The sequence below is a fragment of the Erigeron canadensis genome, chromosome 1 (genome assembly GCF_010389155.1).
Source record: "Erigeron canadensis isolate Cc75 chromosome 1, C_canadensis_v1, whole genome shotgun sequence".
Taxonomy (NCBI): Eukaryota; Viridiplantae; Streptophyta; class Magnoliopsida; order Asterales; family Asteraceae; genus Erigeron; species Erigeron canadensis.
This window is the reverse complement of record NC_057761.1, coordinates 7,055,862-7,126,604: the sequence shown is the minus strand read 5'-3', so window position 1 is coordinate 7,126,604 and position 70,743 is coordinate 7,055,862. Positions and strand designations below refer to the sequence as shown.

The 70,743-nt window shown below is 35.8% G+C and overlaps 7 protein-coding genes, 1 long non-coding RNA gene and 1 pseudogene across 8 annotated transcripts; 5 read left to right on the top strand and 4 right to left on the bottom strand.

Moving 5' to 3' along the window:
* The first annotated feature begins 11,065 nt into the window (after positions 1–11,065).
* LOC122585772 (cytochrome P450 711A1-like) lies at positions 11,066–14,857 on the top strand. Its single transcript, XM_043757895.1, has 4 exons — positions 11,066–11,295; positions 13,124–13,877; positions 14,208–14,303; positions 14,403–14,857. The coding sequence occupies exons 1-4, from the start codon at positions 11,132–11,134 to the stop codon at positions 14,730–14,732; spliced, it is 1,344 nt and encodes a 447-aa protein (XP_043613830.1). The 5' UTR covers positions 11,066–11,131; the 3' UTR covers positions 14,733–14,857.
* Positions 14,858–16,131: 1,274 nt separating this feature from the next.
* LOC122581434 (protein DETOXIFICATION 45, chloroplastic) lies at positions 16,132–23,139 on the top strand. The gene is made up of 16 exons (XM_043753667.1): positions 16,132–16,344; positions 18,025–18,414; positions 18,820–18,983; positions 19,091–19,219; positions 19,296–19,456; positions 19,947–20,082; positions 20,229–20,325; positions 20,505–20,605; positions 20,739–20,902; positions 21,298–21,369; positions 21,583–21,699; positions 21,791–21,886; positions 21,961–22,082; positions 22,265–22,322; positions 22,445–22,526; positions 22,877–23,139. The coding sequence occupies exons 2-15, from the start codon at positions 18,056–18,058 to the stop codon at positions 22,454–22,456; spliced, it is 1,788 nt and encodes a 595-aa protein (XP_043609602.1). The 5' UTR covers positions 16,132–16,344; positions 18,025–18,055; the 3' UTR covers positions 22,457–22,526; positions 22,877–23,139.
* Positions 23,140–24,562: 1,423 nt separating this feature from the next.
* LOC122583572 (F-box/kelch-repeat protein At5g26960) lies at positions 24,563–26,235 on the top strand. Its single transcript, XM_043755967.1, has one exon. The coding sequence runs from the start codon at positions 24,706–24,708 to the stop codon at positions 25,957–25,959; it is 1,254 nt and encodes a 417-aa protein (XP_043611902.1). The 5' UTR covers positions 24,563–24,705; the 3' UTR covers positions 25,960–26,235.
* A 520-nt stretch (positions 26,236–26,755) lies between these two features.
* On the bottom strand, positions 26,756–31,475 carry LOC122583092 (isocitrate dehydrogenase [NAD] regulatory subunit 1, mitochondrial). Its single transcript, XM_043755533.1, has 4 exons — positions 30,831–31,475; positions 27,729–27,968; positions 27,419–27,497; positions 26,756–27,295 (listed from the first exon to the last, which is right to left on the bottom strand). The coding sequence occupies exons 1-4, from the start codon at positions 31,329–31,331 to the stop codon at positions 27,021–27,023; spliced, it is 1,095 nt and encodes a 364-aa protein (XP_043611468.1). The 5' UTR covers positions 31,332–31,475; the 3' UTR covers positions 26,756–27,020.
* Positions 31,476–38,297: 6,822 nt separating this feature from the next.
* LOC122581424 lies at positions 38,298–41,143 on the top strand. Its single transcript, XM_043753656.1, has 6 exons — positions 38,298–38,499; positions 39,308–39,388; positions 39,905–40,033; positions 40,177–40,239; positions 40,364–40,488; positions 40,725–41,143. The coding sequence occupies exons 1-6, from the start codon at positions 38,407–38,409 to the stop codon at positions 40,915–40,917; spliced, it is 684 nt and encodes a 227-aa protein (XP_043609591.1). The 5' UTR covers positions 38,298–38,406; the 3' UTR covers positions 40,918–41,143.
* A 3,250-nt stretch (positions 41,144–44,393) lies between these two features.
* Positions 44,394–45,781, bottom strand: LOC122602128. Its single transcript, XM_043774886.1, has 5 exons — positions 45,709–45,781; positions 45,276–45,481; positions 45,080–45,184; positions 44,954–45,035; positions 44,394–44,863 (listed from the first exon to the last, which is right to left on the bottom strand). Exons 1-5 carry the CDS (start codon positions 45,779–45,781, stop codon positions 44,394–44,396), a joined length of 936 nt encoding a protein of 311 aa, XP_043630821.1.
* A 238-nt stretch (positions 45,782–46,019) lies between these two features.
* On the bottom strand, positions 46,020–48,774 carry LOC122602023 (annotated as a pseudogene).
* A 2,173-nt stretch (positions 48,775–50,947) lies between these two features.
* On the bottom strand, positions 50,948–61,425 carry LOC122585814 (sorcin-like). The gene is made up of 10 exons (XM_043757937.1): positions 61,246–61,425; positions 61,098–61,156; positions 60,677–60,717; positions 60,109–60,140; positions 59,296–59,324; positions 58,265–58,301; positions 58,053–58,109; positions 51,384–51,460; positions 51,210–51,283; positions 50,948–51,123 (listed from the first exon to the last, which is right to left on the bottom strand). The coding sequence occupies exons 1-10, from the start codon at positions 61,327–61,329 to the stop codon at positions 51,104–51,106; spliced, it is 510 nt and encodes a 169-aa protein (XP_043613872.1). The 5' UTR covers positions 61,330–61,425; the 3' UTR covers positions 50,948–51,103.
* A 1,799-nt stretch (positions 61,426–63,224) lies between these two features.
* On the top strand, positions 63,225–64,272 carry LOC122596116. Its single transcript, XR_006323292.1, has 4 exons — positions 63,225–63,405; positions 63,497–63,562; positions 63,627–63,801; positions 64,127–64,272. It is a non-coding gene; the product is annotated as an uncharacterized LOC122596116 (long non-coding RNA).
* Positions 64,273–70,743: the final 6,471 nt, after the last annotated feature.

Here is a 70,743-nt window from a genome sequence, read left to right as displayed (position 1 = left end):
ATTTTTTAAATCCTTTTAACTCAAAATATAAATATCCACGGTGTCACTATGAATGAGATGACAAATTATATACCAGATTTAGAACACAAAAGTCATATAAAATTGACTCGTAGAAAAAAGCTAATGCATGTGGCGAGTGAAAGGAAGTGTCACATATGATCAAACATATACTCTCTTAGTTATATATAGAAAAGTTTAGATTTAGATTTGGATTTTGATTTAGATAGATAGATGAGGTCATCGACTAATATCCTAGATTTACGGCTTTATAATATAGTATAGATTATAAATATAATTATTTATTTTATATTATTTAAACTCCATAATTATCTTAGACTTTATTTATAAGCCTTTGTGCATGCGTTTGAAGTGGATTAGGATTAGGTTTGGCTTGAGAATATCTTTTTCTTTATCACCTCCTTCGTCACCTTATATATAGTGATAGAGTACAGAATCAAACAATGCATATCGCACAATAACCCTAGCTGATCAAAAACGTAAGTTCCGGTTCACTTGATTTTTTTCGTTCTTAATTCCAAAGATTCAATAATTTGTTGCGTACGTACGTACGTACGGGTGATCATGGTATCATGTCGTGATGATCGCACTTCGTTCATACTTTGTATCGTTGTACTTGTAGCGTTCATCTACTCGGGTGTATCTATTATAGCTTTATACCAACAACAGTTCTCGTATTCGTTGGAAATTAAAATCCGATGCTTATCAGGATTCATTGACGAATACGGATTATGGAATCAAGTACTCATTGGACTCGTTTAATGACAAGTATCCTGTTGGCACTTATGCAAGAGACGGTGTCGAGAATAAAATCGTGAGCGATCGATTATAAACATTTGCTCCAAAAACACTGTGCTGAAGAAATCAAGACACTTATATGATTCCCGGATTTTCCAACTCCTTACTGTAACGAGCTTGAAAACATGAAAAACAAGTGTTATATTATTCCGAACAACATCAGTTTCTATTTTTTATTTTTTAGCTTTTCCGATTTGCTTTATGTTTGAGCATGAAAAGTGGAGCTCAATCAAATAAAATATTTAACCAAGAAAATCATCATGATATTCATATACAATCATCATCAACAATCATTATACATAAATACATATATCATTAATATCCTCCATAGATCGATACATCTCTATGGAAAAATCATCAAACACCTTAGATTCGCCAAGAATTTATTAGGTTTGCACTCGTATTGAGGAGATCATGATGATTTTCTTGGTTAAATCTTTTATTTGATTGAGCTCCACTTTTCATGCTCAAACATTGGCGCCATCCGTCAATTTACTGATCACTGACGGTTTTTTGTGTTTTTGCAAAGAAAAAATCATCTTTTTCTTGTTCATTTGCATGGAAGAATTCACTCCTATTTCTCAGGTTGTTCCTTCTGGGTTGGAAAAAGGTATTGAGGAAAATGAATCTCCAATAATGAATCTGGAAACATCTGAAATTTCTAATGTTCAAAATATGGTTGGTGAAAAATTTTTGGATTATGCTTCTAGATCTGGTGAGGTGGTAACGAATGCAACAAATGTTGTTTCTGGTGATGAGTCTAGGTTACCACCCAGGGTTAGCTTTGGATCTAGCCTTGGATCTAGTAGCATTAGTGTGGGACCATTTCTCTCCACACCTGCATCTTATGTACCTCCCTCTTTATCTTTGTTGCCAACCCCCTCACCTAGTATATCTCCTATCACTATGCTCTCTTCTGGTCCTAGCCAGTTAAGTTCTCACATGACTAGCATGGTTAGCTCAGTCATCCCTGGAGGTCAGACTTCTCTGCAATCAATGGATAGCTCCTCTCAATCTGTGACTATTCAGGAGAGCCATTTGTTAGAGTTGATAAAGCTAGCTGCCAAGGGTACTCAGCAAGTACAAGTTTCACCTCCTCCCCCAACTGATTCGTTTTCCCAACTCTCAGCTGCGCTAAGGCCAACCCCACCTCAACTAGCCCCATAACCTCCCCCACAACCTACAGGCATGGAGTCAATAATGAAGTTGTTGGTGGACGAGATGAAAAAGAAAAAGCAGGTAGAGCCTACTCCTGAGCCAGCTAACCCAGAAAAAGAGTTGTTAAAAATGCTAAAGATAGCCGCGGGAGAAGAGATAGATGAACAAGCAAGGGTGGCCACAGTGCCAAAGTCTGCAAAGAAGTCAAGATTTTGTGACTGGGTGGCAAACTTTGCCTTCCCTGATGGGCAGAAGGTTCCCACTATTGTTGGCACTTATGATGGAACTAGAGACCTAGAAGATCACATTGCCATCTATGATCAAGCCGTATTAACAGAAAAATGGGTGGACCCCATGGCATGTCACTTATTCCCAAGGACCTTACAAGGTTATGCCTTAGAGTGGTTCACTAAGCTTCCAGAGAAAAGCATCCAAGATTATGCAGACTTGAAGAAGAAATTCATAGCTCAGTTTGCCTAGTACAAAAAGCGTCAAAGAAGTCACCTTGAAGCCCACTTGATTAGGCAAAGAGGTGGGGAATCATTGAAAGACTTCATTGCAAGGTACACTAAGGAGTGTCGAAGATACCGAGTCTCCCCGAAAGCCAACAGGTCTCAAGTTTTACTTTGGCATTACTCCCTGGTGATCTTCAAGACGATCTAAGCAAGAGAATTCCATTGACATTTGGAGAAGCTACTGATAGGGCATTCGATTTCATTCTCTCTAGGGAAACTGCTCTCCTTGTGAAAGGGGCAGTTGGGAAGGATAGGCCTGGGGGAAATCTTGGAACGGGAAGCTCCGGTGGTGGAAGATATGATGTTAGAAGAAATGATAGAAGGTTCGATCATAGAGACACTAAAAGGAGAGATGATAGAAGAGAAAAAAGGAATGGCCCTTATAACAGAATGATCAACTTAATAAAGTCTCCAAGGGAGATCCTTAAGACAGAAGAGTTGGCGAAAATTTCAAACCTCCCCGACCAATGTTACACCGGTCCAAAAAGACATGTCAAAATATTGTGAATTCCATGAAGACCATGGTCATGAAACAAATGCCTGCAGGGAGCTTAAGATTGAGATAAGGAGAGCCTTAGATGAGAGAAAGTTGGAACACTTAGTCCCTGGTGCAAAGCAAGGAAAAAGAGCCACCAGGGCTAAGAAGACTTATACTTGGCAAAAGCAGGATGGGAGGAATGATCGACCTCCACCTCCGGACGGCCATGTATATATGATAAGGGGAAAGCCGAAGTGTGAGAAGAGAAAGGTGGAAGTCCTTGAGCCATGAAGGATGGTTCCAATCTCTTTCCCTCGAGTAAGGGTAGTTTCTTCTGATCCTGTTGTAATCCAAGCCAGGGTAGCAAACTTCGAAGTTGGAAAGGTATACTTAGACAATGGAAGTTCATCTGATAAAATATATTATCATTGTTTTCAAAAGTTGCCTCAAAAATTTAGAGATCTTAAGCGTCCTTCTAGGACTCACCTTGTTAGTTTCATAGGAGAATCCAACCAGCCTGTGGGAGAGATTTCCATGGAGGTTATGATGGGGGAATACCATTTCACAGAATTGAACTCGTTGACTTCATGATAATAAGGGCTCCATCTGATTATAATGTTATACTGGGAATACCCTCAATGCAAAAGTTTGGAGCAATCCCCGCTGGAGTGGCTACAATTCGAGGATGGATGACATGGCCAGAAGAGAATGTGGTAATCAATAAAAGGTTTCCTGATCAACCTGTGATCATTGGGTCACAGCTTCCAAGAAGAACCAAGGAAGAATTGATCGAGTTATTAAAAAACAATTTGGAAATCTTTGCATGGCAAACATCAGACATGACTGGAGTCCCAAGAGAGTTAGTTGAACATGCCTTAAATGTCAACCCTAACATATCACCAATAAGAGAAAAGAAGATGGGAACGTCTCAAGATAGAAGCAAAGCTGCATGTGAACAAGTGAACAAAATGATAGAAGTTGGAATTCTTAGAGAAGTCAAATACCAAACCTGGGTGGCAAACCCAGTCATGGTAAAGAAGTCAGACGGTTCCTGGAGACTTTGTGTAGATTTCAAAGATATCAACAAAGCTTGCTCAAAGGATAACTATCCTCTTCCAGATATTGACTGGAAGGTGGAATCCCTTGATAGGTTTAGATTAAAATGCTTCTTAGATGCTTATAAAGGGTATCATCAAATTTCCATGAAGAAGATGGATGAAGATAAGACGGCCTTCCACACAAACCAAGGAACTTATTATTTTGAGAAAATGCCTTTTGGTCTAAAAAATGCGGGGGCTACGTACCAACGTTTGATAGACAAGGCATTCAAAGATCAAATTGGAAGAAATGTGGAAGCATATATGGACGACATTGTGATAAAGATTCATGAGGAAGAAATGATGTTAGCTGATGTACAAGAAACCTTTGACAACCTGAGAAGCATCAACATGAAGTTAAACCCATCAAAGTGTAGTTTTGGAATGGAAGAAGGAAAGTTTTTGGGACACATAGTCACTCCTAAAGGAATCAAAGCAAACCCTAAGAAAATTCAAGCAGTGCTAGACATGCCATCCCCTCGAACAAAGAAGCAAGTTCAAAGTCTTAATGGGAAGTTGGCTGCCTTAGCAAGATTTCTATCAAAGTCTGCTGAAAAATCTTTACCTTTCTTTAGAGCACTAAAGGGATGCTTAAGGAAGCAAGACTTCTCTTGGTCTGCAGAAGCAGAGGAGGCATTCAAAGAAATGCAAAAATTCCTAGCTGATCTCCCAACTCTCACGGCTCCGGTTGAAGGTGAAACACTTACTCTATATCGTGCTGCTTCTAAAGAATGTGTTAGTTCAGTGTTACTTGCAGAAAGAAGCAATGGCCAAATACCAATTTACTTCGTAAGCAGAGCCTTAAAAGGCCCAGAAATAAACTATCCATGTTTGGAAAAGTTGGCTCTTGCCTTGGTCCATGCGGCCAGACGCCTAAGGCGATACTTTCAAGGTCACCCGATATGGGTTCTGACCGATAAACCAATAAGGCAAGTGTTGGCCAAACCAGAAGTATCTAGTCGACTAGACAAATGGGCTATCGAGCTAGGTGAACATGAAATTAGTTTTCACCCAAGAACGTCCATAAAGGGCCAAATCTTGGCTGATTTTTTGGCAGAAACTGACTCTCCCGATGTTTCCGAAAGAGAAGTCCAAGAAGTCCAGGAACCTCACGAGGAACAAAGCCTAAAGTGAACCTCTTCACAGATGGAGCATCTAATCAAGAAGGATCGGGGGTAAGTCTCATCTTAATTGATCCTGAAGAAAGAGAATACACCTATGCATTGAGATTCAACTTCCCAGCATCCAACAATGAGGTAGAGTATGAAGCACTCCTTGCTGGCCTTAGAATGGCAAAACAAATGGGAGTAAAGAAAATACAAGTATTTGTAGACTCTCAACTAGTGGCAAACCAGATCAATGGCACATTTGAAGCTAACCAAACATCCATGCAACTTTACTTAGAAGAAACAAAGAAGCTCATTGGAGAGTTTGAGTCTTTTCACATAGAGCAAGTTAGAACGAACCAGAATAAGAAGGCAGACGCTCTAAGCAAGTTGGATTCACTAACCTTTGCCCACCTCACCAAAGACGTCTTGGTTGAAGTCCTACAAGAAAAGTCAATAACAAAACCTAATGAAGTATCTCAAGTTGAAGAAGAAGAAAACTGTTGGATGACCCCAATTTACAACTTCATCAAGAAAGAAACACTTCCAGAAGACAACCATGAAGCTCAGAAGGTGAGAATGAAGGCACCAATGTACCTCCTCATTGAAGATAAACTATTCAGAAAATCTTTTCTAGCTCCACATCTCCGGTGTGTAGGTCCCTCCCAAGCTCAAACGCTCATCCAAGAGGTTCATGGGGGCACATGCGGAATTCATGCTGGACCAAGATCGGTGGCCACAAAGATAATGAGGCTCGGTTATTACTAGCTTTCAATGAACAAGGATGCTAAGGAAGAAATAGAAAAGTATGAATCTTGCCAAATACATGCTCCAATATCAAGAATGCCAAAGCAAGATCTCATTCCAGTAAACACTGCTAGGCCATTTTATAAATAGGGGATTGACATTGTGGGCCCATTCCCGGCTGGAGTTGGAAATGTGAAATTTTTGATAGTGGTTGTCGACTATTTTTCAAAATGGGTCGAAGCTAAACCACTTGCTACAATTACTGGCCAAGGGTGATTAACTTCGTTTGGGAATACATAGTATGCCGGTTTGGAGTACCTCATGTCTTAGTAAGTGACAATGGAAACAATTTGCTGAGAACCCTTTCAAGACATGATGTGAAGATATGGACATTAGACAAGTGTTTACCTCAGTTGCCCATCCTCAAGCAAATGGACAGGTGGAAATGATGAACAAGGCGATAGTGGGAGGCATCAAAGCAAGGCTTGGCAAATGTAGATCCGGTTGGGTAGATGAGCTTTCAGGAGTATTGTGGGCCCACCGGACTACCCCAAGAGGAAGCACAATGGAAACACCATTCAGTCTTGTCTATGGAACCGAGGCAGTCATCCCACCAGAGCTAAGCATTCCAAGCCATCACATTGTAAACTTTAATCCAGCCCAGAATGAAGAAGCTTTGAGGGAGAACTTGAACCTCATTGAATAGAGGAGAGAAGTCTCTCATATCAAGCTAGCTGAAAATAAACAAAAAAAATAGCCAAGTATTATAACAAGAGAGTCCATCATATGTCTTTCAAACCGGGGGACTATGTTTGGCGAAAGAATGAAGCAAGTAGGGTGGAGAACTTGGGAAAACTTGGACCAAATTGGGAAGGACCATACATGGTTAGCCAAGCAAATGGAGATGGTTCGTACATTCTTACTGAGCTTGATGGATACCCAGTGCCTAGAACATGGAATGGGACTAATTTGAAAAAATATTATGTTTAAACAAAGTAGCTTAAGGACAGTTTATTTTATGGTCTGATCTACAGATCCCACTTATCTGTACTTTGATCAATGAATCATATGTCTTTATATTTCAATTAAAAGAATCCTTCTATCTTGTATTCAGTTGGTTTATCAATGAAAAAGATTCTCATTCATGGTCTGATCTAAGTATCTCATATATTCTTATATCTTTTATGATAACTTACATTGCTTGAAACAAGTAACCTCTTTTAAGAAAAATTATAAAGTTTTGTATAAACCTTTGCAATTTGTACTCACAAGTTGAGAACAAAGTCTCGAACATGGAGTCGAGCATGGAAAATTAAAAATGCTAGCTAAACAATTCCCATGTCCCCAAGGTATAGCCTTGGATCTAATTATCTTGTAAGATGTAACAAGCCAAAGAACAACATAAGCTTTTAAGGCTGAACACATAGATAATTTTTCATCTTTTTATCTATACGAGAAAAGGCAAGCAATTCCTATTGGGAAGCGACACTCACGAGTAACAAGTATACAATAAAGATTAAAACAACTAAAACAAACATACATATTTGTTCCAATACACATCTTTAATTAAGAAACGATATGAGACAAGGCAAACATGCCAGTACAAATGAAAAGCAAACACAAATACAAAGTTTCTAAATGAAAATAAAAGTGGCATTACAAAATATAAAGTCTACATGACAAAAACGATAAAGTGAGCTAAGCTACACATCCTTTGCTGAAGTATATGGAACATCCGGAACGGTATCAGTGCAAATAACCCGGGTAGAGACAGAATTAACTGGGATAACAGAAACTCGGGAAGTAGATACTCCAGGAGCAGGTTCAAGAACAGAACCCAGAGGAGGACCTGGATGAGGAGCACCCGTCCTATAAGTAGAAAGATAGGCCTCTTTGCTCTCAGGAACACGGAGGCGCTCAAGTAGGTCCGCAACAGAAACCTCGGGCGAGCTAAGTACATGCACAACCTTATCCAATATAGGAAACCTACGCTAAGTCCAGAATGAAGAAATGTGATACATCATGCTTTTGGCCGCGCTAGCACTGTCTGTTGGCACTTATGCAAGCGACGATGTCGAGAATAAAATCGTGACCGATTATAAACATTTGCTCCAAAAATACTGTGCTGAAGAAATCAAGACACTTAACGAGCTTGAAAACATGAAAAACAAGTGTTATACTATTCCGAACAACATCAGTTTCTATTTTTTATTTTTTAGCTTTTCCGATTTGCTCTAGGAATGGTTGAATTATTTTAGTTTTTCTGATTTGCTTTAGGGGGATAGTAGTTCGAACCTTATACTACCGGATCGATGATTTCAAATATATAAGGGGAAATTAGTATAATGTCTCTTCAATTCTTCCATATTTGGTTGTAAGTTAATTGTTATAGTTTTGTTTCAGATCTGGAATCAATTCTTGATGTTAATGATATAATTAATTAGCTGCTTTGTTTTGTTTTTGAATTTGTGCCCTAGGTAAGTTCAATTCATTGTTACTGTTTCACGTTTTATATCTAGATCGATTAGGTTGATCGTGTTAGGATCTTGCCAGTTTAGTTATCGGTTAATTATGCAACTGATTATGCCGAACGCATACATGTTGTTGTTCTTGATTATTACTACTGCCGAACGCATATTTCATTATACATCTCTTGCAATTTCATTAGGCACTTGTCACGAGATAGTTTCTTTGAAGAGGTATAATCACTTAAGTATCAATTTCTTTTCGATGCTATCAATTTATTTTAAAAATGAGTAGATCACAACTTTTATTACACGGTTTATATGTTGACTTGGCAATCTTGTTCTGTTCTGTTCTGTAACTATCAGGCAATATTGTACAATTGGGAAGCCACGTCAGATCTTTGACATAAAGAATCCCTCGTAATATAAGTTGCATATCAAGTTTTCAAATAAATATTCACATCATCGAAACACCTTTTTAATTAATTCACTGAAATCCCCCAATCTTTTTTAATCGACTGCGGAAATGCCTTAATTAGCAGAGCAGTTAGTCAACATACAACCCGTTCATCTTCATAGATCAACCCCGTTGGGGCAATGCTCTTGAACTGGTAACCTGTGTCCATAGTTTAATGAGATCATCGTCATTGGGTTGATAACCCATTGGCACAGGAAGCCCTTCAATGAAAGCTTGTTTCTGGGAGTACCAGGTTCGAAACTGGAGGATGTAAGAGTATGTAGTTTTATTCCATTAACTGTTGTGCCTTTCAGGCCGATTAATAGTAGGTTTTTCCTCCTATAAGGTATTGGGTGAAAAGGCACTTTAACGTGGACCTTGTTAAGACAACATAGTTTAAACCTCTCGTTGTGATGTTCGATCCACACATGTAAAAAAAAAAAGTTTAATTTGATTATCAACTTCCTTGTTCCAATTTAAAGATGCCTTTTAGTTCATTATTATCTATAATGAAAATGAACTAAAGATAAATTTAAACAGTAATATCACATTCTGAAAGGTTATATAGATTTTACGAGTACATTTTATAATGAAGAGTACCGATGTTGCACTGTTGTAGTAAAAAGCTTTGTAATTATATAGAAAATCTTGCATTTGAAATTTCAAGGTTACGACGATGCTGCTTGCTTAGCCATTTAAAATGCATATTAGTGGCTAATGCTTGTGACTTGGCAGGAATCCTAGCAAAAAGCATGTGATCTGATCCTAAACAAGTATTTGTTTATCATCATTGTTTTTATTAATTAATTCAGAACTCATGTAGACCAATGGTTGAGTCCTATGTTAATTAATTTTCCTATTTAGTAGTTAATTGGTATAATAACCGTGACATTTGCCCAATCGTTATAATTACGAAAGTATTATTATGAGTTAGGCACGTTCGTGCCAAAGGATCCCAGTCTTACCAAGTTGTATACTACAAGCGGTAAAATAATGCATCTAATTTTAAATCTAATTTAATATAGTTAACTAAAATTTAAGACTACGTTATATTAAAAACAAATAGCGACAACATTTCATTTCTTTCTTATTTTCATTAAGTGGGTTCTACTATACATGTCATGTTATTGTTTTTAATGATTTATTATAATATACAAATACAAAATACGAGTAGCTCTCTTTGTCTCTTCGCAAACACAACTACTTACTAATTAAATCGTTCAAAATGACTAAATGAGAATTGAAAAAACGACAAGACAAACGGATCCTAAAGATGCCAATTTCAACCAATAGCATCCATTATTATATATTTATATTATTATATTATTATTATTATTACATACTATATGATATTATGATATGTGTTTAATTTCCCTTCTATATATTCCTATAAATATGAATATAAGCACCCATTTCTTGTTCACCACCTTAATTAATCATATCTTTAAAATGGAAACATCAATCCTTAGTGTAATCAAACAGTTTGGATCAGGAATGGTGTTATTTGTATGGACTACACCTTCACTATTATTATCAGCACTTTTCACCATTTTGGCAATAGCTGGTGTTGTAACTTTGGTTTATTTCTATGAGCCGCTTTGGCATGTACGGCATGTACCAGGTCCTCCAGTCCTTCCCTTGGTTGGACACTTGCATTTGTTTAGTAAACATGGTCTTGATTTGTTCACTATTCTTGCCAACAAGTATGGCCCAGTCTTCAGGTTCGATTTCGAATAATCTTGGCTTCTAATTACGTAGTTCAATGTCCATATTCAATAGTTAACCTATGTATTAGTGTTACGCGGATTGAGATGCTTAATATTCCATACCAGTCTTACTAGTAAATTTGATGATCTTGACTATTGAGTCAAAATCAAAGGTCAAACAGTTTTTAAATCTTTGACATTTGATTTTAATTCAGCAGTCAAGATGCTTTTAACTTTACTGGTGAAGTTAAAACAAAATGTTGAGGATCCTCTTCCGTGTTTCACACACCTTTCATCTAAGATGCTTCGCATAATAATCCACATCAGTATCAATAATATTCATTATTCTCATATAATCTATATCATGTTATAAAATATTTGACGTTGTATTTATATATATTGATATTTAAAAATTATGTAGTAGATTAGTTTGCTCCATTCTATTATATTGTGCAGAATTCAATATGTTGTAATGTAGTATAGATCCGTAAAGTAAAACAAACACAAACATTGGGGTTTCATGAAAAAGCGGGAGTTAAATCAACAGAAATTACTAATCTGGCTAGATGAAGTTGAACATATGTGAATGTTGTTTAGGTTTCACATGGGAAGACAAGCTTTGGTGATTGTGGCTGATGCAGAGCTATGTAGAGAAGCAGGGATCAAGAAGTTCAAGCAGATAACCAATAGAACTATACCTTCTCCAATAATGGCTTCCCCTATTCATCAAAAAGGTCTCCTTTGGATAAGGTATTTCCCATGCATTTTCAATTCCACCTGCATATGATAACTTCACTTTGAGGTGTAATAATCCCGTAAAAGTTTTAAGTCAAAAATTTTAACCTGAAGCCGACTTGGATCGACCTGATTAATCATAACGAACTATCTTTGGATAAAGTGGTTTGTTGGGTCAAATGGGTTGAATCTAAATCAAGTATGTTAAATGGTTGGCGGGTTTACAGGTCAAATAGGTTGGTTTTTGGTGAAATGGGTCAAATAGGTTGTATCTGGATCGTGTGATTTGATGTGTTGAGAGTCCAGATGAATTGATTTTAGGTCACATACTCACATGGATACATATTATCTTTGGTTAAGTGATTATCTCTACTTGATGATAATGAATAATATGAAACCTTAATTTGGTTCTAAGTTTCTCAAAAAAAAATTTCCCAAATATTGCACATGCAGTAATATATGATTATTATATATATACAGAGAAAATAGATACAGATAATGAGTTTACATAGAAATAAAAAGTAAATAGGCAATGATGATTGTGTGTGGTGCTTGGTGGGTGATATCTATCCGTATCTTTATTTCTTTTTTTTTTTTTTTTAAATGAGTTTCAATTCAATTTTAACTAGATATTTCTATACCTTCAACCCCTCCACATGGAATATACATTTGAGATGAGAACCCAAAGGCTCGAATCCGAGACTTTAGGTTAATTCATCCACGAGACCCACATAGTAAATTTAGAAGATACTCATATTGTTTGATACGAGATATATAATAATAATTTTTGAAATGTCTTCTGCTTAATATAAAATAATAACATAAATAATACGAGTAGTTCCTTTTGTTTAATATATCCGTCTAATCATTTTCACGTGATTATAAAATGAAATTATTATATTTCCAATTCTATGTTTTACATATTGCTATGAAATATCAATGTAGCTTATATATAAAATTGGCTATGACTAATTTCTATTTTTAGACTTAAAAAAGTTGTAAGTGATGTAACAAATAATTAAATTTTAATCTTTTATACTATATTCGCATTCAAAGTGTTACTTGTTGATATTATTAGCTCTAAATCTTTAATATTAGCAGTTGTATAGCGCCCATTTTTTTGATTAGAAGTAGGAAAAGAGATTGTTTGATGTTTCGCAGCTATAAACAACTTTGTACGTTAAAAATGTTTGAATAATATATTATCGTTACTGGACGGGCCTCAGCAATCAAATTTTCCAGCTTTGTTTCTAGACCCAACTAAAACACAACCTGGAAAAAGTTAGGTAGGTGGGTTTGCGGGTTGAAATTTATTGACCCGAACTTGTTTTTTTTTTTTTGTCAGGTTTTGGGTTGGGTCGAGTGTTAAGAGTCTTGATGTTAATCAATGCATTTGTTTTCCTTGTGAGCTTTAATTCAGGGGTAATGATCAATTCTCCTAAATTATTAGCCTAAAAATCCTCCTAATTAATAGGATCGTGACATGTAGAAAATAGTGAGGTTAGGAAAGAGAATTAGTGGATTTCATGTGTTAACAAGTGGATATATTATGAGGATTTTTAGGAGGATTGGTTAAGAGGATTTATTATTTTCCTTAATTCGGTCCTCCTTTCTTTTATCTTTCATACACTCACTGATTTGGTTCTCATAGTTTTGCTCACTTATACAAACCTGCACATGGCTAATCATATTGGTTAGAACACTAATTTACTGGAGTAATACCAATATTAATGTTTTCATATCAAGATTATGATACATATTATTTTCATAATTTGTTGGTAAAAACTATTATTATCTGTCATTTCATACATATATTCACACCAATACATCATTTCAACTCCAGGGATTTAACATGGTCAAGTATGAGAAACACTATAGTTTCAGTGTACCAGCCATCTCACTTGGCAACCTTAGTACCAATGATGCAATCTTATATTGAGGCCATTGCTCAAAATATTCCAGAAGGCGCCGATGAAGACATAAACTTAAACGAACTAACACTTAAAATTGCTTCCGACGTGATTGGGAAAGCAGCTTTTGGTTCCGATTTTGGCCTATGTCAACCCGACCAACATCAGCACCAAGGATACACTGACTCGTTTCTCAAGCAACACATCTACTCCACCTCCAAGCTCAAAATGGACTTATCGTCTTCCATGTCAATGCTCATAGGCCTCTTTCTCCCGATACTTCAAGAGCCCTTTCGCCACATATTTGAAAACATCCCGTTCACCACGGATTGGCAACTTCAAAGGACAAACAAAAGCTTGACTAATATACTAGAAAAGATTGTGGACAACAAAATGCAAGACAGAAAAAGAGGATCAAGTGATTTCTTGTCATTGATATTGAATGCAAGGGAATCGAATACTAATTTGAGTCGGTTATTCACACCGGACTACATCAGTGGCCTAACGTACGAGCACTTCCTTGCTGGATCAACGACAACATCATTCACAATATCTACTGCTGTTTATCTGATTTCTGGGCATCCAGAAGTCGAGCAAAAGTTGCTTGAAGAGATAGATGCATTTGGTCCACGTGATCAGGTTCCAACAGCAGATGATCTTCAATCAAGATTTCCATACCTTGATCAGGCAAGTCCATGCAATACCTATATAATACTCATTCTGTCTCATTTTCAATTTACTGTTTTGACTTTTTAAGTCTTTTTCTTTTAATTTTGATCGTTAATTTTTTCGTTTTTATTATATAATAATCAATGAAAGTTATATCAATGAAAAGTACGTTTAAAACTCAGCTCATTCATATATTCTATTTCAAGTATTATATAACACAACAATAATATTAAGAGTCAAAATTGAAAGAAAAAACTCAAAAAGTCAAAGTATGACATTCAAGATAGGATGGAGTCATACTCAATATCATTATCCGATTTCTAAGCTAATGTTGTTCTTACATTGTAGGTGGTCAAAGAAACAATGAGGTTTTACACACTTTCTCCTTTCATGTTAAGAGAAGCAGCCACAGACGTAAAGATTGGAGATTATATTATCCCAAAGGTATCAATTAGTTGAATCTTTCATCTTACTTTAAAGGTCCTAGTTTGACTTTCTATTTAACATTTGATTTTTACACTTTGACATAAAAAAAATGAATAGGGGACAGGAGTGTGGATGTCATATGCAGCTCTAGCAAAGGATCCTACCAATTTTCCGGAGCCCGAAAAGTTCAAGCCAGAGAGATTTGACCCGAATGGTGATGAAGAAAAACATAGGCATCCTTATGCATACATACCCTTCGGGATTGGACCTCGAGTATGCATTGGTCAGAAATTCGCTTTGCAAGAGATTAAGCTAGCATTGATCCATCTATACAGGAGATATGTGTTTCGACGCTCCCCAAACATGAAAACCCCTTTGGAATTTGAATTTGGCATAGTTCTTCACTTCAAACATGGTATCATTGTTAGAGCCATAAAGCGAATGTAATGTTTCATGTCCAAAATGTAAGTACTCTTGTTTAAAGTCAACATCACGATCGAAACATTTGAAAGCCATCTTGTAATGTCGTGTGGAATAAAACATATACGATGTCATATTTGTGACAGACAAGAATGCACTTTATTTTCAAAGGATCACCTTTAATTATTATCTGAATGTTTAATTAATTGAATGGTCAAATAAATGTTTATATAAATTAAGACAGCATACTTGTTTTTTTATTTATCTCTACTACATTATAAACCATTTATTCCCTCCAAAATTTTTCAACTTTCAACTTTTCAACAATGTACACCTACTAATGCATAATGTACAATACATCTATACACATTTCAACCACTCATTTTTCTTTCTTCTCAAATCTCAACCACTTATTTTTTTCTCTATCCTCTGTAAATCATTTTATTCCTCTAATTCATTCAAAATCTTTTATCTTAAAAACCGTACATCGATAAATTATAAAAATTATTTGGGTGTTCTTAAAATTTCATGCACTTTCATTAGAGATGTCATTCGATATAGTTTCGACAAATTTTTAAATTCGAGGGCGGAGTCCGTGCGGCTAAGACATTTGGCTATCACACTCTATGACTTATCGTTTCTTATGACCTATCGCCCCTACCATCTCACCGCCGCAACGCACGGGTAGTTATTCTCGTTAAGTAAAAAACAAACGTATTTCATTGATATAATGGATTCAACATTTTTTTTATTAATTCCATTATTAAGTGATAAACAAACGGAACCTAACTAAATTATCAATTTATCATTAACCTAACAAATTATAGACACATTTAATTCTAATATTAATTAAACGCTATGTAATTGTATCACGTTCATTCCTAGTTATATACACATAGACAAACATTTGACATCATATGATCAACAACAGTTTCGTCAACAAACAACCAACAATCTATTATACTCGTAAATAGCAAGAATCAAGCACGACTAGAACTTGAGAAAACAATAATCTTTTATAGATTGTTATTAAACCATAAACACATTCATGCGTTAATGCCACCATTATCCATAGACATATAATCGAAATAGATTTACTATAAATCATAAATTGCTCATTTGTCTTTTATTTTTACATATAAAGTGTTGTTTTTTACTAAAAATGAAAATATCAATATTTCATTTATTCAAAGTAACAACTCGATCACTTATTAATCAAATCAGATCATTTTATAGATGTTCAAAAATGTACTTAGCCCATTTTCTTTATATTTTTTAAAAGACAGTTATTTGAATGATTTATTCACCAATCCTATGGTTTTCGAAGAAGGCTTGGGTAGAAAAGTGTAGGGTAGAAAAGTATAAAATTGAATATGGGTCGGGTGGTGGGTTGGTTGGGTTACCTAGGAAGGATTTTGCCGGCAAACTTTCAACATAAAACCGATACGATGATACGATACGAGGAAAAATAAAATTAAATTCATGATTATATATATTTTTCCATACATATAAAGATTCTAACACATCAATCTATCCTTTCATATGAAATGAACACAAACACAAAAGCCATTTGAGAAATTGCTTGCCGCCATAAAAATCCACCCCACTTCACTCCACTATTAACATACACACATAAAAGGTTATTCAATCTTCTTTTTTTTTTTTTTTTTTTCTTTCCAATTTCATTTTCTATTTGTTTTGTGTTTTTTTTTTTTTTTAAAATATTACTTGTTTCATTCATTCATGTTTTTTTTTTTTAATTTTATCTTAAGGTTGTCCATGGTTTTTGATGTTTTTTAAATTGTTACTTGTTACTAATTTTACAAAAAGCATTTATACTATTAAAACAATCTTTCTTGTGTATATTTATTGTTATTATAACTACTTTTGTTTTAATTAGTTAAATAATTATTGATGTAGTAGTTAGTTTTGATGAGGCACCCTGTTTTATGTGTCTTATTATCATATGAAACAAATTCCTTGAAGTAATGAACCTAATTAACGTTGGATGATTTTTGCAATTAGTGTTTGATAATTAGGAAAAATGGTTCTGTTTGCCCCAAGTCTTTATCTGTAACACTCACTAAAATGATTTGTCTTTTGGGTCAATGTAATCATTTGGAGGCGAAATGAAAATCAGAAAATGTGACTTGGTCTTTAATGATGAAAATACCTAGAGGTCTCCAAGTTCGAATCTTAGGAGCGAAAATATATCCCTTGACCTCAGAGGTTCACCGGCTACTACTCTGGGCTGGGTGTCATCATGGGATTAGTCGGCTTGCAAAGCGGGTTATTTCCCTAGGTTAACCAAAAAAAATTAGCGTGCTCTTTTTATCTGACACTTGAGTACAAGTTGATATTAGACGCTTAATATGTAAGCATTTGCAATGAAACTTAGGTAGTAGACCACATTTATAGACTTCATAATGTGTGGACGGGGATCAAGTGGTTGGAGCCATTGCCTCTAGAGACAGAGGTCAAGGGTTCGATTCTCATGCTCAGCAAGGCTGGAGATCCTTTTCTACCTTTGGCATTGGGACCCAAAACATGTGGAAGATGCCATTGGGTGTTACTTACTTACGTACTATAGTGTGTGGACGGGGATAAAAAAGGATATTATTTTCATTAGGAATACTACTAGTCGTTTTAATTCGGATGAAGTGACTCATTTCAGTGATCATTTGTACTTGTAATCAAAACTGCTTGATGTTGAAATTTGCCTAAATGTAATTCTTGGTGCATGCTGTGAAACTAGTTACGTATGTCATTTTGCTAATTTGGTTTAAAGGGTATAAAAAATGACAATTTACTTTATCTTCTTTAGTTGTATAAAAGTTAGATAGAGATAGTATATGATGGCCATGATGCACATCTTTCATTGTCTCAATCTTGTTTATTAATCTTTTATGTAAATCCAAGATACAAATAGCACCGCCCTCGGTTTTAAACTGTAGAATCTGAGTCAGTGTGGTTGGAATTTTGTCTTCCATGATGTCTGTTTTGATTTATAGCTATAGTTTAAATATATTTTGTGTGCTATTTACCTGCTCCCCTTTTAGTAAATTCGACATAGGAAAGGCACTAATGCAATGACACGTGCGTGATTGTGTACAAGTTTGTGAAGTTGGTTTCTCTGCTCCACTCAGGGATTTTAAAGTCAAAAAATTTTTGTTAGCAATCTATGGATTCTTAAAATAGTACTTTTGCATAGATATAGTATAGTTGTTTAACTTCTTAAACAAGAGAAAGGACAGATATATCTGTGTATTATCTTGAATGGTTTCAGAATCTGACAAAGTTTTTGATTAAATATATACAGATACCTAATTTGAAAACCTAGTTTAAGACCAATGGCTTCTGGGCAACTGAATAATACTCTTCTATTTAATGGACTGGCAACCGAAAGTGGTGAATGGACCAAAACAAAGTTAAAGAAAGGGTCTTTTCCAGAAACACTATCAGTCAGAGTTCGTGATTCATTATATTTAAACAAACGGAGGAGGTTGAGATATTCAGCAGATGTTGTAGGACATTGTTCCCCAGTTTTATCAAAGATGATGTTATATTCTTCAGTTATTCATAAGAGAAAGCATGCTTCTTCCACAATAAAAGGGCGTGTAAACTCAGATTCTAGTGTGCGTTCTTCTGAAGTGGAAGAGAGTATTGTAACAGAAGAGAACGATGTCTCTAACCTGAAAGAAATATATCCGTAAGTCCTCAAATATACTCTTCATATTTTGTGTTATTTGTGACATTATACATTTACAAATATTTTAGCTGAGGTAAAGCATGTGAACCTATTGTACATATTTTCCGCATTGGTGGCATATTTGACATAAGCATTGATGCAAGTGTATGCTTTGGTGATACTTTTTTTTTATCAAACATTATAGTCTATTACACACACACACACACACACATATATATATATATTGATGGAGGCGGTGATGGAATGTATAAATATGCATGTTTTCCAGAAACATTTGTTGCATACTTATCTTGTAATGCAACCTGCCAAAGAGTTTATATCTTGGTTATGGCCTGTTTCAAAAATACTAGTTAACTAATCGATTTGTATTGGGGCTAATTTGTCTGTCTTCTTTTCTATACACAGGGACCTGATTCGTGTTGGTTCAACAGAGGATCAAGAAGCAATTGAGATATCACGTTCTAAAAATATTAAAAAGGAGCTTATTGGACTATCACTTCCAGCACTTGCTGGGCAAGCTATTGAACCAATGGCCCAGTTAATGGAGACAGCTTATATTGGAAGATTGGGTAAGCTGCCTGGTTTATATTAATTACGAGTATGTGTAACCTAACTGTTAATGCCTGTTGCAGTTCCCTGCTTTATTTATCCTTTTGTGTTTGGGTGATATTGACAGGCCCTGTGCAGTTGGCTTCTGCTGGTGTCTCCATTTCGATCTTCAATATTGTTTCCAAACTATTTAACATTCCTCTCCTTAGTGTTTCTACTTCTTTTGTGGCGGAGGATATTGCAAAAAACTCCAGTGGTAATGCTACATCCTTTTTACTTTTACATCAAAAAAGCTTACCTCATGTTAATTTTATCTTGGGATCATGACACAGTCACTAAAGACGCAAATGGAAATGGCCATGTTGTAGCAGAAAGGAAACAGCTAGCTTCCGTCTCTACAGCTTTGCTTTTGGCTGTTGGCATTGGTATATTTGAGGGTTTGGCATTATATTTCGGATCAGGGGTGTTTCTTAATCTCATGGGTATACCATCGGTAAGTTAAGCTTTTTATTCTTTTGAGGTCAAACAGACTTAGTGTAGTTTCAACTTTCTGTGGTTCATGAACAGTTTGGTGAATCTTCACGTCAATTTAATTTTATTAGAATATGATAACTAGTCTCAGAAATTAGAATACATGGTAGCATTTTTCAGAACTGTTGAAGTACACGCACACATACATACCCTGTTAGTAGGTCTTAAAGCCACAACTGTTGATTCGAAAGACTTGGTTAGGGCTATATTGGCCAAAAGCTAATGGTAAAAAACAAAGAAATTAATATTGAATCTGTCAGAAATCACCTAGGTATTAATTGACGTGGAAAAGTTACTAACCCTGACCTAGATTATAAAATTGAGTATCAAAATTTTGTGGGGAGTTAAGATGATTGGAATGATTGATTTCTCATCAAGTCCTTTCTGCTATTGAATTTCGTATATGTGGTTCTATACAAGAAATGGTGATGAATGTAGCTAATTTGTTACAGGCTTCTTCGATGCATGCTCCAGCTCAACAATTTCTTTCTCTTAGAGCCCTGGGTGCTCCTGCCGTTGTGCTTTCTTTAGCTCTTCAGGGTGTTTTCCGTGGTTTTAAGGACACAAAGACTCCAGTATTATGTTTAGGCAAGTTTAAAGTTCTATTTTGAAGAGGCAGTTTCATACATTTACCTGGCTGATGAACTTCAGATGATATGAATCAGAGAATGATTTAGTACATTGGTGTTTGCTAATAATATTTCAGTTGGTTAATATCGATTCATTTTATGCAGGCATTGGTAATTGTTCAGCAATTTTTTGGTTTCCCATTCTTATGTACTACTTCAAGTTAGGTGTGAGTGGAGCAGCAATTTCTTCTGTTATCTCACAGTATGTGCTCTTATATCAGCCTTTTAATTGAGATAGTTGCGGTTTTTGTGAAAAGTGGCTTTCACAACCACCTCATTAAAATATGCACTACTAAAGAAATTTTGATTGGTTTTTTTGTCCCTTCTCTTATGATTTTATGCCCTTGCATGAGGTGCTCCAACTTAATGCTATTGTTTTAGGTACATGGTCACATTTTTAATGATATGGCATCTTAATAAAAGAGCTGTATTACTGCCTCCGAGGCCTGGAGCACTACAATTTGGTGGCTATATGAAATCTGGTAAACGTGTAGCAGTTTCTTCATAAACAATTTTTTTTAATTATATATAATTTATCTATAGGATTTAACAGCAAGAAATCACTAGTGCTTTTGAGTTTTGATTGTCTTGTTCTATGGTATTTTGCTTGTTTAGGGGGTTTTCTCCTGGGAAGAACTCTTGCAGTACTTACGACAACCACCCTGGGAACATCAATGGCTGCTCGGCAAGGTCCTATAGCTATGGCTGCTCACCAGATATGTTTGCAAGTATGGTTGGCTGTTTCTCTTATAACAGATGCACTTGCAGCGTCAGGTCAGGTATGGTTATGGTTCATTATGCAAGGTGATTACAATCTTGTTGCATAGTTAGTTATGGTCTTCAACTCACTTGTGCAACGAAGCTTGCTATTACATATTCATGGTCATAATATTCGAGAAGAGTTATTTACTTGCTTCACTACCAATTGATGTTTTATAGTCATCCAGAAATACTCCTCTTTTGTTTTGAAGTTGTAACATGTAGACTGTTGGCGAAATGTCTGAATTACCAATTGAAACAAATGAAGCTAATATTGTAGATCCAAATAAACACCATCAAATCCATTTGTGATGATGATGATAGGATACTTGTAAACTTAGGTAGGAATTAAAAAAAAAAAAAAAAAGCTTGGGAGTTCGTTTGTTGACTCCCATTTTGTTTTGTTTTATTTTAGGCATTGATTGCTAGTTCAGTTTCAGAAGGGGACTACAGATCTGTGAAGGATATCACATACTTAGTTTTGAAGGTAAGTTATACTCGTATACAATCTATGAAAGCTCTAACTTCCGTTCCACAAGACCTCTTGAACTTATTAAGTTGTGTATACTTTGGTGCATTGTTTAATTTTACTAGCCTACACTTTGAATGAGTAGACACACCTCAATTGTCTTACCTGACAATCCAAATAAGTTGGATTCAAGTTACCATTGATTATTCTTTTCATATACATGTTTGGCAGATTGGTTTAGTGACAGGTATTTCTTTGGCCGCGATATTGGGCTTATCCTTTGGTTCTATAGCTGCTATGTTTACGAAGGACTCTGAAGTATTAAGAATTGCTAGGACCGGGGTTTTGGTATAATCTCTGTATATTGATATTTCTTTCTATATTTATGGTTCCTATCGTTACGTCTCTTATGTCTTTTTTGTTGGGTTTCACGAAAAAGTTTGTGAGTGCTAGCCAGCCATTGAATGCTTTGGCTTTTATCGTTGATGGATTGCATTATGGAGTTTCAGACTTCCCTTACGCAGCTTATTCCATGGTACGCGTTACAATGATGATTTAATTATATATTATCTTGATCTTTGACTAATATTTTCTTTTAATGAATTGTAGATGCTTGTGGGGTTCCTATCATCTGCGTTTCTTTTCTATGCTCCTCCTTCTTTTGGTCTATATGGTGTTTGGGCAGGTTTGACCCTATTCATGGGATTGCGAATGGTGGCAGGATTGATCAGGTTTCACTCTGTTCGTAGTTTGACGTTTTAGTCCTCACCACATAATAGATGCTTCTATGAACCAAAAACACTACATCTAACAATCTTTAATAATGACAATGGAATGCTACAGTACATTTTTCAGTTTGCCTAAAGATAGGTTAAAAAAAACTAATTACTGTTTACCTTTCCCGTTTCTGTAGATTATCAACCAAGAATGGCCCATGGTGGTTTCTGCATCAGGATTTAAATAGATCTAAGGTTGGTGACTCATTACGCCATTGATACTTTTCATCCTTTCCCTAACGTTTTTGGTTTATTTCATTTTTTTTTTCTGTTTTGCTTATCTGTCTAAGTAGGTTACTTTGACTTTGTTTTGCTAGCTTACTCATTAGAAGGAATTTGGAAATAACATGGATCTGATGAAATAACACACAATCTTTACTACTGATATACGTTCTGACTGTAAGTTAACTGTTTCGACACCTTCATCTTAGTTACTTGATGATGTGCTCAATTTCTACTGAATTTCACATCTTCGGCCACCATTTTACCCTGAAGATTCTAAATCATTTTTTGTTTAGAGGTTAAATAAAACGTACATCAAGGAAATAAACACATGTTTTGGAACACAAACTACTTTACTCTTTAAAGTAGCAAATAAAAAAAAATGTGATTCAACATCAGTCCCCTAATGACTGGGAAGTTGGAATTCGATAATATGGTTTGTTTTTCTTATGGATGTGCCTTTTTCGCCATTTTGTCTTGTTATTTGATTTAAACCGGATGCAATCATGACTTTAATGGCTTTGCAGGATGTAGAGTAAGCTGGAGAAAGCATTTGGATGGACAGTATATGGTTAAAGCAACTAGCGTCGTTCATTTTACCGTGGGATTTTTATGTTAGCATTTGATGTTAATAATAATTGTAAATAAACCTAGTTTAGATATTTCTTTGGTTTTCAATTAAGGAATGATATAAGTTTCAAATAAAGCTGGCTTGTGACGGTCTTTGATATGTTAAGGCAAATTTACATAGCTGGATATTATGTTATAGATGGATTGATACGGCTTATTATTTGTAAGTGATATCTGAAATTGCTTATATCTGATATTTTTCACCTATAACTGGCATGTGTATCTAAAGGAGGTTACAACAAAATTTAGAAGTTCACTTGCCACCGGGATCTAATTTTATAATCCAAATTTATATAAGGAAAATGCTAAATGAAGTGAATGTGCATAAAAAGATTATCTTTTTATATTGAAAGTCTACCATTTTAATTTTATGGTAGTGTACAGTTATTTAATGCCAACCAAAGCCCTGCATTTGTTTAGCAAAACCCAAAAACATATTGTTCCATTACAAAATTTGTGATAGCTATACTATATATAGGGTCTAATTATTGTGTTTGTGAAGTCATATCACGATTTGTTTTTTTTTTTAAAGTCACAAAGTATTTTGTATCAATCACTTAAACCAAGCAAGGATTTAATACTTATTAATAAATCTAGCTGTATGCTCTCTTTAAGAAAATTCTAGAGGCAAAGAAGCCATATAAAAAACTAGTTCATTATCAAATTTGGGTTTGAGCAAATGCTATCAGTTTTTATTGAAAATAACTGTTTTTCTCTTGATATGAATTTAAATTTTAAAGATTAAACATTACTATTCTCAGATTTGTTATGACCCCCCACACCCATTTCCCTTTCTTTTCAACAAAAATAATCGAATTTACCAATTTTGTACTTGAACATTATTTTTTCAATCCATAAAATAACTACACAATCTTTTTTTCATCAAAATTTTAACATCAATAATCACTCACCATAGTCGCCATCGCCATCACTCATTTCCGCCTCAACCACCACACCATCAACGTCACCACAATATCAGGGTTGTTGCCGTCACTGCTCACGCATCACGCGGGCATATGTCTTTTTTTTAGAAAGTTTACTATTATTCACCCCCCACCCACCAACTAGTGGGTGGCAACATTAACACATACGTCTTATTACCATAGTGTTAAACTCATACGAGTCACGAGTCGAGTTGATTTACACCAAAAACGAGTCGACTCGTTTTTGTCCAAACTCTTACAAGTCGTTATGTGAACTTGAACCAATTCAAGAGTCATAAACTTATAATTATTGTAGTTTGATATACTATGGATATACTCGTATTATACTTAATTTGCTATATTATATTGTGTTTGTTTTTGTAGTTTTGATCATTTTATTATGAATTTGGAGGTAAATAGTTAGTTTATGTCTCAAAACTATTGAATATGTAATAATTTGGTAAATTTATTAAGATAACAAATTTATATTTTACTTCTAAAGACGTCACATATATATAATTATATGATATTATGTAGTACATGACTCTTACGAGTCAAATAGTTGAGTCACGTTACGAGTCACGAATTAAAAAATAATATTTTCGAGAGTCTTATGAGGGGAAATCTATGCTTCAAAAAGAACAGTTTTGTGGCCTACAACTTTTGATTGGTAAATGGTAATAAGTAGGAAAATGAACCGATAATAATCACTGTCATTCACTTCACTTCTACTCTTTCTTGAATGTCAGCGTTTACACCCCCATTTATTTCTGCTTCTCCATCAAATCTTGTAATTTCCAAAAATGTCATCATCGGAAAACTGCAATTCTCGACACTTTTCATGGCTAACAAAATCATGTTTCCCAGATTCTCGACAATACAATCCAAGCCATCAACTCCACTATCCGCCACATCGTCCAACCTCATTATCTTCTCTCCCTGATGACATTTTGGTCGAAATCATATCTCGTGTTCCTCGATCTTCATTACCATCAATCTCCGTCGTCTGCCGTCGTTGGTCTTATTTAATCGACTTTTCTCAATTCTATAGCCTCCGTCGCCACCGTGGTCTTCTTCATTTTGCAGTCTTTGTGTTATCTTTTTCGGATTCTGGGTTTATTGCGGCCACATATGAATTAGCTAATCACACTCGGTGGACCACCACGACAACCTCGTTGTCGTGTCGGACTAGTGGGTACAATGATGTGGGTGGCTTGTCGTCCCACGCGCGGCTTGCGGCGATTGGGAGATGGGTTTATGTAATTGGGAAAACTAGTATGCTCCGGTGTGATGCGTGGACTGGGACGGTTATACCCAGATCGAAAATGTCGGTTTTGAGAAAGAAGTTCGCGGTTGCGGTTGTCTCCGGAAAAATCTACGTCGCCGGCGGGTCTAGTAGAACGGCGGTAGTAGAGGAGTATGACCCAGAAAGGAATTCGTGGCGCGTGGTGTGTCACGCGCCAAGGATGCGTTACGGGTGTATTGGTGCAGCGGTGGACGGAGTCATGTACGTGATTGGTGGGTTGAAGATAGGTGGCGCGTGTAATGATGACACGCGCGTTGGAGCACGCGCTTCTGCTAGTGGTGGAGCTCATGTTTATGCTAGCTCAATGGATTTGTATGATGTGGCGGCACGAAGGTGGTTGAGAACTCGTGCGGTGCCTGGCGGTGGTTGTGTGGTGGCAGCGTGTGCTTATGGGGATTACGTTTACGTTTTGGCTAGCCACGCGGTTGAGCTTTCCTTTTGGAGGTTTAACGGGTGTAGAGGCGCAGGGTTTGGAGAGTGGTCTCGGTTGAAAAGTCCACCATTGCCAACGCAAGTTAGGCTAGACGGAACGGTGAGATTTAGTTGCGTAGGGGTGGGGGATGATAAGGTGGTGTTGATACAAATAATGGGTTGTATTGATGATTTGTTAAGGAGGAGTGGGCGGAGTATTAGAGGAGTGAAAGAAGCTTTGGTGTTGGTTTATGATTCCACGGGTGACGGAGAATGGAGTAGAGGGCCAGATTTGCCGGATTTGGTTAGACGCGCCGCCTGTGCGTGTGTGGAATGGTAAAGGTACTAGTAGTTGCGTAGTGTGAAAGTTTCAATGGAATCTGTTGACAAATTTGTCCATCCTATTTGAAGATTGGCTAAAAGGAACATGTTGGATATTGTGTCAAAGCATGTGACTTTCTTTATAAGGGCAATATTGTACTTTGAAATGTTGCGACAATTACCATATGCTTTAGTGCGTTACTTAATTGAATTTTGATGTACTTGTAATTCTGTTACTTATGTAGTTTTTATTCTTAGTAAGATTGTGAGAACATTAAATATTTAAATCCCAAAAGTCCTAGCTTCATTTTTATAGAATGGCAATCTTTTGATTAGAAACTTTGCCCCATCATCAAATAGTAAGGTCCTTCTCCAACTGGGCACGCTACATCCTACTCAGAGACATCTGTGGGAAGTTCCCTTGGGGCTTGCTAAATGCGTTTAACGGCTTCAACTCTAGCCCCAGTAATGTAGTTTCTGAATGCGTGCTTTTTTAAATGTTTGTGTAGTTTGCGAAAGACCACGGTTACAAAAACAATAGGGATAAGGTGTTGAAATCATTATTTTTCAACAATGATTTCAGTATACCAATTCATACCAACGTCTATGCAATCAGCAATTTCTTACAAACAAATGACCACTTAAGTCTCTGATTTATATTTACAATTTTAATTTTAATATTATAGAACGAGAAGACCAAAATAATCCATGTGTTTCAGTTGCACACGTTTAAGATAACACATCTAATGCACACTTCGAATTGACTCGGTAGAAGAATTAAATCAACCCTAGTCCCAACACAAATGCACGCCATATAAGGGAAAGGTAAATGCATTAAGCTTCAAGTGAAATTTAACAACTTCGCTACAATGTGTTCTCAATGTAACTCTGCAGTTCCAATAAATACATGACAATTTTATCATAATTTAGTTCTTATTGAAGTATTCCCGCTTCAAAGGTCATGTTATTCACAAGGAAATCAAATCCCCAATAGAATCTTTGATGAAGCAAAAAACGTATCACGCAAAACAATGAAAGGATATATCCGGTGAATGATGGGGATATTACCAACCAAAGGTCTCATCCAAGATTAGCAATGACAGCATCAACAACTTCTTGAGTAGTGCTGGTGCCGCCAAGATCTTTTGTTCGATGCTTACCTTCCAAGATGACACGCTTAACAGAGTTCTCGAGTCGGTCTGCAAATGAAGGGAATTGAAGATGTCTCAGCATCATGGCTGATGACAGAAGCAAAGCAACAGGATTTGCCGTCTTTCGATCTACTATTTTCTGTTTCCCAACATTTCCTGCTGATGCACCTTGTTCAAATACAGCATGATCAGCCCCCACATTACCTGCAAATTATACAATTCTACGTCAGTCCATATATATTACAAAACCACATCGCTTCAGTCCCAGCTTTAAAAATATATAGGATACAAATAGGTAACATGAATAACAATGCAAAGATGGCAAACCTCCAGGCATAACACCAGTGCCTCCAGCAATACCAGCAGCAGTGTTGGCCACCAAATTTCCATAAAGGTTGGGAGTCACCTATAAAACAATAAACCAATGATTTTCAAACAGCATATCATGAAACTGGGCAATATTTCAAGTACATATCAATTGCAATTTTGTGAATGTGAGTAAAGCACATACATGATCGTTCATTCATATATTACCTAAAAATAAATCAATTTTCTTCTCGGGTTGGATAATCCATTAAAAGTATCAAAATAAACATGCAATGAATTAGTAAAAATTTTGGGCTCATGAGTCACTGACCATAACATCAAACTGCTCAGGCTTTGAAACAAGCTGCATACAGCAATTGTCGACAATGATCTCATTGTATTTGATGCTGGGATACTTGCTTGCTATCTCTCGGCATGATTCTAGGAACAGTCCATCAGCAAGTTTCATAATATTTGCTTTGTGCACGGCTGTAACTGTTTTCCGATTGTTGAGGTAAGCATACTCAAATGCATATTTTGCAATACGTTCTGAGCAAAACTTTGTGATCACCTGCCAAATTAGAGTTTAAATTATTATTTCCCGAGTTTAGAGATATTAGCTCTTGGGTTGACAGATCAAAAGTCTATAAGGCTAAAACTTGTAAACTGTAATGAAGCAACAGTAGCTTTTGAATAGATTTTCATCACAATAGAAAAGAAACGCTCCATGTATGTATAAACCTCTATTAATCATCATCACATACTAGAAGATAAATGCCTCATATTCATATAGCTTCTATAATGAGATTGCCGTATAAAAACATTATTTGCATATAGTTGTGCTTAAAGAGATGTACATCTTTAACCTGCATGTATAGTGAGCTCCAATTGTTTAAGGGTTTAAGTGATCTTTGCATAAATACGACCCACCAAAAGTGGAGTCGACAACAGTCCAAACAAAAAAGAAAGAATAAAATTGTGAGCTGGTTACAATAAGGATGTATCTTGATTTCAGAAGATACATTGAACAGCAGTCTGGAATATCTTTATTGATCTCAGATGTTGAAGGCAAGACTACATCACTAAAGTGGTACAACTAAATCAAGGGGTGAAGTAAGCAACAGGTAGTACTAATGCATCAGGTTAACCATCTGTATATCCGTAACTATTTATCAACCACAAAACTTATCAAAGATGAAAAAAAAACTCTTAATTTACCCTCATAGCGAGCCCATGAACCCTGAATACACCTATTCAATGGATTGGCACAACTCTGACTTAATAGAATTGCAACGTACGACTGGCTCTACCTGTGTAAGTGTATAAAGACGTGCACTAAAAACAATTAAAGAGACACCAGTATCATCTCCAATGGAAAATAAAAAATAAAAATAAAAAGCTAGAAACCTCATGTTTCCACTCAATCAGATACGTAACAAGTAATAAGTTCCACAAAAGTTTGTTCTATCGATCAACAACTCACTCTTCATATACTAAATGAATCCACCAAATTAGGTTATATATAATCCAGAACCATTTCCAGATGCTATAACTTGGGTTACATGCAATCCCCAATTCCATTAACAACATCTAGCATTAAGTCAATACTTGTTTATCAATTGCTGTGTGTCTGTGTGTATTTTCTATCTACTTTTGAATCGTTATGTATGTTTTCCTTTCGCCTATCTCAGAACCATTAAAGTGCAGATGATGTTGTCATATGTAGAGCCTTAACAATCACAAACCTGCAGCACTTCTGTAATCTGTACCACTCATGCAGATGATGTTGTCATATATTTGAATCTAATATATACTCTATCACATATTTCGGTTATATAGCTATGTACATCTCTGTTCCCCAAAAGAAATACTACTCAGTTGACTACAGTCAAGGACACAATGAAAAACAACCCCCAGGAAGTGAGGCATATGATATATATTATTAAATAATCAATTTTTTGTGGTTCCTTTTCCAGGCAAACCACACCTTTTGCCTTAACTTTAAGTATGTAAAACAGATGTGTTTACAAGAATTATAAGAAGAGCTTTCTAGTAGCCAATGTTAATGAGAAATCAAAATTAGGAAGACAGACCAGTTTATTATGGAGTGGTCAGGATGGTCTAATGCTGAAGGGAATGGACCTAATATAATGTAAAACTAGTGTACTACTCGTACTTCAAATTATAACCTCCTGCAGTTATGTGCCTATGTATTGGTTTCACACCTTTGGATGATAAGCCAATATGCAACCAGAATTGAGGCACTTTCAATCAAAGCCAATATAAACAACTGTATGATTCATATCCATGAGTCTTGACACAAAGGGTCTCCAGAGCCCATGCACATCCTCGGGCATGGGCTTCATGAAGACGAGATCATCATATCAAGAATAAGAAAAAGCATATATATGAATCAAATAGCATTATAGCACTCATCAAACATCAATGCATCAATTACATACACACACAACTAGATATAAACATTTGAGTTATATGTACGGATATATAAGTTTAGCAGGTACATACAAAAATGCTTATTTAGAGCTTTGACAATTACTATGAGCCTATTAGATATGGAGTCATGGATAACAGCTCATACTCAAACGCATACACAATTATAGGTATTTCATACTTATCAGATAAAAAAAGAGCAACATATTGCTCACATAGACATTAGATAGATACTTTATAAAGTGAAGTAAGATTTTAGCTCGAGGAATCATGAAAGAGAAGGATTAAGAAATCTGAATGGAAAAAGGAATAAAAAGATATATCAGGTAAAAAATGAAGATAAGAGTGATCAATGACTAAGGATTTTTCTCTCATTTCTAGGAATAAGCTAATAAATTGACAAAAAGCATGTCAACAAACAAAATTTCAAAGCTTCACTAGGGGCACCCAAGTCCTCAAGAGCCTCAGAACCAACACAATGCACCTAAGTAGGCCTCATGAAAATCTAGCCTCAACATATGAAAGCCCAACAGCTTGAACCTCCTTGGCTTGAGGCATGAGCAGCCAACAGCCATGGTATGCAATAAATCTACATTCCGTTTTAAATAAATATAGAATATGTGTATTTCCGTTATGCATGTCAGCATATAGGCTGCTGTCCACAACTCCATAAGCTCAAATGACCAAAACAACTACAGATAAAGTATATTCTAAAACAATTGATGTCCTCGCAAACATGCACCTGATCCTACATTCCTACTACACTCTGCACCTATGCCCGCCTTAGGTCCTCTAACACAACTCGATCCCAACGATCTACATGAACTTTATATCTTTCTTGTAAAAACAATTCATCTAAAAAATTCTAACATCTATTCTACTCTATCAGCACCAACAATTCTAAACAAACACATTTAAACATTATAAACATACAAAATTATATCTAACAAGGGTGACATTCGAGTTTTAAAATGAATAATACCTTAAGACTTTCAACAACACCGGGAACAACCTCGTGTTCAAGGCCGGCGTATTCGCCTTCGGTATTCTCTCGAATAACAACGATATCAACATTTTCATGTCTAGTAACCAATCCAGGCAGATTAAAACAATTCACAAGTGACGCATACAGATCAAGCTCCTTCCTCAACTGCACATTCAACGAACTCACTCCGCCGCCCATCGGCGTATTCAATCCGCCTTTTAAGCACACTTTATTCCTTTTTATCGATTCCAATACTTGTTCTGGTATCGTTTTCATATCCCCGTGGACGTCGAATTTCTCAAAATATATCGGCGCGTGCATCGCGTCCATTACTTGCTCAACTGCTCCGGTTACTAACGGTCCGATTCCGTCTCCTGGAATTAGGGTTACGGTTCGTGGGGCTCCGTCTCCCGGTCGGGGCATGTAGGTCACGGATCGGGTTTGAGTTTGACGGGTCAGCAAGTTCTTCAACATCGGAAAACTTCGTTTTGTTGCCATTTTTTATTTTGAATAATATTATTAATTGAGATCCCCTATATATATATGTGAATTGTGTTTAGGGTTTTTTTTTCATGCGGAGGGGAGTATATTTGCAAGTGGAGGGAGGAAGGGAATAGCGGATGAATAATTGAAGAGAGGGGGGCGACTTTATTAATCTATCAAGAAAAAATAAAATTAAAATTGACTCTTCAATGTATGAAATTCTACAAATACATTTTAGGTGTAAAGTTCATCGTAACTAAATGGGTTAAACACGATTATTATTTGCAAAAGCTGATTTGGGTTTCAACAAATCTGATCGATTCATTTATAGGTAGGGTGTAAATAAGGCAGTAGTTACTCACCAAGTTTTTAATTTTGATTTATATCACTCGTTTTGAATCGAGTGTAAACAAATTCGAGTCGAATTTGAGATTATAAACACATTTACTAATCAAGGGTTAGATATTTTAAAACAAGTATTAAAGTAAAATAAATAGAACAAGATTTGACAAGAGCTCGAGCTCCATAAATTTGAACGAGTCGAGTTCGACCACTACCAAAATTGGGTTTTGCTCAAATCATTTACATCCTTATGAAAAGATAAACCAACCAGTATTTTATTTTAATGTCCATGTAATGGGTTTCGTTTTCTCCCTCACGTGCTTCCCATGTGAGGTATTTTCGTCTGTTCGCTCCACTGCCTTCTCTTTCCTCCCTTTATATACCCTCTACATTGTCTTCCCTCCCTTTTGCAACTCAACCTAGACAAAACCATAATTTATATCCATCTTCCAAAACCGATTTATAAACCTATAAGTCAACCACTCTAAGGTGGTGTTTGTTTATAACTTAATAAATTAAGTTATGACTTAATCGAAAATTCTTAATCCATTAAGTTATCAAAAATGTTTGTTTTCTTGACTTAATAAACAAAAAGCAACCATACCAGCTTCAACTTCACAACCAAAAACAGACGTTATTTATCCATTCAGCAAGCCCCAACACTTGAGCACGAAACGTTAATAACAACACAATTAGATTACATCAATTAGATTACATACAACCATACCAGCTTCAACTTCACAACCAAAAACAAATGGTTCACTTTACTTGGTTATGGAATACTTTGATTTTGCATTGTATATACTTCGCAAACAATCAAATCTCTTCCTAATGATTTCAATTTTCAAATGTTTTTTTTTTTTAACAATCAAAAGGACTTTATTAAATATGTTAATGGCCTAGCGAGATGCTAGGATACAGAGAAACACAGAAGTTTAGAAATACAAAATGGTAACAGGGAGCTAGATATTGAAATTGTTACAATTATTCCAACTAATCTGATGCTTATTCGATCTGGTAGTAAGCCATAGAAAGCTAATATTCTTGATTTCCTTTGTTGCAAAGCGGATGGAGGGTTGCTTGTTCTGGAACACCCGTTCATTACGACATTTCCAGATAATCCAGCAGTAGGCCAGAGCAACCAGATTTTGAAGCATGGACTTACGTTGGCATATCAAGGAGTTGTTATGGATCTCGAACAGTTCACGAACATTTGATGGGTAGATGGCAGGGAGATTGCACCACTAAACAATAAAGCTCCAGAGGATGGAAGCAAAGTTGCAATGAATAAAAAGATGATCGGTTGTCCCATCCATGATTTGACAGAGAGGGCAGATAGTAAAAGTAACCGAGATATTCCTTTTCTGCAATTGGTCCATGGTTGGAAGCCTTTCAAATGGTTTATTTGGTTGTTTGAAACGCATCTTTAATTTACTTATAAGTCTTTTAATAAATGATAGAAAATTATGAATCAAGTATATATGTTGCAAAATCTAATATGTAAAAGTATTCATTTTATTGTAACTAAATTAGATTTTACACATCATGTTCATGGATCTACCCTAATTAACATTTTCTGTCCCGACTTGCAATGCGAGCCCAGGGTACATATGTAACCCCTGATTCCAGGGGTGTTTAACGAAATACGAGCAGGCCCGCCAGTATACATCTGAATAGGATTTGATCCGTCGCAGGCATCATGTGCTTCCATGGTCACTTCTGCGACGTTATGTGCCCCCGTGGTGAAGTTAAAGAATAGAACATCATGAACACTAAAACCTCTTTGGTTGAATGCCCATATTTCGTAGTAGAGTTGATTATTTGGCACAGCCCAGCCAAAGGAATCGCCGACTACACGCTCTTTTGCAAACGAGCCATGGAACTCCATACATGCCACCACCATTGCCATAAGCAGGATCGAACTAAACTTAACTTTCTTTATCATCTTTATCGTCTATAAAATAAAAGTATAGAATTATTGGGTTGATTAAAGTTTTTAGATGAAACGGGAGATTGAAATATGAGTCTTTAACTCTTAATATAATGGATTGTAAAAAAATTCAAAGTGTTAAATATATATTCAATTATTGTTTCCATATATGATTTTATCACATAAATAATTAAATATTCTGTCATTATGATATTAAAAATTATGAACATAAAAATCATTTTAGTTGATCTTCTAGTGTCTTGTAACATAACTTGAAGCATCAGCAAGTTAACTAAATTATTGAAATATAGCTATCCGTAATGTTAATAGATGTTTTTTTTTTTTTTTTTTTTGTGTGTGAGAATAAAATAGCAATAAACTTTGCATAGATTTTAATCTATAAATCAAGTATAAGTTTTATCCAAAATAAAACTTTCGAATTTTATCAATCTTTTATGGATAAAAAGAATTTTTTTTAAAAAGAAAAATGGGTGCATTTAACATGCCTGAGGTAGGTTCTTATAAAAAGCAAAAGTCTTTCAACTTTTTGATGTGTCATATCAGCATTACATTGTTCAGGACTTTCTTCAAGACTTTTCCTACTTATAAAGACAACTTTTTGGAACTTTTTCACCACATCATCAATTCTTTTATAATTTTTTGTTATAACAAAAACATCATTCAAATATAACAAAAAACATATTTTATTATTATTAAAACACATTAAAATAAGTTTGTAATGTTTTTAAATAATGAATGAAGTTCTATTCTTATCAAATTACCAAGTGGTCATCTTTTAGTAAAATGCTTAACGACATTACATATTTCAAAATACCAAATTACCAAGTGGTCATCTTTTAGTAAAATGCTTAACGACATTACATATTTCAAAATACCAAAGAACACTTAATTAAAATAATAAAACACACTTCATAATTCGAAACAATTAAAAAGGAACCATGTTAAGCTCTCTGAAACAATGCTCGTGATTAAAGCCCCTCCAATACTTTTCCTGGTAATCCTGATGCGTCATTGCATAAAGCAACTTATCAGAGACGGTCCTCCACTATGCATTTAACCTCGTATAGATTACCTCAACCTGCTTACATTCCTTCTGAATTCTGATGAAGTGACCTACCAGTTGATGTTTGCTCCGTAGACCTTTAGCCGTGTCCCTGTTGAACATTTTAGTAATGTCGTTCCAAGCGTTTTCGCTTAGATTAGTCATTTCATATCTACCGGTCACGGGGTCAGGTTAACATCCAACACCTCGACAGCAGAAAATCTTCTGATTTAGTCCACCTTTGTATTGACATTTTTAAATGGAATGGTTTGATGAAGATAAAAATGAGTTGAAATGAATTTTTTTTTTGTTGTTGATTGATTGTTTAAAACGGTAGGGTTTAAATAGATTAATTTTTTTTTTTTTTAAAAAAAGAGAAAGTACCCTTTGCATTTAAAATCAAAGAAAAAAAGGCTTCTTTTTTTTTTAATTCGGTCGCATACACGGGCCCACATTCAGGCGTCCTTGATCTTCTCCGGGAGGACTATTACTTCAAGACGCACGCCTAGGACTTCCCGTGTCCACAGCGTCGAGCGTCCAAGGGGAGGAGAACGCACGCCCAAAATGGAAGGCGTTTAGTTGCGGAGTAAAAATTGAAAAATATTGACAATTTTAGGGATCATTCGTATACTTTATTTACTATAGGATACTACGAGCATGGTATACGCGCAATGCAGCGGCAGTAATGGCGACGACAGTTTAATGGTGTTGGTGACGGGTGGTGATAACATTGACAATTGGTGTCGAGTGGTGTAAGTTGATATAATGATAATAGTGAAAATACTTTATAAGATAAGGATTTCGAATGTAAATTAGTAAGATAAGGGTTTAAAGTGTAAATTAATTCATTAAGAGCACATTTGATAATCTCTAATAACAGGGGTGCTTATTAAGGGCAATTTCGTATTAAGAGCAATTTCGTACTTTCGTATGTAAATATTGTGTTACACTTTCTATTTTCACGGGATGGATAATCTTTATAAAGGAGTACATATATTTAGATGTGCAAAATTAATAATTTCAAATATTTAGGTGTTTGGTTCATTGGAATCCTTTGAAATTCGTAGGAATTGTAATCTAAATTCCATCCCCTTCCTTGTTTGGTTGGAAAATGAATGGAATTGGAATCTTAAACATTCCATCAAATTCCTTAAAATAAAGAATTTACAATTCAGTCACTATCTTGATGGAATGGTTAGACATTCCAAGGAATTCATTGATGATTACTAAACTACCCTTCTACAACTAAACACCAAATTAGAAAACCTCTTTGATTTGATGTCTTGTCGGATAACCACCATCAGTATCCACCATCACCCCTATTACTCCGGCTACCGCTGATGATTTGATGTTGGACGTTTTCCACGGCTGCTGCTAGCCATCAACTGCTGCTACTATCGAAGAAACATTTCAGGCGAATGGAAACGACGGAGATCGAAAGAGTATTTGAAAGCTTAATTCGGTTATACTTTTTTGTATGACGGAAACAACGGAAAGATCAGAAAAGTGTATGTCTTCACTTCATTTATGTATATTTATGTGATGGAAACTGCAGCAAGATCAGAAGATATATGTGTTTCTTGTGTGTGTGCAGAAAAAAGAAAAAGAACGAATTGCATTTTTGGTCCTTGTGTGATCACACTTTTTGCAAGTTTGATACAAAAATGTGTAAAGTCGCGAAACGCATCCCTGTCATATCACACCTGTTGCAATTTTGGTCCAACAGTAACGTTACGTCTATTTTCTACCGTTAATGGCATCATGTGCCCCTCACGTGAGGAGCAATATTGTCTTTTTATATAAATGAGGACTATTCTTGCAACTAAACCCAAAAAAAGCTTTTCTTTTATTCATTTTAAACAATATGGACTCCTTTTTCTTTTGTTTCTTCCCTTTCGAACTAATCCAGAACAAAAGAAAAAAAACAAAAGTGTAATTAACTCAATAATAATATATGTAAAAAGAAAAGATCTACTACTACTTATCGAAGCCAAGATCAACTAATGCTACTGAATCTGCTACCTTTTTTCCTGGATATCGATCAATCCCTAAATCAAATAAAAAAAAAACCCACCCAAAGAATATAGATATCGATATCGATCTATATCTATACAACTACCCCATCACCGCCACCGTACATTGAATCGGAAGTGAAGTTTAAGCCCAACAAAATCAAATGGCGGTTCCAGTCAACCTCACCACCACCCAATCCGCTGGAAACAGCCGTGAATGACGGCAAAAACCAATTGATGTTGTCGTCCTTCTCATCCTCTACAAAAATTGAAATTATCCAAGATGAACAGAGGTGGCGTTGGCGGCGGTGGATCTGATATATATTTGTTCATATACAATTTACCATCATCACCAAACTGTGGCCGCATCATCAGATCTTGTTGCTTTTTTGTGCTTGTCGAGAGAATGCAAAGGGATGGTGTGTGCTAACTATTTAAAACCTTGAACAAAATTAATCTGGGAGATATGATAGCAATTAGCAAATGAAGATTGTGTGTTTGATGGTTTTTTATTTGTTAAAAAGACAATAGAAAATGAAAGATTTTACTGTAATTTCCTTATGGGAGTGATGATATGTACTCACATAAGGTTGAGTGTGCTACCATTCAAAGGGAATTTTTGATCTTTTGTCTGTTTCCGTGTTTTGATTTTTTTTTTTTTTAGTTAATTAAAACTTTAGGTTTTGATTATTGGATCTTTTGAAGAGAAAGAAGATGAATAAGAGGAGAGAAGGAAGAGAGAGAAACAAAATCTGAGTTTTTGGGTGAGATGCAAGAATAGGCCTCGTTTATATAAAAAGACAATATTGCCCCTCACGTGAGGGGCACATGATGCCATTAGGCCAAAATTGCAACAGGCGTGATATGATAGGGATGCGTTTCACGACTTTGCATATTTTTGTATCAAACTTGCAAAATGTGTGAAACACAAGGACAAAAATGCAATTCGTTCAACGAAAAAGTAGAAACAAGTAGTGGTGGGGATGTCGTGTGAAAATTGGTTGTCAGTTTGTGTCTCCTATTATTCAATGCGTATATTATTTATTTATTTATTTATTTTAAATATCACTGTTATTATTTATATATAGTATAAGGATATGTTTTAGAAAATGAAAATGGAGTTATTATATAAAGGTGTAACATAAGATGAATCTTGTCATTTGATATAATTTATATTTGAATTTTTTTAACTGAATTCCATTGAATTTTGTCAATAAAATACAACACAAATTTTAAAACTGTCAGATTTCAATTCCCATGAATTCTAATTTCTTTAACAGATTAAAATTCTTTCAAAAACATTCTACGAACCAAACGACCCCTTAACTTGATAAAATATTAAAAAAAAACCTGCGTAATCTAAAGTCTAAGTGGATTAGATCAAGAGATTAAACAGAGCTAGGGAACTCCAATACACATATAACATACGGAGATAGCTAATATACTGTTAACAACATTTAGTTGACTGCTGTTACCCTTACATTCAAAGGGATGATTATTGATTTATGAGAGACTTTTACAAAAGGGATGATTATTGATTTATGAGAGACTTTTGTAAAAGTAACAGTAATGTTATTATTAGCATTTTATATTTCACCATAACATATTTGGAGTTTTGGACCAAAACAAAACGCTAATCCAAACTCAATCAGGGATATACTTTCCCAAACTAAAAAATATAATATATTCAAATACTCAATTGTACTGCTGGGTTCTAATCAGAGTGGGTGTGTGTGTGTGAAAATGGTTGAGGGAATTGGAGTGGGAAATAGATACTGGGTATTGAGACATGGTAAAAGCATTCCAAATCAAACCGGTCTCATTGTTTCATCCATGGTTTGTTTGCTTGTTTCTTTCTCTCTCTTTACTATCACAAATACTTCTCTTATATATCCATCTCTATAGATAAATTTTGTAGCTTTTTATTCATTTATTTATTAGTGGGGGATTTAATTATGATTAATCCAACAAATAGACTGATTACTCCGAAATCAATAATTATTAAATATTCATCTGATTAGTAAACATTGCTTGAAGATGTAGACAGTCATTTCCATAAAGGGTAGAGAGATCGCTTCTAGTAAAAAATTTGACTTAGTTTTTAGAAGTAACTGCTCAGTGCCGCCTTCGCTTCTAGTAAAACATTTGACTTATAAAGTAACAAGTGTTTTTAATGATACTAAAATATTGTCATTGCAGAGTTTGTCGTACTTTTATATCGTAAAGTTTCAATTCCCGGTAGCTTTGAATTTGTCGCTTGACTTGCTTATCCAAAAGCAAAGACCTCCAAACTACAGGAATTACATTTATAAAAATGAAGAATTTGTACAATGTATGATAGGTTTGAAATAAATAAAAGAAAATATGGACGGGGGATGGTAATTAGGAATGTGATGTGATTAGAGTTAGAGAGTTGCTACTCTCTTTATAAATGTATGATAGGAGATTGAAGTGTTTGGGCATGGTGGAAAAACAAGTACTTTAACAATGTGCAAAATAGCTACTTTAAAGAGTGGCCATTTACATTAAATATAAAGAATCTTAAGATTGACATTATGAATAACTGAATGTTATGTGAATGCCCTTTTTCGTGATCTATATCATTTGTATTAGGTTCATATCATGATATCGAGCTTGTTAACAGGAAAATGGGACACTCGAGATATACAAGTTAGCTTCAGAAGGTATTGATCAAGCACAATTGGCTGGTGAGCTATTCTTAAAGGTAAGAGCTTATGTTTATACATACTTTTTTTTGTTCCATTAAAACTGCAACAGTTATCTTTTGTATAAAATCTTGAGAAAACTGCAATGTATTCCTTGCTGGCATGATTTCAAGCTTAAATGGGCTATTTTTTCATTCTGTCATTATTACAGTTTATTGTTATCCATTGTGGTCAACTAGATACCTATTCTTTGCATTGTTGAGGACATGTGACAATGAACATCACACGTGCAAATAATAATTCACTTACAAACTGAACATAAAAGAATTGCTCATACTTTTAGCAAAATCATAACCCAAGTAACAAAGTTGTATTTTGAAGTATGAGTAGCACTCAAGGTATATTCATAGTAGGTTCTCTTAATAACATTACGTCGTAGGGAGTATCTTTGAACTTGATTGGTATAAGATGTTGTTAAGCTTGTATAAATATTCTAGTTGAACCTCACTATACCAGTACACGTTGTATGGTTGCATTTAAATGTTACTGTTGTATATGGTATGAAATTTGTGCAGGAACTGAAGGAAAAGGCCATACCTATCGAAAATGTCAGAATCTGTTATTCTCCATTTTCAAGAACCACTCACACGGCCAATGTGGTTGCTTCTGTTTTAAATCTTTCTTTAGATGGACCTCAATGCAAGGTAAGACAATGCACAAACACACTTCAAATTTGTTTCAAAGTTCCTTGCATCAGTCTACTATCAATACGATAATGATTGTACAGGTGGTTAAATTTGTAGTCTAATTTATGTACTTATGGAAAAATTATTTTTCTGATATGCAGGTCTATGAAGATCTTCGAGAGCGTTATTTTGGTCCTACATTTGAACTTCAATCTCATGATAAAGTAAGTTAAAGACACTTTTTACTTTTAGTTGTAGTATTTTTTAAGAACATGTTGCTATCTTGTTTTATTTAAAAAAATTTTGAACAAAATCTTGTACTCTAATCCAATCTTTTTTCACGTAAAGTACACGGAAATATGGGATCTTGATGAAATAGATCCGTTCATGAGGCCAGAAGGTGGGGAAAGTGTTGCTGATGTTGCCTCCAGACTCACAAGCGCCTTGATGCAGATTGAGTCTGAATTTCAAGGGTAAAGAATAATTAACTAGCTCTCGGTTCTAACATTGATTAAGTAGTTGTTCTTTGATATTTGCCTTTATTAATAATGGTCTGCCTCCTTTGCGCCGCCTTCCTAATAGAAGCCGCCGGGTTGACCCCGAAGGCCTTCTATTTGTCTGGTTGAATTTTGCGGGTCTTGTAAATTGTTAATCTGTGTACTGAATGAAATGGACATGGAAGCTAATACCATTTATGTTGATGTTTCAGATGTGCAATCTTGATAGTCAGCCATGGTGATCCATTGCAAATCCTACAGACAATATTCAATGCAGTTCGCGAACAAGCAGGACCTGATGGTGGTGATCTGGTATCACGAATAGAGGCAATCAAAGTTCCATCAGTCCTTTCGCAACACCGTAAGCATGCACTGCTAACTGGACAACTACGAGCTGTTGTGTAAATTCTTCCTTCATATTAGGCGAGGCAATAATATATGGCTAATAATCTACCAAGGATAGTTTATCTTAATTATTAATTCTTGATGAGGATCAAGTTGTGATAAATCATCACAACTCATTGATATAATCATTTGAAACTTGAATGATTCTGAATCGACTCCTATTCATGGATATTGTATCACCAAATGCTCGCTGTACTCTTATGAAGGATTTATCGTTTGGTTGCTACTACTTTGTGATCCTTCAATAGCTTTTTCATCTTATACTTCGGCCGTTACAAATTGTCTTTCTAATGCCTGTGGATGACTAAATTGGTTTGTCACCTTCAATAGTTATCTAACTCTCCTTGCAAATAGTACTCTTCTCGATACAAATCTTTTTATCATTTAGTGTATCTTCATGTCAACACTAGAACCAGACAATGATAAAACCATCTTCAAATATGGATCTCAAATAATGTACCCTAAGCTTCCATAACCCCTTTTAATCTGGTAAACAAATAACTTAAAGAAATAGAGCTATTGCTAGCTGCTCCAAGATTAAGTTCATTCCAGCAATTTTGACAACAGTAAATGCCTTGTGTAAAATGTATAACAAAATACCAAAAAAGAGTTAGCTTAGTGGTAAGGAAAATACCTTGGTAACCTTAAGGTCTGAGGTTCGATCTCCACTTGGCATAAAAAAGTTATTTCTTTAAGGCACCCGTTACCAATGAAATCTAGGCTCACACGTGAAGTTTAAATACGCAGGTTCGATCCTTCGGGGTGCCCAGATTATGTTGGGATTTAGAATGGAGGTATTGTATGAATATCACATGGGTCATACGGGGTGAGTCGATGGGTATCCAATTGTGGTACCGAGGCTAAGGTTCACTTTATCCTTTTTAAAATGTATAACAATATAAGGCCATATGCAACAAGACATACTTAGATATTAAATGATCGCGCACAAAACAAGATCGACCCTCGAGTTTTTTGGCTAACAGTCGGACATAATTGTGCATTGGAAAGCAACTCTTTCCCAGTTTGGTTAACCCAAATTTGATATGGTCTGTCAGCTTTGAAGTTCTCTTTTAATTTTGGGAATATATAATATACTGTTAAGTGTTACAGTAGATAACTTATTTGCTGTCAAGTCTTTTTAAGTCCATTCTCTATTTTAAGCCCACTAACCTTTCCAAGTCCCGCATTTATCAGGCGCCAAGAAAACTTTTAATATCCCTTCCTAATACATCTGCTTTGCATCCCTCCCTAATTCTAAATTCCAAATACATCTGATTATTTTCTAGTATTGAAGAATGACTTTTCCAATCAATTTTAACATGGATTGCTTGAATGAGATCGATTCAAGAATGGTTGATTCAATCATTGAAGAACAACAAGTACATTCAGGTTTGATCTAAGTAATGTTTTTATATATTTGAACTAAAGATACTCATAGTTGTAAATTATGTATTTCTGCCCAATCTTTTTGTTACAATTACGATAATTTTCATTTTGATCGGATGCAATAAAGGGATAATGATATATGAATGTAGTGAACTATGACAAAATATCTACGTTATGTATTGATCTAGTCAGGGTTTATGTTATGTATAGAACTTCCAAAAAAGTCCAAAAGATACATGTTACCTGCTAATCTACAGGTTGCAGGTTACCAATTTTATTTCCTTTTCTTTTTTAATTACGTGACGTGATGAGTGAGTAATAGTGCCCACGTTTTCATTTTCTAAACTTCGGCAAACCTTTTCTTTTAACATATAATCCTGGTGCAAAGAAGCTTTTCATACACATATAATCCTGGTGTAAAGGAGCTTCACCTTTTCTTTTTAGTTTCACTTCCCTTTTGACTTTCTAAACTCCGACAACGAATCCTGGATCAATTTTAACAACAGTTTTGCTTTCTGTTTTGCGTGTGTGCTACACTCACTTTGTACAAGCAGCAACAACGGCGTCAAACCCCCCCCCCCCCCCCTCTTGTCGCTACTGTTCCGCCGCAGTGTTCTTACCACTACCAATCTTCACGACCAGATCTTCATGACCAACCACTGGTCAACATCAATCCCAAACAAAAATATCAAGATCCTAGACATAATCAACCCTAGATCTAAGAATCGAAGTTTAATTAACAGTTGAACACCTCATCGTCTTCTTCTTTCTTATGACTTGACAAAAATAGATTTCAAAAGTCCATATCATGTTTAATGGCGTATCATCACTGGACCGCAAAAAAAGTTGTTCTTTTTCTTTTTCTTAATCTAAATCTTCATTTTTGTATAATCAACTATTAAAGTTTTCAACTTTTTAATTTTGACCGCCATAACCTATGACGATGTACTGGTGGCAACGGGTGGTGACACTAATGGGTGGCAGGTGATGGTTATCAATCTAGAAGAAATGAGTGAATGGAGTGGTGGTAGTTGGGAGTAAATGAGATCGGGTTGAGAAATATATGTATGAATGAGATATACATACATATACATAGGTAAAAGTCCTGGTCAAACGTCCACGTCACAATTATTACTGACTGAGCACACCACGTAATTAAAAATAAAAGGAAATAATACTACTACAAGTGAGTCTACATTGATCCATGAAATCGACAAATATGGATATATTGTTTACGATGATGAAGAAATCATTCAAATTGGTTTTTATTTTCTCTTTTACGTACGTTATGTTTTATTCTTGTTGATAATGGATGTATTGTTCATGATAGATATATTGTTCATGAGAAATTCTGATTTTGATCAGATGCAATTAATAGTACAAGTGAAACTACACAATATTTTGTAAACATAGACGGATATCAAAAGCTTAAATCATATGTATTGTTTCTAATTATGATTACTCTTCTTTTTCTTCAGATGGATGAATTACAAAAAGGTGGATGAATTACAAAAAGGTGATACTGTTGCTAATAGTCAGTTACGAGATGGTAATAGTGCTGCTAACACTCAAGCTCTTGGAGATCGTTAGAAAAAAAATAGAAGCATGTCATTAGACCGAGTACATGAGTACATGGTGGTGATCATTGTTTTTATTTTTGGGTTTAATTCAGTACATGGTGATCATTTTCTTTTGCTGCATCTTTTTGTTTTTGGATTTAGTCTAGTAAATGGTGTTTTGCTGCATCTTTTTGTTTTTAGGTTTTAATTAGTTCAGTGCATGGTGATGATCATTGCATTTTGTTGCATTTTATTGTTTTTGGGTTTACCGTTGTTATACCGCTTGTATGTGTGGTCATGATGGGGATGTTTGGCAAAGTTAGCTGTAGCTTTAAGCTGTAGCGGTAGCTTTTCATCAAAGCTGTTAATAGGAGCTTTAGCTTTTTAAAAGCGTTTGGCATGTTAAATGTAGCTGTAACTTAAAAGTGTAAAATGACTAAAAAGGACAAAATATTATAACTATAAAAAATGTCATAAGTAAATGCAAAAAACACTTAAAAGCAAATTCAAATATAAAATGTTATTAACGTATCATCGACGACGTGCATCCCATATTAAATCAGCAATCTCACCACGAATTTGTTTCATCTCATTAGATGTTCCTTCAAAAGAGTTTTCAAAGTTTGTTGTATGACCATAAACATCATGAAGTTCGTCCTGTGGTATGTAATTTGGATGTTCTTCCATCATCACTGTAAACATCATGTCTTGTTGAGAACTATTCCGAATATAGTTATGCAATGCAAATGTAGCCATAATAACATCAATTTGAGTTTTCACGCTGTACTTGGGCATTCGATCAAGTATTTTCCATCGTTTCTTTAGAATTCCAAAGGACCTTTCAATATGACTTCTTAGAGATGAATGACAACGATTGAAAGCTTCTTTTTTATTTGTTGGTGCTTCATGTTGAAATTGAGATTGATGGTATCTTGTCCTGGAATATGGAACAAGATATCCTTTTCTATCTGGGTATCCTTTATCAACCAAATAATATTGACCTTGTAAAAATATTAAACATAAAAATAATAAGCATATTGTAATCTGTAAAAAATAATAATGAAATAATAAAATAATTATGTATGAGATACCTTCAGGTGGCTTTGAAAAATTCATTAAGGATATGTTTGTTGCATGCATAAAAACACGTGTGTCGTGTGCCGAACCCCCCACCTAACGGACACAAATGTAAAACACATATTAAAATCGCATGTTGCCATTGCATTGAAAGTAGATACTCCTTTTCTACCTATATAAGGTAGTTGTTGACCCTCGGAGATGCATGCCCCTATATGTGTACCATCAATGCATCCAATACAATTCTATACAAAATACATAAGAAAATAACAAGTTACTAAGTTATAGTATGAAATTCTAGAAACTAGAAATAAGAATGTATAAATAAGTATGTACCTTGAAATACGGCATGTATCTTTGGTCATTCACGATTTCGGGTGGTATGGATTGAAAAGTTGCATCTTTCGGCTTAATAATGTCTCGAGCTAAACCTTGGAAACCTTTACCTCTAGCAGTTATCGCCTCTAAAAAAAACTTCATGGAATGCTCTGCCGTCTCACCGGAATGTTGGAATCGCTCACCAACATCCCTATTTGAAACCCCTAACACAAGTGTATAAACAAATATCCCTAATTTCTTTTATCACTCGACTTTAAACCATAACTTGACTCTAGTTGTCCACATAATTTTCTGAACACATCTGGGTGCATTCTAATAGCATTTACACATCGTATAGGATTTTCATTTAAAACTTCATTCATCCAAATCTCTCATGTGTGGGGTGATGTCATGCATGGTTACTTATAATAGTGTGCGGCAACTAGATTACTTGTGGAGCATATATCCATAAAACAGTTTATGCAAAGCAATTTCTTTCTGTTCATTTTTGGTTCAATATCCATTGTAATCCTATACACAAAAGAAATTCAATAAACATGTGCTTATAATACAAATGCATCAAACAACATCCAAAAACTAATTTATATAAACACACAAATTTCATATAACGTTAATTCGAAGAAAACTCCATAAAGAAAAATATCCCAAGTAGAATAATTATCTAATCCAAACGACATAATAATGTAATAAAAGCACATAATAACTACATAATAAGTCATCAAATACTTAACAAATAAAGCTTTAGTCGAGGGAGTTTTGCTTATGGAGGAGCCAATCCAATCTACGGTTATCATTCGGCAGACTTATAAATATTTCTCTCTTAACAGGATTCTCAAATAAATCTATGACAAACATCCAAACATTATCACCTTCCATCATTTTTTCTTCCTCTACCATGCGTCCAATTATACTTACAGCAGCTTCAATACTAAACTTACTAGTTTTATTGTCACCCGAAACATCTGACTTTAAAAATTGTATAAGTTCTTGTTGATTAGCATTACTTTGACTTAGATGATCCTTCAACATTGTAGTTCCTGATGACTCTCTACCTTTACGCTTCATCTTAACGGGTTTAAGTTTGGTACTCATTTTTTTTTGTATGCTTATTAACCTGTTTTAAAACCCCACTTTGGTTTGAGGTTGATGCTCTGCCTCCATTTGCACCATCTAAAAACTCTTCGAAGAATTCGTCCTCTTGCCTTTCTAGGTTCTCAAGTCGGGAAGAGTATCCATTGTTGGCTTGAAAAACATCTACTTCTTCACCACTCACTACATCGTCGTCTTCAAGGTTTTCAATAAACACCTCATTTACACCACTCGGATCCATAGAAGATGCAACACAGTTCACGCCACTGGAAACCGCATCCGCAAATAGCTGATCCCATGCTTCTTGTAGTTCATAGATGGTTGCTTACTTCGTAATTTTCTATATTTACTATTTTCCTACAAAATATAATGGTTAAGTGCAATATTTCATTATAAGTAAATGCATATTAAGGGTTTGTATTATATTTTAAAATGTTTTCATATGTTACCTCAATTTTCTTTTTCCACCAATCGTCTGAGCAAATAAGCGTCTTTGTGCTCTCATCCCATCCAAGTCCAGTTTCTCCATTCTTTAGTGATTTCCAAAGATTGTAATCTTTTTTCATATTATCATACTTGTTCTTCAATGCTCCTTTACTAGGGAATGTGTGGTTAATTATTTTCTCAAACTCTGGCTGAAGTTCGACCCACTTAAAGGTGGAACTTCGACCATGCTTTGTAATATATTCGTTTAAGAAGGCACACAAAGACAAAACCCACAGATCTGGCCAATTCTCTCATAGTTCCTTGTCCTTATGTTTGGCCATCTAGCAATTGAAAAACGCAGGTAGCAAATAACTAATGAAATTCAAGTTAAAGTTACTGTTAAATCTGTACATTACCCTTAAAATCCAATGAGAGCAATAGATACTTATGGTACTTAAAACTTAAAAGTACTACCACCTAGATTGAACAGGGTTTACTTGATTCGTTCAGCTGATACATGTAACCTTACTGAGTTACTGAGCACTAGAAAATTATGCATGGGTCGAAATATTACAAGTATTATTACAATACAAATATACATGGATCTTACATCCATATATGGACAAGAGACAATGAAAGTACATGAAAGTTCAACTAGCTAACACAAGTAAATTTTCGTACATAGAAAGCTTTCACTGATATAAAAACCAAATAGAACCACATGAATGGTACACCACATAAGACGAAATTTTATATATAGACATGGATTTGTACATGCATATATATGTTCAAAATTAATGATCGATTAGCCTGGTTACTTTTAAATTGCATATTGGTAATTAGTAGTTAGATGGTTCCCGTAAGTTCAGACTTGAGGATTTTGTTCAGAGCAAATGGGCAAGATTTTAACAATGTAAGTATCTAATAAACTAAATTAATCTACAAGATACGATTCCATTATATGAACATATATTGTCAAACTACACTAATCAAGTTACATACCATCAATAGTAAAATAGGCTAGCAACTAGAACTTAACGTAAAAATAAAAATAAAAATAATATATGATCATAATCATACTCAAATTTATCAAATATAATCAAGAAACTTCAAAGAATTGTATAACAAATATATACTAAAAATTTAAAACCTAAATTAAAAATTATTACGGCACTTACCAGAAGAGATGAACAAGATAAGAGAATGGATTAGGGTTGCGTGTGATTTGTGTATGTATAACAAGGAATAAGAGTAAAAATAGGGATATATACTAAAAAGAGGCCAACGTGATTATAGATCTTGGGGTATATGTGGAATTTTTCATATTATAAGCTTTAGCTTTTTGTAGAACGCTTCTTTTGGTAGCATTTTGTTACAGAGCTTTTAGTATCAAAATAAAAGCTAAAGCTACTTGTTACCAAACAAAGCTTTTGACATAAGAGGAGCTTTTCATCAAAATTAAAAGTTAAAACTCCTAAAAAACTCCTTGAAAAGCTTGTGCCAAATACGCTCATCTTTTGTATATTTATGTAGTTATTGTTTTATGATTTTGTGATTTTGAAATGAAGACTCTAGTTTGACCAAAAAAAAAAAAAATCAGATAAAACTTTGAAATTTGATTTTGGAGAACTTCCTTATATTCTTTTGGAAGTAAGTAGGTAGTAAGGCCTGTCCCCAAGGCCTTCGTCGACCGTTCGTCGATGGGTTTTCGACAACGAAGCCTTAGGGAGCTATCTCGTCGACTGCGAATCCTTCAACGCTGTTCATCGATGTGAAGACAAGAGAATGTGGGCCAACTGGTAACGTAAACTAAAAAAAATTGATTTTTTCAAAAGTTTTCAAAATGTAAACGACTAGTTTCTTTTTTTTTTGTTTTTTTTTAAACTTTTCATATATATATATATATATACACTACCTTTTCGCTCACCTTCTTCACCACTTTCTTCACAACTTCTTCCATTTTCTCCACAACTCCTTTCATTTTCTTCACAATATCAACAAAATCTTTCACTCCCACTCTATCTCTAAACCATGTCAAACAACGAAAACCAAATTAACCATATTTGGAATCACTTTCTAGAAAACCCGATGCCGGCTATGTCGTCAACTAACCAAGTCCAAACAAGCCATGCTTCAACCTGATCCAACCCGCCTCCAATGGGTCCTCCACCCCCTTGCCTCGTTAACCCATATTCTCAAGCGTATTACAATCAAATTGGTTACAATCCAATTATAGGTCAAAATTGGATCGAGTCTCAACGTTTGGCGTTAGTCCAAGCTCAAATGCAAGCTCAAATGACGTTTGACTTTCACCACCACCAAAAACAAAGACCAAGAACGTCACAACCGCCATTGATTATCAATGAAAATGTCCCCGACAAAGATAGTGTCGCGTCTACCGATGATGAAGATGAAGTTGTGGAGGTGGGTCATGGGAAGAGACGCGCCACAAAACCGAGAGAGAAAAGGAACTGGGAAAATGATGATACACCGTTGTTGGCACAGTGTTGGGTGCATTGGTCGCAGGACCATGTGGTGGGTAATAGTCAGACAGAGGGTGTTTTTTGGAAAAAAAGTGGTGGAGATGTTCAACAGCAAAACGGTATACGCACCACGTACAAAGAGCCAAATATATGGCAAATGAAACAAGATTAAAAAGGGTGTTAAGGAATTTGGTGCGGCGTTGAAGAAGGTTAGCGAGCAAGGCCGACAAAGTGGGGCGGATGAGCGACAGGTGACTGACGCGGCTGTCAAACTATATAAGAAACAGACAGGGGAGAAATATTGGCATTACCAGAGTTGCTATGACCTTCTTAAAAACTTGTACAACTTTTGGAATGAAAACCAGGCCACGAGTAGTCGACAAGCTCCGGCGGTAGATTTAACCGCCGATGATGTTCCATTAGGCGGGACCCCCATTCCGACTCCCACTCCCATTCCCATCCCCACCCCGACCCCATTTGAGGCCTTATTTGGGCTAGACCCCATTAGGCGACCACCGTGTCGTAACGTTAGCCGTAGGTTGTCTAGTTCATCCAATGGCACATCGGGTCGATCTTCGGGTTTTGAAACAGCTCAATAGATTAGTTCTTATCTTGAAGAACAAAAAGATGCTTTGCGACGGGCCGAGATTAGAGATGCCATGAAGTTTTTAGCGAGACCAATTCCGACGGGCTTGTCGCAATACGACTTTGAAGCACATATGAGATATCGTCAATACTTGCAAGAGAACTTCGGTAGCTCGTTTTATGCACCGGCGACACCGGCGCCACAGCTGGGTCCTAGCCACGACCCGGAGGAGGACGAGGATGACCAGACCGCTGACGACGAGTAGTTTATTTTTTTAATAATCGTAATGTTTTATTTTTCCTTGCAATGTTTTATTTTTAAGTGTGTTATGTGTTTTATTTTTAGTAGTAATGTTTAATTGTAATGTTTTTTTAATTTAGTTGTAATGTTTTATTATTAATAAAATTAAGTTTAGTTTTAATTTTGTGTAAATATAAAATAAAAAATATAAAAAGTGTGGAAGAAGTGTGGAAGAGAGGTTATAGGGAGTGATTGTGGAAGAGGTGAATCAAGAGAGAGAAAAGCTGACGTGACAATGTGAAAGAAGTGTGAAAGAGGGTAAGGATGAAATGCCTTAAGGAGAGGCCTAAGTGGTCAACTACCGGAGACATTTTCCTCGTGTTCTATTTAATTTGAATGTGGGACTTAAAAGATTAACGGGACTAAAAGATAGGAAACGGGCTTAAAAAATCTTAACAGAATATAAGATATATGCTGTTTACAATATATATTATACCCTTTTAATTTTTGGTTTTTACACATTCAGCAGCAACAAAACAATTACGCACAAGGTAAGTTCATTAACTTATGGGAAAATATATTCTCCTGTTAGGAGTAGCACTGCTGCTCTCACAAACATCCCCCTAATTTTCCAATGTGATAAACAAATAATCATCCTCTGGATGTGAAGGCAATAGCAGCCAAGTAGATGCTGTTAACAACATGGTAGCTTTCCCCTTAAACTTGTATACATGGCACATTAGAAAGTGTAGTTCATTAATCAAAATGTTCACTACAATTACCGCAAATTGAACACTGCTGTGATTCTTGTTTACACATGTTAAATTGCGAAGTCAAAAGTCAAATTAAGTTCCAAACTACCTTAACCTCATAATAAAACCTCAAAATAATGTTTATTACATACATTGCGTTAAATACAGAGATATTGGCACCAACTGCAGAAAGTTGATAACGTATAAAATGTACAATACAATCCTTTACATGAAATTTTAAGACCAGCTTCATATTCTACAATTTGCAGCTGCAAAGGTTTTAATAACAAGCTTGTAAGGTGATTGTATAAGTAAGCAGATAACATCAAAAGATACTCGAACACAATAGACTCACTGCAGTAGATGAACTGATTCAGATCAAGGGTCACCATGCCTTGCTTGCTAGTGTCAAAAGAATTAAAAAGATTCCTGCACATAGCACATTATAAGATAAAAGGGTATTTAATTTAAATTCTTACATTTTTTGGAATTCAAAAAGGTATTGAATTCAAGTATGTGATCATCTTACCGGGAAGATTGTACAAATATACTAAGGGATATGAGATCATCCAGGCGAAACTTTCCGTCCTTTTCTTTATCAAAGCTCTGTAAATCAGAAAAGATGCCAAACAAAAAGATTACTTATATCATATTTGTAAGAGTTAATCACACAAATCGTCCATGTGGTTTACCTAAATAGTCACCTTTCGTCCTTTAAAATCAAAAACCTCAAGGATAGTCCTTTATAGGAGGATAAGGTTCACGTTTGGTCCTTCGACTATTTGACGGTTTTCTTCTCTCCATTAACACCGTCACGTGCCTCCCAATCGGGTGTTAATGGACCAAACTCGATCGTTCAAGACTATTTGACCGTCCATCTGGTGTACTTTTCGTAACATAAAGCCATAAAGGACCAAACTCGATCGTTTTCAAACTAATAATACATAAGTACATATACATGTGTGTGTGTATATATATATATATATTTATCATATTCTTCAAATTAACAATCCATTTTCCAGATCTATACCTATAATTATACATACATAACATCCATTTCTTAGATTTATATATAAATCTTTACTACAAAAAAAACCATTTCTATATTTATATGAATGTTTAATTTTTAGCTACAAGTTATGTTCATGTTATCAATCTTTACTTTGTATTCCAGATTTATATATATATACATACACATATAAATATATTAGTAGTGAAGAAAGATAAGGAAAGATGAATCAGATCTGAATTCTAATATCCATGTCCGCTTCATCCACTTTTCTTGATCCAAATTATTTGATCCAAACATCCCCTCAAAAATACAACCACCACCACCTCCTGTATACACCATCGGGTTTTCAACAAATCATTCAAGACTCCAGCCACCGCCACGTGTATTCCCAATCGGGTTTTCAACAAATCTTTCTAGACTCCAGCCACCACCGCGTGTATTTCCAATTGGGTTTTCAACAAAAACCTTGAAAACTCCGACCACCACCACTGTGTTATTCCCCGTCGGGTTTTTGCCAAAATCCTCTAACACTCCGGCCATCATCACCGTGTGTATTCCCCATCAGGTTTTTAACAAAATCCTTCAAAAGCGGTCACCTCCACCGCATCTAGATTGAACTTCAATATATAAAGATATAGATGTTAGTTTTAGATATTGATGGATGTAGAGTTCGATGTGACTTAGATCTAGAGTTGATTTTGGCCTTATTTTGAGAACCCATTATTTTATAAGAACCGTGAGAACCCCTAAATTTTATATTGGATCACATTTTTTTTGTTTATTCACATGTGAAATGTTATAAAAACATATGTTGCAGAAGAAATTTTTTTTCAAAACCTCGTATATAGCCATTTGTCACATGTGAACAGAAAACGTGAACAAATTCATTCATAAGTTCACAAAAGGCTACTTTGAAGGTTTCTTAAAAAAGTTTCTTCTACAACATACATTTTTATATCATTTCATGATGCAAGGAACCCGGATACCTTGTCACGACCCGATCCCGAGTCCGCCCCGGATCCAGAATCTAAAAAGTCTACAATTAGCTGGCAGTTTATCTTGTTTATTTTTGCTTTAAAGTTTAGTAGTTATCTTTAGTTTGCATGTGTTTAGTTATCTTATCTGTTGGGGAGTTTGTTAGCTAAGTTTTAGGCTTTGAAAAACCTTTATATACGTATCTTTTATGAATAAAAAGGGCAGATTGTTATTTGAATACTTATTTTCTGGTTTTGTCTCTCTTGTATGTTGATACAATCGGATTTGCGTGAGTAATATCGCATCAGGTGGTATCAGAGCAACTGAGATTCAATGGCAGGCCGTGATGATTATCGTCGCCGAAGCCCTTGTAGAGACGCCGACAGAGGCAATGAGGATGATGGACGTGACCCACGGAATATTGCAGAGATTGCAAGGCTACGACAAAGAGTCCAGGACTTGGAGTTGCAGCGAGAAGCTTGTTTTCAAGAAACTGATGAGGAATCCATATTCAGGGAATATGGAGAGCTCGACGGTAATCCTTTCGGTCGAGGGGGGACACCATGACACTCTGTGACTCAGATCCACTTCGAAATATGGGTCTGAAAATTGAAGTCCCCAAGTTTGATGGTCGGTTGCAACCTGACGAGTTCATTGATTGGATTAGTACAGTGGAGCGTATCTTCGACCTCAAGGACATTCCTGATTCGTACAACGTAAAAATTGTTGCTATTAAATTACGTAAATCTGCTTCATCATTGTGGGAGCATATAAAGAAAAAAAGGACACAAGAGGGGCGGCCGAAAGTTAAAACCTGGGATAAGATGAAGAAGTTGTTGCATGAAAAAATTTTACCTGTAAATTACTGGCAGGAAGCATTCCTGAATACCATAACCTAACAGACCTCCACCGTTGAGGACTTGATTGCTGATTTTGATAGGTTAAGAATGCGGTGTGGTGCCGAGGAAGAACACGTTATTGCACGTTTCTTGGGCGCCTTGCGTCCTGACATTGTTGGTGTTGTACAACTCCAACCCCATTGGAGTTTGAATGATGTATGGCGTCTTGCCTTAAAAGTTGAGAAACACATTAAATTGAAGAACAAAACTGTGATGTCCAAATCCACCCCAGTTAAAGCCGACTTTACCCGGGGATCTGTCCCTTCAACACCTGGGCCACAAATCAATCCAATCAAAGCTGATCGCTCAGGGGGAACCACCAGCCCACCCACCGGGTCGTCTCGTGTCACAAGGTGTTTTAAACCCCTTATTGGTTGTTGCGTGGTTGTTTATTTTGATGACATTTTGGTATTTAGCTCATCAGTTCAGCAGCATCTAGGGCATCTTCGTAAGGTTTTTTCTATTCTACATGATCAGAAGTTATATACTAACCGAGCCAAATGTCACTTTTTATCGTCAGAAGTTCTTTTTCTGGGTTTCCTAATATCACAGCAGGGTATTCGCATGGATGACTCTAAAATCGAAGCTATTACATCATGGCCCACCCCTACAACAGTCCATGAGGTACGCAGCTTCAATGGCTTAGCCTCGTTTTATAGGCGATTTATCAGAAATTTTAGTTCCATTGTATCACCCATGACTGACTGCTTGAAAGGTCATACCTTTACGTGGATTAAAGCTGCTAATCAGGCCTTTGAGGAGCTAAAGAAACGGGTAACCCAGGCCCCTGTTCTCGCCTTACCCAATTTCCAGCTCACTTTTCAGGTGGAGTGTTGCGTCAGGCCATGGTATCAGGGGCGTTTTAAGTCAAGAAAACTGTCCTATTGCTCTTTTTTTTAGTGAAAAACTCAGTGATGCGAAACAGAAATATAGTACATACGACAAAGAGTTTCATGCCATCATTTGAAGTCTTGAATATTGGAGGCATTATCTATTGTCGGGGGAATTTGTTTTATACTCAGATCATCAAGCTTTGCGTTTTATCAATGGGCAACACAAGCTTAATCCCCGTCACGCCAAGTGGGTTGAATATCTTCAGGATTTCTCTTTTGTCATTAAACATAAGGCTGGCATTACTAATACCGTAGCAGATGCTCTCAGCCGACGTTGAGCCCTTGTTACATCACTATGAGTTCAAGTGGAAGGGTTTGATATTTTTCGAAGCCTTTATCCAGGTGCCCCTGATTTTTCTACCATATGGAAAGCATGTCGAGCAGCCCCTTTCTATGGATATGTCATTCACGAAGGGTTCCTTTTTAAGGGTAGCCGACTTGTGTCCCAAAGTGTTCATTACGGGATGCAATTATCTTGGAAAGTCACCAAGGAGGGTTAGCGAATCACTTCGGGCGCGACAAGACAATGAAACTGGTCCAAGAAAGGTTTATATGGCCTCGGATGAATCTGGATGTGGCACGTGTTGTCGATTGCTGTCGCACTTGCCACATAGCTAAAACACCCCGTTCAAATGCTGGCCTCTACACCCCATTACCTGTACCCGCAGGGCCTTGGGAAGATGTTAGCTTAGACTTTGTAGTCGGCTAACCACGTATACAGCGTTCTAAAGACTCAATCATGGTAGTCGTCGACCGTTTCTCAAAAATGGCACATTTTGTTCCTTGTGCAAAAACATATGATGCTAGCCAAATTGCCCGCCTCTATTTTTCTGAAATTGTAAAGCTTCATGGGGTCCCAAAGTCACTCACTTCTGATCGGGATGTCAAATTTGTAAGCCATATTTGGCGTACGTTGTGGAAACGATTAGGTTCTCGACTTCATTTCAGCAGTGCTCACCATCCACAAAGTGACGGCCAAACATAAGTAACGAATCGTAGCTTGGGTAATCTTCTTCGCAGCCTTGTTGATAGCCATCCCCGCCAATGGAATGAAGTTCTTTCCCAAGCAGAGTTTGCATACAACAGATCCATCCACCCATAGGTCAACTGGTATGAGCCCTTTTCTGGTTGTGTATGGCCGTAATCCTTTTACACCTCTTGATCTTACTCCATTGCCAGCTATTGATCACTTCAGTGCTGAGGGGGAGGACAGGTCTCAACCAATAAAAAATATTCATAAGCAGGTTCGAGAGAAAATCAAGAACAACATTGTGTACCAACGGCAAGCTAACTTGAGACGGAAAAAGGTTGTGTTTCAGGATGTTGATCTTGTTTGGATCCACCTCAGCAAAGATCAGTTTCCTGGAGGTCGTTTTGGTAAGTTGCAGCCACGGGCCGATGGCCCATTCAAGATACTCAAGCACGTCAACGACAATGCCTACAAAGTTGATCTACCAGGCCACTATAATGTTTCTGCAACCTTTAATGTCGTTGATCTTTTACCATTTCTGCTAGAAGATGAGGACCTGTTTGACTCGAAGACGAGTGTTTTCGAAGGAGGGGAGGATGATGCAGGAACCTGGATACCAGGTCAAGACCCGAACCCGAGTCCGGCCAGATCCAGAATCTAAAAAGTCTACAGCTAATTGATTAGCTGGCAGTTTATCTTGTTTATTTTTGCTTTAAAGTTTAGTAGTTATCTTTAGTTTGAATGTGTTTAGTTATCTTATCTGTTGGGGAGTTTGTTAGCTAAGTTTTAGGCTTTGAAAAACCTTTATAATTATATACGTATGTTTTATGAATAAAAAGGGCAGATTGTTATTTGAATACTTATTTTCTGGTTTGGTCTCTCTTGTATTTTGATACAAACGGATTTGCGTGAGTAATATCGCATCATTTCACATGTGAATGAACAAAAAAAACATGTGAACATATATATAAATTAAGAGTTCTCATGGTTCTTACAAAAAAAAATGGTTCTCAAAATAAGGAAAATCTCTCTATATATATAGATAGATAGATCTGGTATTTGCATATATTTGGTTTGTTTTTTTTTTGTTGGTATTTTCATATGTTTTGTTGTTGTGTTTCGTTAAATTTGGATTTGGATTGTTAGATATTGGTTTGATTTGAGATTAAGTTTAAACAAAAAACTTGATAAAACGTATTATTTTGAATTTGCATTTTTGTTAGTTGGATTTTAATTGCTATTGCTGCTGTTGTTAAGAAATTTTTTCTGGTTTTGTTTGGAGGTTGAAGAAAAGGGTGAAAAGACTGAAATACCCCTCACATGGGAGGCACGTGAGGGAGTTAACGGAGGAGAGATGACGGTCAAATAGTCAAAGGACCAAACGTGAACCTTATCTTCCTATAAAGGACTGTCCTTGAGGTTTTTTATTTTAAAGGACGAAAGGCGACTATTTAGGTAAACCACAGGGACGATTTGTGTCATTAACTCTATTTGTAAAACACAAACAGATTTGATCTACAGGTCATGCATAGAAGCTACATGAGTTCTTATAAGCAATCAATTAGAGTTTATGAGCACAATGGCTGTTTCCAGCCAGAAAATTCCTCTCTTACTGGGAAACGAATTTTACACAATGTGGCTTTCAAACATTATGCATTTAATCTGAAAAACAATATCTTGCTAGTTAAAAAAACATCTAAATTACTGAGTACTCAATTATTTAATAAGTATGATATATATAATTGCATATAGATCATGCATTTATAGTAAGCTTACAATAATCAAACCAGCAATACTAGAAGTAGCGGGCTTTGGTTACCCTAAATATGTCAACTGAAACCAACTAACCTAGCTCTTTTCTCAGTTCAATTGCAATCGAACAAATTTAATATGGTAGTCTAGACACAGTGGATTTTCCTGGTTTCAGGTCTTCTAATTCCTGTACCAGTCTGGTTCAGTTTTGGTTCCGATTTGGTTACTCACCTAATAATAATGGGCTACTACATACTTTCCTTTGGCCAACTAAATCCACGGTGTCTCTGCAACACAAACTCGAACCACATAATAGCTCTTCCATAAAGGAAATTGGCAGGCCTCACAAGGATGGTCGTACCAACAAGGATTCAAACCATGGATGTTCCATTTTTTTCTTACGATTTGCTAGATAAAGGTAGAAAATTGACACGGAAATCCTAAAATGTAAATTGGCAAATTTATCGTGGAATGAAGTTGTTAGACAGAGGCCTATGTAGACTACATAGGGGTGGGTGTATTAAAATAGGCAACGAAAGTGCTTCCATTAATAAACAACTCTATGATTAGGGACTAGAAGAAGTAAGTACTACATAAGAATGACCTTCCCACTCAGAAGTCAGAACTATAGTTTTACTCAGTCTTATATTTTATAGCAAGTCTCATGTTAAGTAAGCAGCATATATATCATATGTACCTCACAGACTGTGTAAAATGCTGGAGAATCCAAAGAGATGTCGAGTTTCAGCAAAGCCTGTTATTAAGAACAAACTATAAGATAAAGAAAAGAGAAAACCAATCCATACAAATTTACCGAATGGAAGGTGGCATAAGATCTTGCATTTAAAAAGAGACTTATATTCACATCGTAAAGCCTTCACAGGCTCTGTATATGATCAGTAATCTTACCTTATACACGTCATCAGGAACAAGAAACCCATGGCCCCTGTGAGCAACAACATTATCAATGTTAAGTACTTAACCTGCTGAAAAGTATTATCCTAACATTGCTTGTTCTTAAACTTCAAAACAACAAAGATATGATGTTTATGCAAAAAAAGTATATAATTAATAAACAAAAATCAAAGGCCTACCACGACAAAGTCATGCAATATAACCATGTAATTTCTAAAACATGGATGGCTAATTAATGACAAATGATGTCAAATGCACCATGTAAGGATACATGATCACTTCACGAAGTCTTATGCCTAGAACAGTCCCAATAAAGTTACACAAATGTCTGTTTCATCAGGGAATGCTCAAGCATTTCAGGTCTCCTTTTCAAACAAGCTGTGTAAGTTCTTTTACAAAAGTTTCTAAGAAAGCAATGATGCTACTTAAACGCACACAGCAATCCATGTGCAAAATTTTCATGGACTTTTAATTCTAGGTTGAAAAATGTGCAACCTCAGCTTCAATATCATGAATCACGCTATTCCAGCCTTAAAAGGACCCCAGATAATGGCATCGAAAACACAATATAGTATTCAAATAACACAATGTTACTGTATATGCTTTTGTGATGATCAAATATCAAACCTTGAAATGGTTATAAATGAAACCAGGGAGAAATCTGCCTATTATAGGAAGCTCCAACCCTTGAGGATCTTTTTAGTCCCAGAACCTAGTGTGTTAAAATTATGAAGTCTAGAATCATATACGTGTATTGACCATTCTATGAGATAGAAAATACATAAAATCTCTTAAGATGCATCAGATAAGAAAATGCTATCTTAGAGCTTCAATGAAGCTTTTCACAAAATGACTACCTTACTGTTCTTGCTGGGTCATTGGAAGCTTAAAAGTTTCATATTGAGTAACTTTTATCAAATTCAATTTTTCAAATAAACGATTAGACACAAAAGGGGATGAAGAGAACATATAGAAAGCATAGATATCGATGTCTGGAACAACTCGAAGATAAATGAATACCATACCTTTCCAAATCCGAGAAAGCTTGTTGAACCTGGAACAAAGTCAAAAGTTTTCTAGTAAGATGGTTTTCTGATTTCCATAGAACTCAAAAACAGTTTATTATGCGCATAGTATTTATTTGTGCAAATATTCTAGGCTTCAAGCCAAATGCCACCATGGTTCTTTCAACATAGTGAAGTTCTTTGTTCGGTACTTCTAGGCATTAATCCAAGTCGTTACCTCTATACAAACTTTAGCAAGTATGATGCTTGTTTGGAAACTAAAAATAGCCAAGTATAATCATTACTTGCTCTTACATACAATCATCATGAAGACATTCACCATTATAAAATGTACCATAAAAATATGCCAGCTTTAGATATTAGAAGATTGTGAGACAATACCAAACAAAATTTATAGCATGCGTGATTGCGTTTGATTGTAAAATTTCAAATCATAATTATTAGTTCTCAACAAACAGATTAATAGTTTCATAAGAACATTTCTAAAGTGTGGCATGTCAGAGTTCTGTATCACAATAAGCAGCTAAAGTATCTAGCTTAGATACAAAAAAGATGGCACATTTTGACTTTTGAGGTCAAATCTATAAACTTCATAGTATCATATTTTTCTATGGCTTTGTGACTCAAATAGCCTCAAGTCCTAAACTTGTCTCCACCTCTAATACATGTGAAATCAACTGTAGTTTAATCTCATTCAGTGTAAAACTCTAGAACTAACACCAGTCTGAATGTTCCAAAAGTGCATGTGCTAAGAAACAAACACAGTAAATATAATTTGGAATAGCAGGGATTATAACATAGAGAAGTTCTAACCTTTAGAAGAAACTTGTTGAGAGCCACAAATTCTGAGGAGAGAAAAAAAGAAGCTAGGTCAAAAAGAGTGTAAGATAGATACCTACCTTTTGTTTGAATAAAAAAGATACCTACTTATAGCAAAGACTAATGTAACAAAAGTTACAAACTGACACCTAGAGTTTCTAAAAACTTCAGATTAAATTATGCTATAATACTATATTAAATTATGAAAACTAGCAAGGTTGGATAAAGTGGTTAACACCCTTGCCTCTGGACTTCACTCGACTTCACTGGACTTCACCTAGAGTTTCTAAAAACATCTAAAATGTGTAAAGGGGTAGTGTCTGCCATTATATCTATTTATCCAATTGAACCGAAAGCCACTAATCTAAAACAAATAGATTCATTTAACTGTAAGTTGTAGACCCGTATTATTATCATTCTACACTATATGAAACAATCCTTAAATAAAAACATCGTTATGTTCTTGTTTCTCCACTATATGAGACCAAATCTAGAACAGAAGAAGTTAATTATTTAACTTGATATATCAAACTGCATCAAAGCTTCAAGATGCGAAGCGTACCTTCAAAACTCATGGTTCCATTTCTGTCAAAATCGTACATCCTGTAGAAAACAAGAAACCTCCCTAATGATCACATGACAAACATGAGATATACATGTAACCATCATCATATAACACGAAAAAGGTACACTACACCATTTCAAGATCATGTCTGCCACTTTCTATCTAAAAATTGACTCGGGTATCTTTTAAATTCCAAGAAATTATATAAAGTTATAAGCTTTATGAACTTAAAGTTACCAAGTCCAAGAATTAGCTCCTAAAATTGCAAATCTTGACTGGAATTTCAAGATTGACATCAATCTAGTGGCCAACCTGATTCCCCACTCAGGCTAAAGAATAAAAGTACAACATAAAAGAAACGAAAAGAAAAAAGAAACATGATGGTAGAAAGTTGTACAGTATTAAAAGGGTATGGAACCTGATCATTTGTTGAACAATTGTGATGGGAAATTGTAAATTTCCAACCGCAAGGGCTCTCTGAAAAGATATATATATATATATATATAGTTTGGTCAATATTATAACAAAATTCAAATATATATAAAATTAGAGAGCTTAAGCAAAACCTGGAGTTGAATGGCTGTGATACTGCCTGTTTTGTCAGAGTCAACTCGGTCAAACCAGTCTTTCAGAACCTGTGTATTCGCCATTTCTGTTTGTCTGAAAATGGTCGCAAGGAATTATTATGTCGTAGGGCTTTTGTAACTCATCTCCAACAAGTGTCAAAATGGTTTTTAAGATTTGTTTTGGGCTCCCTTGGGCTCTTATTATGGACAATACATCTGAGAAATTGGATGTAGATTTTTATATCCTTTTGTACTAAAGGAGAAAAGTCGAGTGACATCATAAACTTGAGTTGTCAACAAAACAAGGCTTCCACATAGGAACTATTACATCAGAATATCTAAAATCTTTATACTCCATTTTCTTTCATCTCTTTATTTTATCTATATGAATACATATATCTATAAATCGAGTTGGTATATATATATATAAAGCTTCTGATGATAAACTTGATGATGATGACGACGACGACGACGATGATGATGATGATGATGACGACGACGACGACGATGATAAAAGAAAGATTGGTAACATGCTAGCCGACGGAAAGGGTGTACATATCAAAAAGTTAGTGAAATTACAGTTTTTTTTTCAAGTTATTATTGATTTCATGTGGGATTTGAAACTTGTTTGGAGGACAAAATTGAAGATAATTCATGTGTTTGATAAAATGCTTGAAAGAAGATGGATGGTGTTGCCTTCCAAGTGTTCGATGTAATGTCTCAAAAAGACATATAATCATATTGTGTTGTTTTTGATGGTTCTATATCTTTTAGGAAGGTAAGAGATTTAATTTGTGATATGTTATATGTTATTAGTATCTTATTATTTAATTTTATAACATATCATATATATGTTATTAGTATCATATATATGTTTTATTTGTTTATATATTATATATATATGCAACTATAGATATAGATATATGTATTTAATCTTGAAAATCAAATTTCATTGATGTTTTCAATATCTTATGTAACCTATAAAAATCAGATAAAAGCTTTGTGTATATCAATTTGATGATTCCAAGATGAAAATGGCTAATAAATTATATATTTTTATATATTTAGAGTTTTTTGTGGCTTTACTCTTATTTTTTCTTTTGTATGAATATTCAGTTGGTGACTTGGTGCAGGGGAAGAAATAGAAAAGATTTTTTTTAGCCAAAAGTTTGATGGGTTTATCCACTTTAGGTATGAATTTTCAGATTTTAATTTGGGGTTTTTTCTAGAAATTGTTATTGTGTAGTTGATTTTTTGTTTCTTAAATTGTTTGGCCAATGATGTTGAGTTTATGACAAGCTTTGTGAGGATTTAAACAATACCGATGATTGTTCATGTTTTGAGGATGATTAATATAAGCTTTGGATGTTTGATAACATATGTTTATAGGTAACAACCAAAATTGTAGGCATAGGGAAATAAAGGTATTTACAACATGAAAATGATGATGATGAAAAAAAGGTATATGAGTTTTTATTTATTATTATTACCTTTTGATAGATTTTAAAAAGCTACATGATTTAAAAAAGTCAAGCATTTGGTTTTATGACATTTTTGGAGTGCAAGTCTTATGATGGATTTATGTATCCCCTACAAGCATTTGGTATGTTTATGATGGTTTATAAGTAGTCTTTTAAAGATGGTTAATATGTTTGCTATGGAACTACTACATTTAAAAGGATGCTTATATTACTCAAAACTTGCTTATATGTGATTTTGTTGTTGTTTCAGATTTGTATTAAATGCTCCTCAGATAGAAAGGGAGAAGGGAGGTAAGCTCATGTTGGACTTCGAGTTCGAGTAAAGAAACAATGTTGTTTGATGATGACCGAAAGACTGGTGTTGGTTGGTTGTTTTGAGCTCAATCAAAAGGGGAAAATAGGTTGATTTCCAGCTTTAGGCATATAAAATCTGGTGGTGAACTAAGATAAGATCCTCTTTACTACACCTTTATTCTATAAATTGCATACCTTTATTTTATGTATGTGTTTATTTCCACTTTTGATCTCCTGATCAGTCTTGACGTGTTCTTATTGAAGTCAATTAATCATATGTTACTAATACTGTAGGTTACGAAGGGACTATTGAGAGGGCTTATTGTAGTTGCTGATTACTGGTCATGTGACTATTGAGAGGGATTATTTGAATGTTATCCAAAAGGTGTGCATCAGCTCTTTAACTTTGTGTATTATATAAACAACTCCATGTTTCATTACTCAGCTTCAATTTGTGTACTAATTATGCCATCCAGACAACACAGGATATCCATGTATGTTGATGATGATGATGATGAGGGTAGGAGCCGGTCTCTTGTCAGGTAAAAGGTGGTCGCTATTTATGATTGTACATTTGCATCATGTTTATTAATGGGCTGTGAGTAGATAACCAAAAGATTACCTTATCATCTGTGTAACAAGAAATACGCGAAAGTTAGAACATGGACGTGTTATCAAGTGAAACTCTATGCACTGATCAAAAGTGGTATGCTATCACCAGAGGTAGTCATTATAAAAAATCTTGATCCTGAAGTTGTAGTCGGTGGCAGGGATGCTTTGAGTAAGATATTCTACTCTCGCTTTTTTGACTGATAAAGTTTTAAGTCTAGAACTTGCAATCGAATATGAGAATATATATTACTGAAACATTTAATTAAGTACTTACGCTTCATTTCTATGATTTGATTGTTTTGGAATATTTATTTAATTGCTTATTACTCTGTATGCTTTCAAGATAAATTGTAGATTACCTTAATGATGTTTGGTAGTTATAAAACTTTATAGCTGATCATACTATTTCCTTTTACTGATTCTGTCTGAAAGATAAAGACATTTTAAGTTTACAGTTTTACCCATTGTTTCCAAATTGGTTATAATATATGCAGCTGAGTACAATTCTAAAGCTTCAAGTCTGAAAACAAGATTGAAGTGTATGAGCTTTTCAAGGACATGTGCAAGTGGTTAGGGTCATTAGAAATTGGATGCTCTAGCACTACTGTTGTAAGTATTCATTGTTTGATAACAAGTCTGTATGTTTAACCTTTTAATCTAATTGCTTCACTAAAGACCTACAATGTATGTAGTTGATAAGGTCATTGATAACAATAGTTGGTGCTATTTATATGAAATTGTTTTAATGGTACTGTGATGGAATTAATAATGGAATCCAATATATTAAATTTTCCCCTACTTGGCAAGTTGGCATTGCATATTCTGTTGCCAAATTTCAGCTTTTTAAGTCTATGATTGTATGTAGAAATAGTTCCAAATTTGCCCAAAATTCCAAGATTGATTATACTTTAGTATGTGATTTAATAACCTATATGGGAATTTGAGACTTTTGGGATAGTTGGATAGCATCTATAAAGAATTTTGATCACTTCAAATCAGTAATAATAGTATAGTAGTATTCTGCATATAATGTTAGTTTTGACTTACTTTGATTATGTTGGTGTGTGCAGAAACATATATATCATGCATATTCTAATAAACTTAAGTTTTTAGTTTCATGACATTATGATTTTGAATTATAGGTTTGTTATTCTACTTACCTTGAAGGCTTGAAGTAAATGGAATGTTTACTTTTAGAAGTTCCTTGCAAATTTGAGTATACATTTTTTAACCTAATTACTAATTATGTAATTATTAGGTCTCATTAATCGATTTTTATCTAAGATACTAAACTTTTAAACTAATTACTTTCTTTCTCAAACTTAATTTTATATTAACTTACTAAAAACGATTTTTTAAAATTTATCCGCGTTTTTCGCGGGATAAAAATCTAGTACCGTTTTTAAAGCTCCTTCCAAGTTCAACTCAACGTAGAATGAAATCAACATTCCGAAGAATTAAGCGAAAAGAGTTTTGTCTTAAACAATAGTATTAAAAGTCATCATCTCAAATCCGTTCAACAACATATTTCAATTGCACATTTATGAAGCTCAAATCCAATAAAAGTTTATTAAATAACCGAGACTCAAACAAAGCACAAACCCCGTACCCGTCAAGTTTGTGACCTTATTCGACTAATTTCTTAGTTAAACTAGTTTCATTACAAAGACCGGTTTTCCAAAAAATCTTTAATAATTTCTCTAATCAATTAAAGGTTTTGGTTATTCAGATAATAATTGTCTATCGATTGTACCCAACCGTTAAACACATTAATTTCTATTATCAATGAACAATTATCTACCATTACCATGCATAGATCCAATTGTTCATACCTAAACAAATCAGAATGACATATGTATAATCAATAACTACCGCTAAAGACACACATATAACACTGACTAATTCAAGATGAACGATAAGGAAATTTATTTATTTATTTTAGAACAGCGAAGGGCCGGACCACGAGTATCCGGACTGGATACCAAGGGCCTACCCGATCCCCTCACCCCGCCCACCCCACCCGGTAAATTCAACTCGCACGCCAAGAATACTGGTATTTGATCAAATAATCGCACTATGGCTCAGCCGGAGGTGTGAGTTGACTTGTTGGTGTTTATCGGCGATTCCCTTATGGTCAGAGGGTCGGAGGGACCGCTTTACGCTGGATATTGTGTCTCTAAGTCGATTCAATTGACTTAGGGTTTAGGGGGTTTTATTTAGGGTTTATTCGGAGGTCGAATAAACTATGTGTGAGGGTTTTGTATGTTGTTCGTATGAGGCGAATGAATGAATATGTCGTGAGGCTTCCTCCTTTATTTATATAGAGGGTAGATAGCTTGGAGAGGAGGGTAAGAGAATTAGGGTAAATCTCTTCCTCTTTTGTGAATATCGTGTTTCCTTCTTGAGATTTGTGATAATCTTGTTACCAAGTTGTGTCCGAGTATATCAGAGCTTCAATATATGTTTAATAGATTAATTGTAGGAGAGATCTATATCCGATCTTTCTTGTGCATTTCTTCGGAGCTGGGTATTTATTACTTTTAGAGCTCCGGAATAATCTCACTGATCGGAGGTCAGGCTCCGTTAAGGGTATAAGTAGCTTTACCTGTACAAAGATGACTTCGTATTCTGTTTCTGCTTAGGATACGGAGCTAGAGCTCCGTATGGGTATATCATCAAGCCCCCCAGTCTGATGGGAGATTTTATCTGTAAAATATCGCGTTAGACTCAAAAACCAAAAAATTAAGGTTATCATACTACCTTACGAGGCTTCGATGAAGACTTCTAGCTTTCTTTAGGATGCTACCACTTTTTCGGAGCCATCTTTTAAGGGTAAATACGTCATTTTGCTCTGCCATGTATCTGTCTCTTCGATGGATTAATACGAACGCGCGTATCTCGAGGGGAGATTATATCGACGGCTAGGGTTAAATATGCGCCGGTTTTTCAAACCATCCATCACATCCCCTTTTATTTTCTGACGCCTCTGATATTTTTCATATCTTCCATCTGTTTGTCGATTTTTTCTTCTTCTCTTCTCGTAATTCCCAAGTGATACTTTAATCAATGGATCCTCGTCATTTTAGGTTAATCTCTACTACATATTCGGAGATGTCCGCGAACAATGTTGCATGGTTTCGCTGCTGCTACTGCCATTCTAATGATCCCGAGATTAGGGTTCCAGGCCGGAATGAGTCTATATTGGCTGCTCCTTCCGGATTTGTAGGTATGTATACTGCGCCGTTTTCCGGTGGCAACCTTAGGTTTCCTATGTCTCCCTGGTTATTAGGTATCCTTGATCACTTTGATCTATACCTTCCTGCTGTCCACCCCTTAGCTGTTACCGTGATAATGTCTTTTGTTGCTATGTGTTGTGCATATGAGGTAGAGCCTAGGATATGTATTTTTAGGTATTTTTTCAGGTGGGTTAATCGCGATGGTTGGGCAAGGGTAGAGGAGAGGCCTGGTAGGTTATTTTTTGGTATAAGTGATTCGAACATGTTGGGTTGGCGATCGAGTTTTTTGTTTTTCAATGAGGAGTACGTACATCGATATTTTAGAGGTGTTTGTGATAGAAGTAGGTTAAATTCAGGTTTGTTTCTCATTGATGATGATCATGATGAGGTTGCTTTGGAGAATCCTTTGGTGCACCAAATACGGCGGTCTCCCTTCACACTAGTCGCATATCCCACAGTTATCTTATATTTGTGCGGGATTACTTTATTGTGGGAGGGCTCTCCTGATGTCCCTGTACTCATTTGGTGTTGTGAAGGTACAATTTTTCTAGTTTTCTTTGATCTTGACTTTCTTCAGTCCGTTTCTTATTGTCTGCATGATGTTGTTTGCAGAGTTGACACTTAGGGAGGCTATAACCATGAATCCTCAGGGGATGGTGGTTGGTAGGAGGCCCAGAGCTTCTTCCGATGGGGAGGAGCCTTTCTTTACTGGTGTGAGGGTACCTCCTCCGAAGAGACCTCATATTGAAGAGGGTCCTTCTAATGTTTGTTCCCCTGTTATCATCTTGGATTCTCCGATTAAGGAAGAGATTGCTGTAACTACTACTGCTCTAGTAGTTGGTGCTGGCCAAGGTATGCCACATTTTTATCTAAACCTTTATAGGTCTTATACCAGAGATAGTTTTGTTGTCACATTCTGGTACTTATATTTGTTTGGCATTAATTCCCAATGTTTATGCCACTATAGCTGCTATGTCTGACCTCGGGCGGAGGCCTGGGAAGGAACCAGTTGATGAAACTAGAGCAACTACAACTGGAGCAGCCAATGTTGGGGCTTCAGGAGTTGGTAATTTGTCTACCGGAGCTCCTACAGTTGGTAAGTTTACTTTTGATGATGATTTTTGCTTTGATAGCCCTTCTATTTTTTCATATTAGGGCTTCACCTTTCCTTACTTCTCTTCGGTATACTTTTTTGTAGGGGCTTCTGTTTTTGGCAGTCTGCCTGATCCGCAGCTTTGTCGACAGAGTTTGAACATGATGGTCCCTGGTCACCTCAGGGTGATGTTGGATGCTATGCCCACTCAGAGACTTGTTGAACTCGCTGAGCAAGCATCTTTTGCCACTGGGATGGTGAGTTCAGCTATTGCGGCGAGGATGCGCCATCTTGAAGAGAGTTTAGAGAGGCACAGATCAGAATTAGCTTCTCTTAGGGCTGGTTCTTCTACCTCGGCGGTCGAGTCCTTGCAGAGGGAGTTAGCGGAATCTCAGGAGGCGTTGTCCCAGGCTACCCAAAGTCAGGACGCTGCGCGTCAGCATATTGCCTCTCTTGTTTCTTTGGGGTCTGCTGGTTTAATTGAACATCTAGAGACAGAGCTTGAGGATGCCAGGAATGTAAACCGGCAGATTATCTCTGGTGTCATTCCGCATGTCTTCCGTATGCTGATGAGAAGCCCTGAGTTTGATGAAAGCCTTGATGAATTGATCAAAGCCAACCGGGTTGATGCCCGGGCTTTGTTCGCTTTGCGTCTGAAGCGTGATCGAGTTCTTACTTGAGGGGCAATAGGGAGAACTTCCTTGGTAGGCCTGGTAGGATTGATGAGGCGGAGGAGGCGCTAAGGAATATTACTTATCCTTATATTCAACGGATAACCTCTAATCCTAATGCCTCTGTTTCTGGTTTGTATAGTATTAGGCCTCGAGGAATGTAAACTATTGACTGCTTTGTTATATCTTCTTTTTTCTCTTCTTCGTATTGCTGCGTAGGAATGATATCCCTTATCAGTGCATTCCTTTTTTAAGTGAATGTCTTATTCACTAATGCTTATGTACTTCGATCATAAGAAAAAAGTAACTTATGCATTAGGTCTATGGGTTATAACCACATGGTTGTTTGAAAAGTCTTATGGGCGTCCCCTTAACAATTCAAAAATTAAAATTTGTTATACGCATTTAGAATAATATTACAATCGTTTTATTTATTTGGGAGCTTGTAAGTACATGGCAGGAGGATTTTTACAAAAAAAGATTTGTATTTTTCCTAGCTGCTACTTTTATGCTGCCCTAATTGTTTCTTTGATTTGGCTTATCCCGAGAGGAGATCATGCTCCACCCGGTCTTAATGCCTTTTGGAGTTTCTTTCTCCTTTCCATTAGCTTCCTCGGAGCTTTCTTCGTTTTCTTCTTCAGAGGATCCTTTGTCCATAATAGACCCCGACCGTCCTCTAGGGCCTATCTGAATTAGCCTATGGTTGTGTTTGTACCGTGGTACGGAGTTCTCTTCCCTTAGATCTAAAGTGATGGAGGAGATTATTGTTTGCATCCTTCCGTGTGATTTGTTTTGTACACAACCGTGTATTGTGGACACTATCATGTGGAATTTCTTCAGTCCCTCATTTCCTAGAAGCATGTGGAAGGGGAGTTTGTCTTTATCACAATTGCCAGAAGCTTCATGGTTCTTCGCCATGGAAATTCCCCGATGGTAACATTCAGTCCTATCTTCCCTAAGGGGCGAATCCGTTCGCTGGCGTATCCTACTACTTTCTTGTCCAGCGGCATGATTGTGTCTCGCAGCTTTCTGGGTAAACGGAGGAAGCTTTTTTCATAAATTATATCTTGCTCACTCCCAGTGTCCACTTGCATCTTTTTCAGGCAAACGTTGCCTATGTTAGCTTTTATCAGCACCGGGTCTACTGAACCCTGATTTTCCAAACCGCCAAAGTGGTAGTGCTCCGGTCCCCTTCGGACAAGGGTATTTGATAATACTCGCCTTCGATGCTCGTCTGGTTCAGGTTCATCAAGGCTTGGTCTGGTTCTCTTTACCAGGTGCGATAATTTTTCTTCTCTTGCAGCTTCGTCTACCTATCTCAGTAGCTCTCTGCAATATTATGTGTTGTGTCCATATCCGTTATGGAAGCAACAGAATTTGTCGAGGTTTCTTGTCCCTCTTTCGGATAGTGGTCCCGGTTTAATGAACATTTTTTGCTACCTTCTCCATTGAGAGAATTTCTAAGGGAGTCTTCCGGAGATTAGCGATCGTTCTTTTGTAGTTATTAACTTTGTAAACGGGATATGGTTCTTCTGTCGGAGTGTCTTCTTCTCCCAATGGTCAGCTATTCTTCTCTGGCGTCGTTTTCCATCTAGTCATGGCTTTTCCGCTATTTCCTTCGCATTTTTCCATTCGTAGAACTTGTCAATCAGGTCCAAATTGGTGGTTGGTTTGCTGAGGCACATGTACTGTATCAATTCTTTTGATCGGAGCCCATGTATAGCTCCAGATACCCTTCCTTGTTCCGATAAACGTACCAGGTTTCACGTACTATCTCCATATTGTTTTAGAAAGTCTTCCGTTTCTTCATCCTTTTCCTGTTTTATCTCATGTACCCGGAGGTGGAAGCCGAACTCTTCTGTTAGTTTTGCCTTGAAGCTTTCGACATCGCGTATGCTTTCCTCCGGCAGACTTTCCAGCCAGTCCCTGACCTTCCCAAGTAGGAGGTAGAGGATAACATGACAAACTTCTGGTCCGGTCCACCCCTTGATGCGGGTTGTATTTGCACGGGTTGACTTCCAGCAAGAGGTACAACCCCCCGCCAGTTGGACCTGCTGCGCCCTGGCTGGGTAAAAGCATCTTCCGTTGTAGTATGACTGGTATAACGGTTA

Excerpts from the sequence above, each read along its gene's own strand:
- LOC122583572 (XM_043755967.1), top strand. The coding sequence starts at position 24,706 with ATGTCATCATCGGAAAACTGCAATTCTCGACACTTTTCATGGCTAACA.
- LOC122602128 (XM_043774886.1), bottom strand. The coding sequence starts at position 45,781 with ATGGATATTGAACCAAAAATGAACAGAAAGAAATTGCTTTGCATAAAC. Across the intron at positions 45,482-45,708 it reads TATGGATATATGCTCCACAA|GGGTTTCAAATAGGGATGTT; the intron begins GTAATCTAGTTG and ends CACTTGTGTTAG. Across the intron at positions 45,185-45,275 it reads GATACATGCCGTATTTCAAG|AATTGTATTGGATGCATTGA; the intron begins GTACATACTTAT and ends TATTTTGTATAG.
- LOC122581434 (XM_043753667.1), top strand. The coding sequence starts at position 18,056 with ATGGCTTCTGGGCAACTGAATAATACTCTTCTATTTAATGGACTGGCA. Across the intron at positions 20,083-20,228 it reads GACTCCAGTATTATGTTTAG|GCATTGGTAATTGTTCAGCA; the intron begins GCAAGTTTAAAG and ends CATTTTATGCAG. Across the intron at positions 20,606-20,738 it reads TGGTGGCTATATGAAATCTG|GGGGTTTTCTCCTGGGAAGA; the intron begins GTAAACGTGTAG and ends TTGCTTGTTTAG.
- LOC122585814 (XM_043757937.1), bottom strand. The coding sequence starts at position 61,329 with ATGGCGAATACACAGGTTCTGAAAGACTGGTTTGACCGAGTTGACTCT. Across the intron at positions 58,302-59,295 it reads GCTTTCTCGGATTTGGAAAG|GGGCCATGGGTTTCTTGTTC; the intron begins GTATGGTATTCA and ends TGTTGCTCACAG. Across the intron at positions 58,110-58,264 it reads TTCCTGATGACGTGTATAAG|GCTTTGCTGAAACTCGACAT; the intron begins GTAAGATTACTG and ends TCTTAATAACAG.
- LOC122583092 (XM_043755533.1), bottom strand. The coding sequence starts at position 31,331 with ATGGCAACAAAACGAAGTTTTCCGATGTTGAAGAACTTGCTGACCCGT. Across the intron at positions 27,969-30,830 it reads GTGTTGTTGAAAGTCTTAAG|GTGATCACAAAGTTTTGCTC; the intron begins GTATTATTCATT and ends CTAATTTGGCAG. Across the intron at positions 27,498-27,728 it reads CTGAGCAGTTTGATGTTATG|GTGACTCCCAACCTTTATGG; the intron begins GTCAGTGACTCA and ends ATTGTTTTATAG.
- LOC122585772 (XM_043757895.1), top strand. The coding sequence starts at position 11,132 with ATGTTGTTTAGGTTTCACATGGGAAGACAAGCTTTGGTGATTGTGGCT. Across the intron at positions 11,296-13,123 it reads AAAGGTCTCCTTTGGATAAG|GGATTTAACATGGTCAAGTA; the intron begins GTATTTCCCATG and ends TTTCAACTCCAG. Across the intron at positions 13,878-14,207 it reads GATTTCCATACCTTGATCAG|GTGGTCAAAGAAACAATGAG; the intron begins GCAAGTCCATGC and ends CTTACATTGTAG.
- LOC122581424 (XM_043753656.1), top strand. The coding sequence starts at position 38,407 with ATGGTTGAGGGAATTGGAGTGGGAAATAGATACTGGGTATTGAGACAT. Across the intron at positions 38,500-39,307 it reads GTCTCATTGTTTCATCCATG|GAAAATGGGACACTCGAGAT; the intron begins GTTTGTTTGCTT and ends GCTTGTTAACAG. Across the intron at positions 40,034-40,176 it reads TAGATGGACCTCAATGCAAG|GTCTATGAAGATCTTCGAGA; the intron begins GTAAGACAATGC and ends TCTGATATGCAG.